A 72,089-nucleotide genomic window follows, 5' to 3' on the forward strand; every position below is an offset into this window, starting at 1 on the left:
CAATGTAGCCTCTTCTATACCTTTAGTTGTGGAGTTTGTTCTGCCTGCCCTCATGTCAATTTCTGGGGTATTGAGGACGGCTCCTCTTCCCTCATCAGTCTCTTTGGTGTTGGTTTCCCATTGGTCTTGTCTTCTGTATTTATCTCCCTCTTCTCCCTCTTCACATCTTTTCCCTCCTCACCCTTCTGTGTCATACTCTAATTATATATCTGTCTTTCTCAACTGTGAGCTCCTTCTCTATAGACTATCTCTGGATCTCCAGCACCTAGCATAACACCTGACTATGGTGGTGTTAATGAATATTTGAAGAATGAATGAAATCTTTCATTCATTCATCTCCTTGTCCTACAAAAACACATAAAAACAACCATGCCTGCCATAGCAGAAACCAGGAGAACTGATCACCGTGAGTAATATTCCATGAGATATTAATATAAATGATCATCAGGTGCTTAGGCCAATTTCCAAGACCTTTTCTTCCTCAAAAATAGAACAATAATTATATTATTTCAACTACATCACATCACATGCTGTTCATAACATGGTTACCAGGAATTCTGAGCCATCAACTAGGAAACTTTTAGGGTACGGTTTCTTTCTAATTAGTAGTCCATCTATTGCTGCCCCTGTGTTTGGTGTTTTACTTTGATTTAATTACATTATTATCTATTTGGCTTGGGACCTTTATCCCTAATCCACATTAAGTCACAGATCATGGATCAAATGTAGACGACCATCAGGTGAAAATGCCATGACCAGTAGCACAAGCCTTAATGCTCAGTTTACCCCCAAAGGAATCTGAACAGGAGAGAGAAACACACAGGAAGGAGGGCAGTAGAGGAGTAAGCATCTCCTGAAAGCAGACCCTTAGGTAGATCCTCTCTTAACCCGCTCATCGAGAAATAAGAGAAGGCCAAAGTCAGTGTTGGTGAAGTGCATAACGAAATGGTGATGAGAATGCGTGCGGGGGAGCCAGCTGCGTGCTTCTGATTATATAGGACTGGCTGTTTCACAGTTTCTGAGGACTTCTTGCACAAAACCACCCTCGGAAAGGCCATTTAATTTTATGTAGCTTCTTAGCTAAATTACCTGTACTTTCTGCTTAGCTGGGCTCAGAAAACTGAGTCCCACTGACTTTCATTGTGAAACAATGAGAAGCTCTCAGATCACCCATTCCCTCTGGCTGGCTGGGATCTTCTAGGGAAACAGGTTCCTTTATCTGTGTTTCCTGGGCCAGGACCTGGGCAGCCTAACATACACAGTGTTACACTGACTCTTCTTCAAAGTGTTCACATAGCATGTATATGTGAGTGGGTGTGTGTATGTGTAGGAGGTAGTGGGTGGAGGACCCCCATTCCATAACCAGAAACAAGAGAGATGGAAAAAATCTACTTCTAAATTTGAAAGGTCAGTGTCAGATTTTATGCCAGTTGTCTGTCTATACCAACCTGAGGCAGCTTCTGTCCAGATTCTCTGTATAATAGCTCAAACTATTTCTATTTTTGCTTTCTCAGTGAGTAGAGACAGTTTATACCAAGCTCGGAAATTACAATGCCTGACAGAGATGTTTTCCTTCTCAGGGGAAGGAAAGGGGATAGTGATAGCCTTGAAAATTCCTCTAATTCAAGAAGACACCATGAAAGGAGGGTCAGCCCCTGAATCCTTCAGTGGCAGAGGAAATATTCATAAATGACAGGATTGTCAAGAGAAAAATAACTCCTTAGACTAATGAATTCATTTATTCAGAAGATACGTATTGAAAGCCTATTAGGTGAAAGGTTTCATTCCAGGAGCTGGAGATATGGTGGAGAAAAAGGGAAAAAATAGGTACTTTTCTCTCCTCCTAAAAGTTATATTTCAGTGGGAAGAGATAGACGATAAACAATAAAAAAATTAAGTGTTATACAGATAATTAAAATCAGTCAATCGGATAGAAAGTGATTTAGGTGACAGATTTTTTTGGTAGACATCAACAAGTTGCTTTAAATGGAAACACAAAGGACCTATAAAAACCAAAGCCGTTTTTGAGAAAAAATAAAGTTTAAGCACTTAACATTACCAGATTTCAAGTCTCACTTGGAATAATCAAGACAGTGTGGGGTCAGCATATATATAAAGACATAGGCTCCATAAGAACACAATGGAGTTCAAGGATAGATGTACCTATGTATGGCCAATTTATCTTTGATAAAGGTGGCAAAGGAACTCAATGGGAAAAAGACAATCTTACAATAAATGGCATGAAAACAGCTGATATCCATATGCAAGAAAAAAAAGATTCTCAAATCTTATCTCATCCCAGATATAAAAATAAACTCGATATCAGTCACCACAGGGCCAAACGTAAGAGTTAAAACTATAAAACTTTTAGAAGAAAAGAGAGAAGAAAATCTCAGTGGCCGTGGATCCATCTGAGGAGTTTGGAGTCCAGTAGAGGAAGGAGGTGAGGATCTGGACACCAGTGGAGAAGTGGGCAGGGCTGGTCATGTTGAAGGCTAATTTATTTGTCAAGAATATTTCATTAAGTTGCTGAATACTTCCAGAAGGAGGTATGTAATGTTTGGTTGTCCCTTGATTTATGTTTAAGAATGGTCATTCTGAATGCTGTTTGGAGAATGTTTTTCAGTGAGGTCAAAGTACAAAGGGGCAGTTTGGTTAGATGCCTGGGGTGAGAGATATTGGTGCCTTCCTGGGGGTGGTACCGGTAAGGGTGAAAAGGAGTGGACAGATGGAGATTATATTTAGGGAGTGGAGGTGAATGGACCTTGCGGATGGGTTGGAGACAGTGGGTGATGGGCGAGAGAGACAAGAGTCAGAGAAGCTGCTGATTCTGGCGGGAGCCAACATGGGGTGGATTGATCACGGAGATGGATGATGACATTGACTTGTGACTTTATGATTGGCAAAAGACTTTCAGATACAGCATCTCTTTTGTTTTTATGGCAATCCTTGAGAAGTAGTAAAAATATAATTCCTATTTTACAAATAAGGTACTTAAGCTTCTGAGAGAATAGACTTGTTTCTATCTACACAGCTTGTAAATGGAAAAGTGGTGTGGCAGACACTGGCTTCTTGGTGCAGGGGATGTGTTGCTTGCTTCCTACCAAACTGACTCCCTTGGAGCCAGAAAAAATCCCGCTCCCCAGCACTGCCACCATTGCTGAGTACAGTCATTTGAGTCTTTAGTGCTACAGCTCCATTTCAGGTTAATTTACTTCATCCTTACCACTGGCACTCAGACAGTTTAACAGTATTTCAGACGTCTGTTTCTGCTAAAAGATGCACAGTCCCTATTTTTGGAACCCAGATGACGCACAGGAAAGGTAATGTGATAAGGAACGTTTGGCCCCTCACAAATCACTGAGTCAAATCGTAACCAGATTACCAGGGATACAAATATCCTAATGACTGGTTAATGACACCCATGAAGATGCCAGAACACCGTTATATTCCTCTTTGATGTTTTGACAGTATTTACACATAGAATAATAAAGACTGTTTACCTGAAACACATTTTAAATATTTTACAGACATATTGTTTTACAATAACCCCTACATTTTACAATAACACTGGAAGGCTCAGGGAGGTTAACTTCCCCAAACGTCTAGAAGGTGCCTGTTTGAATATTTGATTCCAAGTCTGTAAAGCCAAGGTCATGCTCCTTTCACCATGATACGACTTATTGAAGGGAGGAAATCCAATGCTGCTTGGTCTTGCCCCTTTGATGTTTAGTGTCCCCCTACACCCCCTCTTCTCTCTCCCCCAATTAGTCACCACTAGTGATGGGAAACTAGCACATTTCCCTGGAATTGGTTACTTTAGTAAAGAATTTATTATCTGGAAGCATCATAAAACTTCATTCTTAGACTTTTTCTAGATAATGCCTGTAGCAAGGATCTTTGATTTTCTGCAGGAATGACACCCATATTTTTATTTTGTTACTTTATATGATGCCCCATACACCCTTCCTCACAAAAACTGTATGGAAAAACTGTTCTTTAATGTGGGTTAATTAAAATAAAATTTTACCACTGTCCTTTGGAGATTTTCATAAATGTCCAGGGAATTTACGAAGGCAGTGATCTGTTGACTTTAGACCTATAATCTGTGACACCATCTGCGGACAGCTTTCCAAAGAAGATAGGAGGCAATCAATGTAAAGTTGGTGGAAATTCGGTTAACAAAACTGAGGGCAACATTTAACCTATGTTCAACAAGGAAGGTCTAAGTCTTGTTATCTGAAGTGGAAACTTGGTGTGAAATGCAGACCTAGAATTTGAATGTAAGTTGTTATTAAACATAAATCTCTTTGGAGGATTTTGCTCACTTTCATCATTATGTAATGGCAATCAGCTGAATTTCACTGGTCAGTGACTAACCCTAAGCTCTCACAGGCTGGGGGTGGGACACCAGGCTGAGGTAGTGAGAGCTAGATGGCACTAGTGTTACTCTGTCAGCTGTCCAGTTACTAATGGTTGTCTGACTGTGATGAAAGAGGTTTCTGGAATGAGAGACTCAGCTCTGGCTGCTCGTATTTTCTCTAAGTGCAATATAATACAACACAAAACAGAGAGCATTCTTTCCTCTCTTTCTCTCTCATGCTTGTGCTTGCTTGCTTTCTGATAACACCCATGTGGAGGAGGCTGTGTGCGCATGTGTGCACACAATCTTGCTGAAGTTTTTCTTAGAATAAACAACTGGGAATCACTAGTCCTGGACTGTCTGAAGATTTCCAGAGTGACCTACATGCCTTCTCCCTTATGTCCCAGATTTAGCAGTTGTTTTTCTGTCTAAGGACAGAGGTGCTAAAGTTTTTATAGGTCATACGTGAGCTAAGGCCAGAGCCTACTGCACGAACAGCTTGTAACCTGGCAGGAAGGAGACATTGGATGTTTTTCAGTTCAAACTCCCACTTGAGAATGTTAGGAGTCCATTTTTCAATTCGGAAAACATTTTACTGCCAGATATTTGAGACTATTAGCAAAGGTTAAGGATGGCCAGGAAAACGTTTCTGGTGTAGGAAGACTGGACTTGGTGCCCACAACTGGGTGCTTTTATGTGATAGTGCAGGAAGGCGAAGAGATTAATTAACAAAATGGTACCTTCCAAGTATGTGCCGCTATGTCACACAGTGTCCTGTAGGGGGAGCTGAGCCTTTCAACAGCGTCAGCTGCGCTTTCAAGGCCCTGAGACGTTTTGCTTCCCATAACTCCTCTTTCTCTACCCCGCTCTCCATGGCTTTCCAGCTCTCGTAAATGTCATAAGTTTGATATGATGTACCGCCTACTGTTGATACAAGAAGAACGGACTCTACAGAGCACAGGAGAGAAAAAGACGGTGACGGAGGGACGATGAGCTCCTGGCTGTGTACTTGCTAGAGGGCCTCTAGGAAGTCTTTCCTCCCCCAGGCTTTTCTCTGCAGCCTGCCTCAGGGTCACACACCCTTCTCAGGGACGAGATTCATTTCGGGACTGAGGCCATTTTTACTCGACAGGGACTTGCAAAACCACACGTCTTCATGAGGTAGTGTGTCCAGGGTTCCTGAAAGCCATTTAAAAGGAAGTGGGGGGAAGGTCAAGCCATTTATTGCTAAGGATGAAATCCTAAAAAATAGGTGGGGGTCTAGGTAACTTTTGACCGAAGGAGAAAGAGTGGCTTTAAGGTGTAGGTGAAGCCTGATCCAGGAGTAGGGGCCTGAATGAGGTATCTTGTGGGTTCTGGGCAACAGGCAATTAGGTGAATGTAAATGGGATTGTTGTCTTAATTTCTCTTTCTACTGCTTCATTATTGATGTATAGAAATGCAATGTATTTCTGTACATTGATTTTGTATCTTGTGACTTTACTGAATTTGTGTATCAGTTCTAGCAGTTTTTGGGGTTTTCCATATATAGTATTATGTCATCTGCAAATAGTGAAAGTTTGACTTCTTTACTGATTTGGATGGCTTTTGTTTCTTTTTGTTGTCTGACTGCTGGCACTAAGACTTCTGGTACTGGGTTGAATACAAGTGGTGAGAGTGGACACCCCTGTCTTATTCCTGACCTTAGGGGAAAAGCTCTTAGGTTTGCCCCATTGAGAATGATGACAGCTGTGGGGTTTTAAGAAATGGCCTTTATTATGTTGAGGTATGTTCCCTCTAAATCTACTTTGTTGAGGGTTCTTCCCATGAATGAATGTTGTACTTTGTCAAATGCTTTTTCTGTGTATCCTGAAATGATCATATGGTGTTTACCATTTCTCTTACTGATGTGATGTATCATGTTGATTGATTTGTGAATATTGAACCACCTTTGCAACCCAGGAATAAACTCCACTTGATTGTAGTGGAAATTTTTAAATGTATTTTTGGATTTGGCTTGCTGGTATTTTGTTGAGGCGTTTTGCATCTATGTTCATTAGGGATAGTTCTCTTATTTAGTGGTGTCTTTATCTAGTTTTGGTATCAGAGTAATGGTGGCCTCATACAACGAATATGGAAGTATTTCTTCCTTTTTTATATTTTAGAATAGTTTAAGAAGAATAGGTATTAACCTTTCTTTCTTTCTTTCTTTCTTTCTTTCTTTCTTTCTTTCTTCTCGCTCGCTTTCTTTCTTTCTTTCTTTCTTTCTTTCTTTCTTTCTTTCTTCTTTCTCTCTCGCTTTCTTTCTTTCTTTCTTTCTTTCTTTCTTTCTTTCTTTCTTTCTTTCTTTCCTTAAACAGCTTATTGTCAAGTTGGTTTACGTATATCACCCAGTGCTCATCCCAACAAGTGCCCTCCCCCATGCCCATCACCCCCCTCCTCCTCTCCCCCACCCCCCCTCAGCCCTCAGTCTGTTCTTTCATAGATGTTACCTGTGAAGCCATGTGGTCTGGACTTGTGTTTGTTGGGAGATTTTTGATTACTGCCTCGATTTCTTTGCTGGTTATTGGTCTGTTCAAATATTGTATTTCTTCCTCTTTCAGTTTTGGTACTTAGTATATTTCTAGGAATTTATCCATGTCTTTGAAGCTGTCCAATTTGTTGGCATATAGTTTTTCCACAATATTTTCTCATAATCGGTTGTTATTTCTCCTCTCTATTTTAGTGATTTTATATAATTGAGTCATGTCTCCTTTTTTTCTGGATAAATTTGCCTAGAAGTGTCTCAATTTTATTGATTTTTTTTCAAAGAATCAGCTCCTGGTGTTATTGGTCTGTTTTATTGTTTATTTTTTATTTTCTATATCATTTATTTCTGTTCTGCTCTTTATTATTTCCTTCCTTCTGCTGGTTTTAGGTTTTCTTGTTGCCCTTTCCCTACCTCCTTTAGGTGTAAGGTTAGGTCATTTATTTGAGATTTTTCTTGCATCTTGATGTAGGCCTGTATTTCTGTAGAATAACTTTTTCTGCAACCAAAAAGTTTTGGATTCTAGTGTTTTCATTTCCATTTGTTTCCATGTACTTTTAAATTTCTTCTTTTATTTCCTGGTTGACCCATTCATTGTTTAGTAGCATGTTGTTCAACCTTCGTGTATTTATGGTCTTTCCAGATGTTTTCGTTTGCCTGAATTCTAGGTTCATAGTGTTGTGGTGAGCAAAGACAAATGGTACGACTTCGATCTTCTTGCATCTGTTGAGGCTAGTTTTGTGGGATAATATGTGATCTATTCTGGAGAATGTTTCATGTGCACTTGAAAAGAATGTGTGTTCTGCTGTTTTAGAATGGAATGTTCTGAATATATTTGTTAAATCCATCTGTTCCAGCATGCAATTCAAAGCTATTGTTTCCTTGTTGGTTTTCTGTTAGATGATCTGTTCTGTGATGTATATGGGGTATGAAGGTCCCCTCCTATTATTGTATTATTATCAATTAGTTCCTTTATGCTCATTATTGACTGTTTTATGTATTTGGGTGTTCCTATCTTGGGTGCATAAATATTTACCATTGTTCTATCTTCTTGTTGGATTGTCCCCCTTATTAATATATGGTGCCTTTCTTTATCTCTTGTTATAGTTTTAGTTTTGGAGTCTATTTCATCCAATACAAGTATTGCTACTCCAGCTTCCTTTTGGCATCCATTTGCATGACAGGTGTTTCTCCATCCCCTCACTTTCCGTATGCAGGTGTCTTTAGGTCTAAAATGATCTCTTGGGGGCGCCTGGGTGGCTCAGTCGGTCAAACGTCCGACTTTGGTTCAGGTCATGATCTCGCGGTTCGTGAGTTCGAGCCCTGTGTCAGGCTCTGTGATGACAGCCCGCTCAGAGCCTGGAGCCTGTTTCAGATTCTGTGTCTCCCTCTCTCTCTGCCCCTCCCCAGCTCATGCTCTGTCTATCTCTGTCTCAAAACTAAATAAACCTTAATAAAATAAAATAAAACAAAATAAAATAAAATAGTCTCTTGTAGCATATAGATGAGTCTTGTTTGTTTACCCATTCTGTCACCCTCTGTCTTTTGATTGGAGTATTTATCCCATTACATTCAAAGTAATTATTGATAGACATGCATTTATTACCACCATTTTATTACCTGTTTTGTGGTTGTTTCTGAAGGGTTTTTCTGATCCTTTCTTGTCTTTCTTTCATGGTTTTCTGGGTTTATTTCCCTTTTTCCTTTGCATATTTATTAGTGGGTTTTGATTGGTAACTACCTTTAGGCTTGTAAATAACCTCTCCTGCATACAGCAGTCTATTAAGTTGATGATCATTTAAATTTGAACCCATTGCTTACTCTTCCCCCGACTCCTATTTTAGGCATATAGTGTCGTATTTTATGTCCTTTTATGCTGTGTGTTCCTTGACTGATATATTACAAAAATATTCATATTTACTGCCTTTGTGTTCCCTACCTTCTTACTGTCACTTTGTCGTTCCTTTCCACGTACACGGTCCCCTTTAATATTTCTTGCAGGTTTAGTGGTCATGAACTTCTTCAGTTTTTGTCAGGGAAATTCTTTCTCTCTCTTATTCTGAATAAATTATAGAATTTTGTTGGCTGTAGGTTTTTCCCCTTTAGCACTTTGAATACATCACGCCACTCCCTTTTGGCTTGGAAAGTTTCTGCTCAAAAGTCCCCTGCTAGCCTTGTGGGTTTCCCCTTATGTAACTGTCTTCTTTTGGGTTACTGCTTTTTATTTTTTATAAACGTGTGATTCATTTTCTGAGAGAGAGCGCAAGTGGGGGCAGGGGCAGAGAGAGAGGGGGACAGAGGATGGAATGCAGGTTCTGTGCTGAAGGCTGACAGCAGCAGACTTGATGTGGGGCTTGAATTCATGAACTGTGAGATCATGGCCCGAGCAAAAGCCGGACACTCAGCTGACTGAACCGCCCAGGTGCCCCTGTGTTGCTGCTTTAAAATTTTTTTCTCTATCTTTATATTTTGCCAATTTAATTACAATATGTCTTGGTGTGGATATGCTTTTGTTGATTTTATTGGTGGTTCTCTGTGACTCCTGGATCCGGATATCTGTTCCTTTCCCAGTTTAAGAAAGTTTTTAGCTATTATATCTTCAAATAAAATTTCTGCCTGCTTTCCTCTGTTTTTCTTCTGAGACTCCTATAATATCAGTGTGGTTATGTGTGATGGAGTCGTTGCATTCCCTAAGTGTGTACTCATTTTGCATAATTATTTTTTCTCTGTTTTGGTCAGCTTGATTACTTTCCATTACTCTGTCTTCTAGGTCATTAGTTCATTCCTCTGATTCTTCTAGTCTTCTGTGCATTCCATCAAGCTTGTTTCTTATTTCATTTATTGAGTCCTTTATCTCTGTTCTGTTATTCGCTATCTCTGTGTAAAGCATCTCACTCATGCCTTCCACTCTTTTCTCAAGTCTAGTGGGTATCTTTATGATCATTACTTTAAAATCTCTATCGGGCACGTTACTTGTATTTGTTCGCTTAGATATTAGGCCATGACCTTGTCTTGTTCTTTCATTTGGGATACATTTCTGTGTCTTTTCATTTTGTCTAAGTCTGTGTGCCTGCTTGTGTGTGTTTGAACATCAGCTACATCTTCTGTTCTTGAGGGTAATGGCTTTATCTGGAAGAGATCGTGTAGTGCCCTGAAGCATAATGTCCGTTCTTCCCCTGGGCCTGGCACTTCTGGGAGTTTCTCCAATGTGTGTTACATGGGCTCCGCTGTTGTGTCCTGGCTGCATTATCCTTCAGGCCAGTGTTCTGTGGAGACTCTCTTTGCTTGTTGTAGGCAGGGCTTGTTTCCTGGTCTGAAAGGGGTGAGTTTTAACTAGGTGTTGCTTGTGAAGTGAAAACTACTTCCATCACTGTTGAAGCTTGGGCCCTGCAAAACCCCTGGATTGGGAGATTTGGGCCAGTCTTCTGCAGGAAGGGGCCTGCTGTTCTGGGGAGGATGTAAGTGTAAGTAGGAAGAGCAATTCCACCGGAGTGCGGGGCTTGGGGGCCGGGGGTGGTATAAGCCAGGTGGAGAGCTGGTGGCGCTGGCTCATACAGGTGGCCCTGTGCTTATGCTGAGGGGTCGGGGAGAGAATGGCACCTGCCAGTCCCTTTTTCCCCAGAGGGGCCTCTCCATGAATGCTGCCTCTCTGGGACACACTCCGAGATAAGCAAGTAACCTCCCCTCTGTGTGCCTCAGGTACCCTTTAGATCTCCTTTTCCACGTGGTGTGTCTGTGGGTTGTTTGCCCGCTTTCTCTCCAAGAGCAGTGCAATGCCTCTGGGTTCTCCTAGAGCCCAGCATGCTGATCTTTAAAACTCTAAGTGTTAAGTCCCACTAGCTTCCAGAAGTCATGGAATTTGAACCCTCTTGCTTTCTAAGCCAATTGTTACGAGGGTCCATTTTCCCCGTGAACTCCCCTGTATGCTAGTCTGTCACTCACCGTTCTTTGTGACTGTGGTTCCCTCCCCACTGCAGAGACCACAATTCGTTTCTCTCCCAAGCCGCGGCTCCACATTTTCCTATGTTTTTTTGATGTGGTATCTTGTCTACCTTTAGTTGTAGAGTTTGTTCTGTCAGCCTTCATGTGAATCTCTGGGGTATTAGGATGATTTGACAGTTACGTATTTGCATTTGTGGGAGGAGTTGAGCCTAGGATCCTCTTACCCCACCACCATCTTCTCCTCTTTGAATCTACCTGGTATTAATATCGGGTTTTTAAGGGCTACTACATACTAGAGCATATATAATCTAATTTGGTTCTCGCAACAGCCCTCATGAGGCTTGCTGAGTAGGGCCATATCATGGAACACACCTTGAGAAACACTGGCCAAGGAGTTCTTGTGTCCACTTTCCATAAAGAGGGAAAATTCAAAGACATATAGTTCTTTTCTTATTTGTAAGTATGTAGAATGATGACTAGCTGCCAGAGTAGTGGGATCTCATCCTATTTTGCCTTCTACAATATTCTCCAGAAACAGAGGAGTTACAAGAACCATAGAATTTGAAGGCTTGGAAGGGTGCTTTTCTTCTTGTTCTGCAATTCAGTTTGGCCAACCTGCACACCCGTATTTGGGGGCCATAAGTATGGGTCTGTCACCAGCTGGTCATGCAGACACCTCCTCAGGACCTGTCCTTGTTTCTTCCTGACCTGCTTTTGCTTCCATTCACCTCCACTTAGCTAGGAGTTTTCTAAAATATCCTAACCCTCAGCCCCATCTTTGACCCATTTAGCCTTTATATTTATATCCATTTTTCTCAGTCTTTTCCTACAAACTGAAGGGAAAAATGAATTTGGTTAGGCCACTGGAGCTTCAAGGGAAGGGTTTCTGAATAGAAGCAGAATCTGAAACGAAACTGAAAAGAGTTGAGTATTGAGGGGAATTGGAAATGAAGGAAGTTAGTGAGAAATGTAAGAATTTGGAATGAAAGTCAGGAGAGATATAGGAAATTCACTTGACAAATTTAGCAGGAAAGTTTTCATGAAAGTTCACAGACATAGGGAATATGTAGGTTTAACTGTAGGGTGAAGTCAAGGATTCTGAGAAAGAAGATTTATTTTTTAACTGAGGGAGAAAGAGTCAGGTTGGTAGAAGGGATTAGCCTTGAAAAGGGGGACTCCCTTACCTTTGACTTAGGTAGGAATGGAGAAAAGATGGACACTGGGACAGAGAAACATGGAAATGGACAAAAGTACTGACTACATGGTTCATTCATGCTTGATCTGCTCTTCCTTTATGGTTATATGACCAGATACTGAGTGAACTTTTCTGTAGTCCTGAACTGGTGCTACAGCCCAAAGGTGAAGAAAGAGTTCTAAGTGTCTGACATTTTAAATTCAAGGATCTGTCAGATCCTTTCCTAGGCACCAGGTTAGATCCCATTTCTCCTACCAACCTCTGTTTCCCCCTTTGCCAGGATAACAGGGTCAGAGGACTGAAAGTGGATTCACTTTGGGATGCACAATGCATGGAGAGAGGCTTGTCTTTTGTACTTATGGCAGGTGCTTCCCTCCCTGAAGTCAAGGGGAAGACTGTTCAAGAAATATAAAGATTGGTAGTTTCTGCATGAAGGGAAGTTATTGATATTTCATTCGTCAGCTGGTTTCTGCTTAGTCAATTGACTCTTAACATGCCCTGTACCACCAAATAGGAGAGACAGAATTGGGAAAAAAAAAAAAAAGACCATGTGGTATGGCCTACCCAAGAAGGATGCCAACATGCTCAAGGGCCCAATTCCCTGAACGTTTGGAGATGCATCCTGTACATGCCCACAAGCCTTATAGTTGACTCTGACAGACTGATTATATTGGGAACCTGAACGTGCCAATAGGTTTTGGGTGCCAGAGTTGAGGCCAAGGTGTATGCATATCAGGGGGTCGTGGCATAACAGCTGGAGGGTCGGACTGATAAAGAGGCCAAGTCTGGCGGGGGATTGCTAGTGTGTAGGAGATCTGTACAGTGGAGCCCACCATGGTGCCTCCTGTCAACAATGAGTTAGAGCAACTACCCTACCTCATCTTGTTAAGGCAGATGTTTGGCAAAGCAAAGACAGCTCTGTCCAGTGAGGGGAGTGGATAATTTTTTAATTGAATTTAACTTAAAAGATTTATACACAAAATAGAGTTAAACCTTAAATGCTAAGCAGAGGCTATTCTAACAGCCACAAAATTCAAGAGGTTAAGAGATTAAGTCATGAGGGGCACCTGGGTGGCTTAGTCGGTTAAGCGTCCGACTTTTGCTTAGGTCGTGATCTCGCAGTTCGTGGGTTCGAGCCCCGCGTCGGGCTCTGTGCTGACTGCCAGCTCGGAGCCTGGAGCCTATTTCAGAGTCTGTATCTCCCTCTCTCTCTGACCCTCCCCTGCTCACGCTGTCTCTCTCTCTCTCTCCTAGAAATAAATAAAAATATTAAAATATATATATACTCATATATATATATACTCATATATATATACTCACATATAGATATATATATAAAGATTAAGCCATGATTCTGTTAAGGGGGAAATCCACTGCTTAGTTGGATAAGAAGGTTTAGTAAAAGTTTCATGTTTGTATTCCCTGTGAACTGAACACTTTGCAACCAACCAGTTACAAATAAACCAAACTTGGGTTTAAAGCCCAGATACTGTAATGTGAGTTCCTTAGGAGCAGGGCCATGTTTGTATTAACACTTTCTCTATAATTCCTTACAGGAGTTAGATTGCTATTGAATCAGTGCTAAATACTTATTGATGTATGAATTAACTGATCAAATTGGTTTTTCCCAGAGGTTGGAAGAATAAGTTTTACCTCTGCAGGCCTATAGAAATGCAACCGCGGAGAGCCTGATCCATTAACGGAGTGCACACCATAAGAGATGCCTTGGGAATGTGAAACAGTTTGACCATGTTCAAGGACAACCCTTACCTCCTTTATTTCAGCTCTCACAACAGACCCCCATCTGTTCCTGACCCATACAGTTCAGTCCATTTCTTATGATCAGTTAAAGCTTTTTTAAAAAATAAACTCCCATTTTGGCAATCTGGTTTCACTCATTTGTTCAACAGATATTTTTGGGCTCCTCCTATGGTCAAGCGCTGTGCCAGGGGCAGAACCTTCCTGCTGTCGTGGTCTGGTGGAGGACGTGCACTGAATTAATGAAAAGATCTCACAACAAGTGCATAAACATGAGGAGAACCAAGTGTTCAGGAAGAGAGGAGTCTGACCCTGTAAGAGGGGAGGGCAGGGGAGCACCACCTGCCTGGGCTCAGGGAAATCTGGGGCTGAGAGCTGATAGATAAATGGGTGACAGCTGGTAAGGGGTGGGGACTTGGATGAGATTTGGGGGCAGTTTGTTCCTGACACAGGGAGCCACGTACAACGATCATGCAGCGGGAGTGGAATCTTTGGGGAGCTTATAATGTGGTTTATCTATAAATTAGAATTAACTTTTGCCTGATTTGACTGCAATGAGCAAATTCCCCATCCTTTTATCCCCCTTCTGCATTTCCTCAGATACAGACCAGGAAGTGGTTTTTACTCACCTGATATTGAAAATCTCTCACAGGTCCACCATGGCATGGTTAAAGGGCCTGAACAAAGTTGGAGAATCGACACCAATTCATTTGGGCAAAAGATGGGGGGAGGAAGGGACCCAAAAAATGGAGGCGGAACATCGTCCATGCCAGGTAGTGCCTGTTAATGGACTAAACAGTCATTTGATTCTAACATTCATTAGATGCCACTGTCCTTTACCAGGAGTTTGAGGGCAGTGTCCCCAAACACATTCTTCCAAAAACCAATGCTAAGATGGCTTCTTGATCCTAGTTCCTGAGAGGTATTGATCGCTAAGGAGCTCAGGAGCATAACGGTGAAGGAAGAGCAAACAGGGGATTAGGTTCCTGATTTCAAAGCAAAGCAAAGTTTCCTTCACTGAAGACTCAGGGAAGAGAAGGAGAACAGGATGAAAGGAAAATCGATAGGCAGCGGTGGGCACTGTCTCCCTGTCAGCGACCCAACTGACCCGTCACAGCGCCATGCCCTGTGGAGCCAGCCCATCGAGTATACTATCTCCCAAGGACACAGCTCATTTCTTTGCTAGAGGATGGAATTTACTGATGAAAGAAGAAAATACTATAGTAAAGAAAGAAAGAAATACTATAAGTAAAGGGCAATGATGGTTTGGTTGCAAAGCAAAACAAAAGATCATGGGAAGCTTTGCAAGACTGAAATTAAGGCTTGTGGGTCCAGTGTTTGGGGGACCCAAGTCACCCCCTTCCGAAGTCTCTTTAGGGGCTATGCCTTATGCTTTCTTCCTCGAGTTCTTGCCTTTGTCTTGCATTTCTCCTACAGAGAATCACTGGTTCTGGAACCAGACAAACCCGTGAACAAATCTTGGGCTGTCTTCGACCACTCTGCACCTGTATCTCTGTGAGGGTAAATAATCTGATAGCCCACAACACAGGGCTGAGGTGAGGTTAATACCTGTAAAGTACTCAGTGTCTGATTCTCAAATCTCAAACGAAGGTTGCATGACTCCAAGCACTTTTTGTACATTTTTGTTCACAGCTGCTTCCTCAGTGCTTAGAACAGTATCAGGCACAAAGTAGGTGATCAATACATATCTGCAAGTGAATGAATGGATGTTGTTCTCAGTAAGTATTATCTATTGTTATATCCATCTTTAGAGGCCAAGTCCCTTGGGGGGAGAAGTCTTCTCTTTTTCTGTGACTTTGTACACTATCTAAGGCAGACTGTAGCTCCCTGTGTCCACTCTTGCCCTCCAATGCGTATCTCTGCTTTCCCCTAACCCTTTACATGCTTCCTTATGTACTTAGCATCAAGTCCAGTATCCTTAAGGTGGTTTACATGCACATTAGGATTTGGCCCTTGTCTGCTTATTCTCATCCTTGGCTCCCTGAGAACAACTTCTGGCCAGTGTCTATAATAGAGCAGTTCTGTGCTCGAGTTTTAATGCACCTCATGGTTCCTCCATGAGCCATATCATTTTCCTTCCAGGCCTTCAAACGTGTTATGACTTTTGCCCCTAATATTCTTCTATTCTCCTTTGTCTGGCTGTCTCCTACTCATTCTTTGAGCTTCAAACTAAATGTTTCCTTCACAATTCAGCTTTCATTGATTCTCTAAACTAGGTTAGATATTTCTGTTGTAGTTATGTTCCCATAACACTCCATACACCTCTTTTGTATCATGTAGCATACCGAAATATTTGTCATATTGGTTTTGTAACTGATTGAAGAATCCATGAAGGCAGGCACCCAATCTGTATTGTTCAAAGTGGTATCCATGCAGCCTTGCCTAATGTATGACACTCAGTAGGTGCTCACAGAGGTACCTATAAATAAATGTCGAGTGAAGAACAAATAAAGAGCAAAGGCTTTGGAGTCAGGCACATCTGGGTCCTGATTCTACTTTCACTGTCTGCTTGTCCTGTGATCTTGGCCAAGACACTTACCTTTATAGAGTCCTAATGTTTACTTATGTAAAATAGGGATAATACAACTGACCTCGTAGGGTTTTTCTTAAAGGGTAAATTAGATACAGTAAATAAAATGTCTCAAACAGTAGCTGGCTCATGATATCTGCTTAATAAAGTTAATCATTATCATTATTATCATTAGTAATTTGGTTAAGCATGGCCCTGAAGATAAACTACTTATGTACTCATTGGAAGCAAATAATACTCAGCAAATAATTAGGAACACCTGTTTCCTTTACTATATTCCTTAATTAATCTCTGATGTCAAAATATATTCTTGACTTAAGGGCGGGAAAAAAAAACAAAAAAACTAAAGGACCACAAGTGACCACCATATTTTTAATTCTTCATATAGCATTTGGGACTTCGTGTTTCTCTTCTTATGCCTGGGCCACATATATTATAGTTATTGTATGATTCAAGTGAGCAGAAGAGAAGTATTTAAGGACTCTTCATTGTGCAAGGTCCTTCATTTACATTTTCTCATGTACTAATTATTAGCAAATAAATAGAGAAAGCATGTGGTAGTTAAAAGCATGGCCTTTAGAGTCAAAGAGATCTAGGTTCAAACTCTAGCTCCACCACTTACTATGTGGGCCACCTTGAGCAAGCTTGTAAGGTAAGGTCTGGCATTTTTCAAGTGGTTATTATGATTATGTTGTGAAGTTGTAATAGGTAGACACTTGCTAGGATAATAATTTGTGTGTGTGTGTGTGTGTGTGTGTGTGTGTGAATAAGAAGAATTTCCCAAGTCTTCACAGAAAGACATATTGTTTTGCACAGACAAAAAACCATTCCAGGAAAGTTCTCATCACTTTGTTACTGGAGAATGTTGATCTTCACTGTCAGTTGTTCAATAGGTGTGTTTCTTGGAGCAGAGACAGAAGCTGGGAGAGTCTGAGCAGGCAACTGATGTTTGCAACTATGGCAGGTTTCACTTAAGGTAGTCTGAGTGGCCCTCGTAAAATAGAAGTTGTCCGGGTAGATTACTGCCCTGTTTGAAGGGAAATGAATGGATTCCAGTGGTCACAAGGGTAGCAAGCAGGGGATAGGAAATAATTCAGCAGAGTTCTTGAAATGGAGTTGCAGCTGTTGTATTACCGGAATATGGCAAGTCAGCAACTACTTCCCTACTTATTAAAGGAGTCTGTGTTTCTGAAACTTGGCTGTATCGATTGCATTTTCTTTGGTTGTATCCTTTAGTGATATAGCAAAGAAGTGCCTACCTGGCTCAATCTGCAAAGAAAAAGAGCAACAGGAAATGGGAGAATCAAATGCTACGACTATGATGACAAGCAAGGAGGTGGTGGCAGATCCAAGAGCCAAGTATAATCTCCTCAGGTAGTAAAGGGGGCTCCCAAGCTCTTGGGTAGAGAACTCTTCTCAGTTAATCCCTTGTGTTGTGTTTTGTTGAAACAGGAATTCATTTTTGTTCTCTAATTAAAATAAAATGGGGAAAAGAGAAAAAATACAGGAGAAAATTATGTACAGAAACCATGTTAACAATGGGAAAATGGTGGACGAAGAAAGAAAAAATATCTCATGGTTGTTTGTCATCCTTTATAAGTGGGTTTGCAGAAAGGAAGGCTTCCAAAGACCAAATAGCTTCGTCTTACTTATTACCTTCCTCTCCCTTAAGTATAGATGCTTCTAAAATGTTCTTTCTCTTTTCTTTGGTAAAGAGGCCTTAATTTTTGCCTACTGCTATTTTTAGGCTAGGCATTTGGTACAATGTGCATCAGTGAAAGCCAGGCTGTGCCTGGCATATCTGTGATCAGAGTATGTTCTGATGTCACCTGTCACCACACACGGAAACCCCAAGTCTGTTTTTATTGCTCACCTTTTATAAAACACACAATGTGAGCGAGCACTCTAACTTGGTTTATAGACAGGCAATATTTAATCAGCTCTTGATTATTACTAGCCACCTGATATTTATCTGAACCATTTTGTAAAACAGTTTTTAAAAGTTTATTTATTTATTGAGAGAGAGAGAGAGAGAGAGAGAGAGAGAATCCCAAGCAGGCTCTGCACTGTCAGCACAGAGCTTGATGGGGGGACTCGAACTCATGAACCATGAGAAGAACATGACCTGAGCTGAAGTTAGATGCTTACCCAACTGAGCCACCCAGGAGCTCCTGCACAGTTCTTTTTTTAAAAAAGAAGTATTCATGTAAATTTTCCCTTTATGAATGAGGGTGAGCAAATGAGTCTGTTGAAAGTTTTCAACACTGAGGCCTTGGCGGTCACCATCTGTGCTGTGGTCACATGGTTTTAAGTTTTAAGTTACTACGAGTTTTCAGTTCATTTTTATACCTACGCACCTAAGGTGCTGATATCACATGCTTTGATGATGTAGCAGCTTCCACAGTGGTCATTTCTTTAATGGACCTTCTTTTTGTACATATTTTCCCACAGAGTCCTTTAAGATGGGTAAATTTAACTATTTTTATAGATGGAGAACACGGGCTCTCGATGGTATTAACTTTTCTTTGCTACAGACCCTCTGGATTTTGATAGGGAAGATACACAACAGATTGGTGTAGCTCAGCATCAACAAATGGCAACTTTGCTGAAGGCTTTGTATTTTTGCACTGTGTGTTGTTAAGGAATACAGCATAGATGCACAGTATAGGGTGACTTCAGGTAATTCCACCTAACACCACCGTGACTGACAGAGAGTAGAAGTCAGCCTGCAACTGATTTAGGTTCCTAGAATGCCAAGTAAATTATGCTCCTTTTGCCCTCAAAATGACTCCTAAAACCAGGTGTTTTGATACAGTGTGACAATCTGTGACAAAGGAGCAAAAAGTTGATATGATTTAAAAGCAAGAAATAACCTGAGTGGTCTCCGTGGGAGAGAAGACAGAGGAAATACATGAATAATCCAGTGTATACCTGAATTGCACGCTTCCCGGTTGAGGACTGAAGCCCTTGTCTCTCAGCCTCCGAGAGGGTTCCCAGCCAACCACCCTCAGCTGGAGCCCTCTCTGGGATTTGTCTTCTGAAAAATTGAAGACAGCCATCTTGCCTGTCCTTTTCCCAGGTCGGGCCGGCACCCACTGACAGGCGGTTGTGGAGGATGAAAGTTGGCCCTGACTCGGAGCAGCTCTGAAAGGCCCTCCAGCTCCAGAGCTCCCGTAGGATTGGCTGAGACCTTTGTTAGCACTGCGTCCTGGTTCTCTGTCTCTCTCTGCTTCCGACAACCTCTCCAGGGTGCTGATGCAGACGGTGCTCTAGTAGACCTGTGCTGCAGACTCGGAGTCTGCTGCCCAGCAGCCTTCAGATGACGGGAATAGTGGTGGCTAACATTTAGTGAGCACTTAATACATGCCGGATCCTGTTCCGGGTGCTTTATGTTGAATGTTCACTCTACCAGGTGAGGTGGATACTGTTATTATACCCATTTCAGGGCTGAGGAAATTGAGGCACAGCAAGATTAAAGAATTTACCTGGGAGTAGAAGTGTCAGGATTCAAACCCAGGCAGCCCCGAGGGGCGGCGGAGGGTAAGTGAGGTCAGCAGAGAGGGAGGTGAAGGGAGAGAGTGGTCAGGGAGGTGGGGGGGCGCATGGTACAGCCTTGGGGGGCGCACAGAGGACATCAACAGTAGGAAGGGGTGATGAGGGGAGAGTGTGAGGACTGAGGGAAGGCCTTTAGGTTTTCTCAGGTGTGAAGTCAATGAAGTCAGTTTATTAAACTTTTTTCCCCCAAAAGGTGTGCCTTACTTTCATCAAAATCTTGAGCCTGAGTTTTTCTCTAAGCCTCAAAAGTAAATGCATTCAAAGTATGAAGTCTGATAACATCAAATCACGGTGCAGGTGTGGAATGACGGGAGTGTAGGGCTGGTCTCTGGTAGCGCCCCTGTGGAAAGTGCTCGGCCACACCCTGTGGAGCGGAACACCCTCATCCTCCATGACCCCCGAGTGTGCTCCGAGATCTACAGCTCAGAGGAAATCCCACACACCTCCCAGGGGACGTGTAAACGGGTGTTCATAATGGCCTTGTTGTAAAAGTAAAGCAATAGGCACAATGACAGCATCCATTAATTAGAGAAAGGGCAAATCAGTTGGGGCCTAGTTACTGACCAAAGTGATACTTAAAGCAATGATACATGGGGCCCCTGGGTGGCTCAGTCAGTTAAGCATCCGACTTCGGCCCAGGTCATGATCTGTGGCTTGTGAGTTCAAGCCCCGTGTTGGGCTCTGTGCTGACAGCTCAGATTCTGTGTCTCCCTGTCTCTCTGCGCCTTCCCTGCTTTCGCTCTGTCTCAAAAACAAATAAACATTAAAAAAATGTAAAGCAATGACACGTGAGTGGTACACATAGCATGTATGAACCCTACACACAGGATGCTGGGTGAAATAAGCACATTTCAAAATAAAAAGAGTAATACAGGACACTAGCTCCATGTAGGGCACTGTTTAAATTACTTTACATATGTCAGCTCATACTTCTACCAAGACCCTAAAAGATAGATATGATTATCACTCTTATTTTATAGAAGTGCAAACCAAATTTTGCACGTTAAATAAATTGCCTAAGGTCACACAGACACTGAATGACAGAGCTAGCATTTGGACATGGGCAGCTTAACACCAGAGATCATACCCTAGATCGTATACTTATCACTCTAATCTTCCTCTTTGCCAAGTAGTATCGTACAGTTTTTAAGTGAAGCTTAAAACTAAGCAAAACTAAATATTGTGTATATATATATATATAGTGTGTATACCTACATCCTCTCCTCACTATATATAGTACATGTGAATATTACATATAATATTATATATACATCATATACATATATGCATGCATGCATACATTATATACATACATACATATACATATATGTGTATATATATCTCACACACAGGGAATAATGAACTCCCAATTCAGAATGCAGTTGCCATTTCAGTTGGAAAGGCTGTGGAAGGGGACAGGGAAGGCGAGTGTAGGTAGATACCAAGGTGTTGGTAATTTCTAGTCCTTAAGATGGTAGTAGGTTTATTGCGGTTTCTCATTCTGCTTCACAGCCTCATATAATATGTAAAGGTAGCATGTAAGTTACACATCCAATATTACATGAAAAAGGAGCCATCTGGGGGAAGCTGCCCATCCTGAGAATTTTAATTCAGGGCCAGGAATCTGCAGTTTTAGAAAGCAGTCCAGACTCCTCACAAGGAGTCCAGAGCCCACACTAGGAAAATCCCTGAGATAGAGGTGGGGCCAGATCTCATCCGCCTGTATCAGGGGTCTATTGCTACTTGACAAATAACCCTAAACTTGGTGGCTCAACTAGCGGCCACTTTCACGTGTGGGAGTTGGAGAGCAGCTGCCGGCTGCCCCTCACGGGGCCCCCCGCCCCCAGCAGGCCTCACCCGGTCTCTCCACGGCGGTGGTGGGCAGACTTTTCAGGGAGCTGGAGAGGCTTGAGGAGCTGCAAAGGGATTGCGGTGTAGGAGCCTGCTAGTGAGAGTTTTCACTGTAATGTTATTGCTGGACTTTAAGCTCTTGATTGCAGAGGCATCCATTTCCAAGATATCCATCTCCAGAACGTTGCCAGCTGTGGGACACAGCTGCTAGCAAACCCCTCCCCCGCCTCCCACAAGGTCCCCTTTTAGGAAGCCCTGGGTAACCTAGCTATCTCGGCAGTGACCCAGCTTATCTGTCCCTTGCCCCACTTCCTGCTTCTCCGTTTGCAGTTCACCAGGAAGAGTGAGCCCCTGAAACTCTACCCCACCCTCAGGCCCTAATGCAGGCAGAGCCCCAGGCTCTCCCTCCCTCCCTCCCTTTCTCCCTGAGACCTTGCTGTGTGGCCCTCGGGCATGCTATCGTGCTGTGTGTCTTCCAGGATGTATGGGCACAAATCTTGTTCTTCACAGGCCCCAGATGGCTTTGCTGAGGTACACACTGCAATGATAACAGGAATTACAAGGGCTGGTCCAGCCACAAGATCAGCCCCGGGGGTGGTTGGGGTAATGTGTGTGTGGCTCCTGAGGAGTCAGTATGGCCCCGGTGAAGGCCTCGGGTATTCCTAGCCCAGAACAGTACTGGCAATAGGCTGGGAGCCGCAGCTTTCACAATGTCAGGTTTGCTACGTTCTATTGTAGAAACAATCCCAAGGTGAGGTCAGGTAGAAGACACAGAGAAATGGACTGTCTCTCAGAAGGTGAGGAACGGGCAAAGGCCATTCTGAAGCAGCGTGCATACAGGGATGCGCGGGATTATTGCAGCCATTTTTGTAAGCACTTTATTACCCCGGTGACGGAGCACATACATTTGGTCAGATTATCTTTAGCACTTCCTTTTTTAACCACTTTTCTGGATGTGATTGACATGTAAAAAGCTTCACATGTTGAAAGATGAATTTGGAAATAAGTATATACCCATGAAACCAACAGCACCATCAAAGCCACGACATACCCGTCTCATCGCAAAGTTTCTTCTCACTCACTTTATTATTATTATTATTATTGTTATTATTATTGTTATTATTTGTGTGTGTGTGTAGGGACTGGGTAAGAACAGTTTAATCTTTTGTGTTTCTTCTTTTTTTAAACGTTTTATTTATTTCTGAGAGAGAGAGAGAGAGAGAGAGAGAGAGAGAGACAGCATGAGCAGGGGAGGGTCAGAAAAGAGAGAGATACAGAATATGAAACAGGCTCCAGGCTCTGAGCTGTCAGCACAGAGCCCGCTGCGGGACTCGAACCCACGAACTGTGAGATCATGACCTGAGCCGAAGTCGGACACTTAACTGAGTGAGCCACCCAGGCGCCCCTTTTTTGTGTTTCTTCTGATGCCCTTTCTGGCACACACCGTGGAGACAGGCAACTGATCAAAGATTTGAGGGCTGAGAATCTTACTGAATTCATCTTCGCTCAAAATTAGACCTGCTCCCACATACAGGTGACAGCACTGTTTATAATAGCAACATACTAGAAATAACTTAAATGTTCATCAATATTGGACTAGTTAAATTATGGTACATCCCTATATATATATAACAGGTACACCTAATGTAACAACCCATTCATTAAAAAGAACAAAGTCAACCTGCTATTGACATAAAATTATCTCCAAGAAAGATTAGTAAATGAAAAAAAAAAGCAAACTGCAGAAGAGTGTGTATACTAAACTACCATTTGCATTTCTAAAGCATGCTTTTGTACATATAAGCTCTCTCTTGAGGGATACACAAAAAGAAGAAACTGGTAATATTGGATTTCTCAGAGGAAAAATATGGACAGCTGGGAAACTGGGGTATGAAGACTTATTGTTTGAATTTCATCATCATGGGTATGAATCATTACCTGATCGAAGCACATGAATAGAATAAACAAATTTATTGTTCTTTCTTGCCTATGTACTTCCACATTTGAAGAATATCAGAAATAGTGGTTTAAAGATTTAAGAGAAAATAAGATGTAGATGCCTGTGAATGGCTAAGATAATGCTTTTCAGATAAAAGTAGAATGCCTCAGCCAACTCTGATCTTAGCAGAGGAGAGGACAAGGTCATAGCCTTGAGGCTGCCTGGCTGGAGCCCAAAGGTCTTGGTAGAATACCAGTTTGATCTGTTTCATAGACACCCCTAACAAGCAGGTTTGTACCCCCCAATTTTAGAGTATTCCTTTAGCCTGAAAACAGGGATTATATATCATGAAGGAAAGACAATTTCTCCCAGGTAATTCTTTTCTCATTTCCTCATCGAGGCAGTTAAAAGCAGACATTTTGGAAACCATTACTCAGCTCCCTCTTCCCAAATGGCCAACTGTGATGATTCACTCAATAAGTTTGTTTTCTTGGCTCTATGCAGACATCATGAGGGGAACTAACCTGGTGGAGGTATTTTGGGGAGATAAACTATTAAAGAACCTCACTTGAGGTTGCTGACCCTAAATCCCCAATGTCCTTCAAGAAGCAATTTTGCTGATGGCTTGAAATAACCTGTAACATGTCTCTGAAACGGAAAACTCAAAGAGAGGTCTCTGAAAGTGGTGCTCACTTGGCTCAGATCAGATGTTCCTCCTCTCCAACCCATGACCAGTGGTTCTTCGTCCTTGGTTCTTAATGAGAAGCTGTTGCTTGGCTGTGTTCCAGGTTCCCTGGTGAGTAAGATTGAGCAAGTATGCCACTCTCGGCGTGGTGAGGGCTCTGCGGACCCGTGGCCAGCAACGAAAACACTTTATGGACCTTTGAGGTCAGTCAAGATTTTGTTACTTTATTTGCCCTGTTATGGGTTCAGACAAAGTCTCTTACACAGCCATACTCTTTCTTTGAGAAAAAGAATGCTATTTTAGGATGTAGTTCATTGGATGTCTCGTTTTTTGGCACACCGGCCTGCTTTTGATTCTACTAAGTATATATAGTTAGAAATTAATTGGAAGGAATGATTAGACTCCCTTTGAAAGAGAGAGCACAGAGAAACAAAGAGAAAGTTCTCTCAACCAGAAATGAATTCTATTGCTCATCGCCAGCCTCAGCGGAACTGAAATGCTGTGAGCAAATTTGGAACAGTGGTCTGGTAGGACTTGTAACTCACATGCAGCATGTGTGCCTGGAGTGTGAAAACATCTCTGGCTCCAGAAAGAGGTGTAAGTCAGTAGACGTTGGGTTTGGAGGTGGGGCAGGAGCTCTCCCACCTTGTTCTGGCAAAGGTAGAAACATCACTTGTGAAACCACAAATGTGCAGAGATCGGAGAAACCAGGGGTGTTTCCTCTCTGTTCTTCAGACTTCATGTTCTCCGTGGGGACTGCCCCTGACTGAGCTGCATGTCCTCACCCTGGGCATCCATCCAGGGCTCAAGTCCTCCTTCATCCCACTTGAACTCAAAGGTCCTTGAAGGACACTCTCTCTTGGGCTCTTTTTCCTCCAGAATAGAAGAGGCAGTTGCTGTAAATTATGGCAAAAACAACGAAATTTCACTGTTCCTCCTATGCGCTGGGCGTGGGGCGAGGTGTTTTACACGTATTTTTTCATTTCATCATTTTAACAAAGCCCTGAAGGAAAAATCATTATCTAACTAATCCCATACAGGTTAGTTACCCAAAACTCAGAGTTAAGTAATTTCTCCAAGGTCATTCAACTAATAAATGGCGGAGGCAGGATTTAGAGTCAGGTCTGACTTCAGAACTCATGCTTTTTATAAAATCTTGTCCCCTGCCCTCTTTTGGTGGCCCCTAAAATTCCCAGCATGTGCTTTATTCTTTCTTTAGCCCAGTTAGTTGAAGGCTCCAGTTAAAAGGCAAATGTGTCCTAGATCAGTAACACATTAAAAATCCATGAATATCTTATTGTGTTCTAAAGACAAAATAAGCCTCATATAGGGTCCTCATGGCTAAGATAGGCAAGAGCAGCATACTTTTCAAAACGACTGAGGTTTGGGGCATCTGGGTGGCTCAGTTGGTTAAGCATTGACTCTTGATTTCGGCTCAGGTCATGATCTCATGGTTCATGACATGGTTCATGAGTTCGAGCCCCATGTCAGTGCAGAGACGGCTTGGGATCCTCTTTCCCTCCTTCTGTCTCTCCCTTGCTTGGTCACCCATGCTGTCTCTCTCTCTCTCTCTCTCTCTCTCTCAGAATAAATAAACTTAAGAAAAAAAAAAACAACTGAGGCTTGACAGCCGTTTTGTATTTAACAGAGCATTGGATTACCCCTTACAGTGCATCTGTGGTGTCATTTTACCCTTTGCTCAGTTCATTAATGAAGAAAGGGAGTGTGAGAGAGGTTCAGTACTTTCTCTGTAGTCCCACATCCAGTAAATGGCAAGCCAGGGGCTTAGCTGAGTCTCCCGACTGTCCTAGCAACAATAGTCTCTGTTGATTTTGAACAATCCTCAAGGACCCTAATAGGACCAAAAAGAAAAGAAAACAAAGGAAAAGAAAAGAAACAAAAAGAAAAGAAAAGAAAAGAAAAGAAAACAAAGGAAAAGAAAAGAAACAAAAAGAAAAGAAAAGAAAACAAAGGAAAAGAAAAGAAACAAAAAGAAAAGAAAAGAAAACAAAGGAAAAGAAACAAAAAGAAAAGAAAAGGAAAGAAAAGAAAAGAAAAGAAAAAAAGAAAACTCTAGTTACATTTGTCCCTGTGTTTGACCTTGTCCAAGTTACATTCACTCCTTGACTGAATTAAGATAGGACAATGACGGTGCTGGGAAGGGAGATATTCACTAGATAGCAAATGGAATCTTTTTCCTGATTAAGACTTCACAGTGTGGCTTCACAAACCTTTAAAAGGCATTCAAGTGCTAGTTGGCAGTGAGAGTGTGGAAGAGCAACGAGAGACCAGAGAGAGGTGGTTGCCTTTGAATGTCATCCTCAAACCGTCGAACTTCAGTCATTCATGAATTTGTTGGATCTTCCCTTCACTCAACGAATATTTTTCGAGTGCCCGCTCTCTGCCAGGACCACTAAGGGATTACAGCCACACCAACAAATGTGACAAAATGCTGTCTTTTGTGGGCTTTGTGGGCATGGAAGAGACATTAGTATGTAAATAAGTAGAGGAATGGAATGAGCTCAGATTGTCGGGTTGGAAGAAACTAAGCAGGCTAAGGGGCCACAGACGGCTGGGATGGGTGAGTGTGCACAGGAATATTGTTCTGGATGGACCAGAAAAGACTTTCCTGAGGAGGTAACACTGGTATAAATGAGAAAGAAGAACTAGCCCAGAGAAGCCCAGTTCTAGGGGGAACTGCATGGGCTGAGGCTTGAGTCCAGAAGAGGCTGGAGGAGTTCAAAGGGTAGACAGATGGACAGGGCAATTGGAAGGGGTGGTGGTGGTGGTGGGAAAGGAGGTGGGGGTGGGAGGCACTCCGGGCATGATGTGCTTCTGAGGCCAGGAGTCTGCTTCCTTCTAGTTATATATAACGGGAAGCCATCGCAGGATCTTAAGCAAGATAATCTGATTTTTCTTTCAAAAGTCACTCTTCCCACTGTCAGAATGGGCTGCAAGGGAGCAAAATTCAAATTGGGGAGATGACGATAGAGGGCGTACGCGTGACGAAGGTGAGATAGGCGGAGGGGCAGGACTGGGCAAGGCAGACTGTGGTCTGGGGACCGAGTCTGGCCCTTGTGGAAAGAGTCTGCCAAGCCCTGGGCTAGGGGATTGCCAGTAAGTGGTACATTCAGAAGCTATTTCAGATGTGGGGGTAACAGGGCGGTGAGAGTAAGAGGGCAGAGTGCCAGAGAGGGAGCCGGTGACACCATTCACAGAGATGGGCAAGACCGAGGGATGAGTGGTTTTGAGGTAGGGAAATTTAAGACACATTTGAAACACGTGTGGACAGCTAACCAAACCCAATTTTCAAGGTTTTAATCACTTTATTATATTAGGACAGTAATAATGATGCACAAAAACAATCCTGTTATTGGGACACTCTTATTCCCATTTTATGGATGCCTCAACTTGCGTGTTCTGGACTCTGTCCACACTGTGCTCTCTGGCAAAGAGGACACACATGATAATATGATTGATCTATAGTATTGTTGTTATTTCACTCCGATCACTCAGCAAAACCCCGTTCCTGAAGCAGAACAAAAACACAATAACTGCCAAACAAAGAAAGAAACAACTACAGGAAAGCATCAGCCACACCATCTACCTCCACACATCCCTTTACCCCCACATCTCTTCTCCTTTCCTCTTTCCTTTTTAGCCAAACAACCTGATATATGCTTTCTTTCTATATTCATTACCCATGCTCTCCCTAGTCTTTGCCAAATCAGCTACTGATGACTGAGAACTTAGATATTCCTGGCACTACAAAAAGCCCATTACATTATCTCCTGTGAATCCTGACAACACTATGAGGGAATCATTATTATCCTCATCTTATAAAGACCCTGAGTCTGAGAAAATTAATTTGCCCACTGTCATTCTTAGTACACAGAAGAGCTGGGGTTCAAATCAAGAATGTCCTCCACTGCCCCCAGCTTCCCTTGCAAACTAAGGTTCATTTGTTGATTTAGTAAAATGAACATTTGGAATTTGAATACAAGTTTTCCTTTGCCTATCAATCACACGGGATTGTATATTTTCTTCTATATTTTTTTCCCATACCAAACTGGATTATGTTGAGAATTTCCTTACACTATCGAGGGAGGGAAATTTTTATCACTTTAAGAAGACAAGGCCTTCTTGATGGTGATTCTTTATATCTGTGTAGACCCTCAGGCTTTCACTTAATACTGGTGTTGCTCTTGTCTTCCAGCAGGGCAGACGGATACTTCTAAAATCAATGAACTGGTAATGAACCCCACAGCCAAGCTCTGCTGGGAAGTAACAATGAATGTGCACTCATGACATTCAGAAATATCTGCAAAGCAGAGAGCACTGTGTCAATACACTCCAGTCACACACAGGAGACTCCCCACATCCTGTCTCCTTCATGCCCATTGGGCCTGAAGGATGTAGTCATGGTTGTGTGATCTGTTCAGATGTCTTGGTCAGGGTTATGTCAGTTACCTGGATGTAGAACCCCAGTTGTTAGAGCCAGGAAGAACTTTTGTTTTCTAGTTCTATCTCTCTCCCTTCCTTCCTTCCTTCCTTCCTTCCTTCCTTCCTTCCTTCCTTCCTTCCTTCCTTCCTTCCTTTTAAAATTCAGCTTTATTGAGGTATAATTGACAAATGAAATGGCAGGATATTTATTTATTTATTTATTTTTAATGTTTTATTTATTTCTAGGAGAGAGAGAGAGAGAGACAGCGTGAGCAGGGGAGGGTCAGAGAGAAAGGGAGTCACAGACTGAAACAGGCTCCAGGCTCAGAGAAGACAGTCAGCACAGAGCCCGACGAGGGGCACAAACCCACAAACCGCGAGATCATGACCTAAGCGAAAGTCGGATGCTCAACCGACTAAGCCACCCAGGCGCCCCATATGGCAGGATATTTAAACTGTACATTGTGGTAACCTGACATATGCATGCACTGTGAAGGGGTTCCCCCCATGTAGTTAATTAATGCATCTACCATCTCACATATGTATTTCTCTTTTGGTGAGAACATTTAAGTTCTATTTCCTCAATAGATTTCAACTATCAGCGTTATCAACTATAGTCTATGTTTTACCTGAGATCCTCGGTCCTTATGCATCTTTAAAAGATTTATCATTGAAGTATTGTTGACATACAATGCTATATTAGTTTCAGGTATACAGACCTTATTCATCTTATAACTGAAAGTTTGTACCATCTCTTATTTCCCCTAACTCTGGCTCCTGGCAACCACTTTTCTACTCTGTTTCTATGAGTTTGGCTTTTTATTTTTTAGATTCCACATGTAACTGATACTCTTCAGTATTTGTCTTTCTGTGTCTTACTTATTTCATTTAGCATAATGCCCTTAAGGTCCATGCATATCAATCCAAATGGCAGGATTTCCTTCTTCCTCATGGTTGAATAATATTCCTGTGTGTGTGTGTGTGTGTGTGTGTGTGTGTGTACCACATCTTTATGCATTTTTTCATTGATGGGCACTTAGGTTGTTTCCATATCTTGGCTATTGTGAATAATGCTGCATTAAACATGGGAGTGCAGAAATCTTTTCAATATCCTGCTTTCATTTCCTTTGGGTATATACCAAGTGGGGTTGCTGGATCACGTGGCATTTCTATTTTTAAGTTTTTGAGGAACCTCCATGCTGTTTTCCACAGAGTCTGGGCCAATTTACATTCCCAACAGTGCACGAGGCTCCCCTGGGAAGAACTTTAAAGACTCTAATTTTACCAATTTATAGGTAAAAAAAGTTGAGGTTGGAATGTGTCAAGTGGATCACCAAGCCAATTCTGGGAGAGTTGGGACTGACCCCAGTTCCCCTGACCCTTAACACAGTATTCTTTCACCCTCAAAGAGTCACTTGAGGTAATCGAGCCCTGTGTGTAGGGGACACATGGCCGTCTGGGAGCTCAGAGATTCTAGTTTTTCCTTCATTGGTATGCGTCGTGTTACTCCTGAGCCAGGCTGGTGATTTCCCATTTCCTCAGACTCCTCTGGGGATAAGAAGCTCGGAATTCTAATCAGAGGCTCGTAGACTCTGAGCTTCTTAATGGAATGTGTCCTACTGTCCTTGTAAATTGGAAAGAGCAAGGGCAACATGCTTTCCACTGGCCGGGGAGTCAATGAGTTGACAAAGATTATCTTGATGTGGGGTGCCCAGCAAGCCCTGCGACAGCAAACCACAGCTCTTCTGCCACATTCATCATTGTAGTCAATTAATTAGATCCCAGCCTAAAAGGGCCATTAATCTCTATAGATTTTGCATGCCAAACTCCAGAATCTCTTTTGCTGAAAAATATGCTGATCCACTTGCAAACTTGAAGCAGAGAAAAAAAGAAAAGATGAACAGCTGGCTCATCAAGTCTTGGCCAGCGATGCTCACCATCATGGGCTGACTCATGTTCTTGGCTGGAGAAGTGGATGCCAGTTCAGTGCCCTAGAAGTCTGCTCTTCTATTGTGAAACTGGGGTCCTAACAGCCACCAAATGTTTATGCTAGAGAGCTGAGAAGTGCTGGAAAATCATTTCTAATGTGTGCATCCCTATTTCCTCTCACCCCAACGTCCATCTCTAGCCCTTGAATTTCTAATAAAATCCTCCCAGTCTAAATGTTGTGGTGGAAAGAGCACTACAAAGATACATGCACTTGATCTCTGTCTATTCACCTGTGTAGGTGTGAGTTCCGAGCCAAGTCAATTAACCTCCTTGGGCTTTGTATTAGTTTCCTGGTGCTGCTGTAACAAATGACTGCATACCTAGTGGCTTGAAACATACATGGAAATTTATTGTCACGGTTCTTGAGGCCAACCTGAAGTCTGACTAAGCATTGCTATGCCAAAGTAAAGATTCTGGCAGGGCCATGCTTCCTTAAGGGTCTCTAAGGGGTATCCTTCCTAGCCTCTTCCAGCTTCTGACATTTTATTTTATTTAGTATTTACTGAACACCCCTTTTGCTCTTACAGGTGCTGGGAATACAATAGTGAACAAAACAGATTAAGTCTTTCCTTTTGTGGCGCTTGAGTCTAGTGGCGTGTGAACAGTTATGGGATTCCTTAAATGAAGGGTCATGAGGAGGAAACGTCTTTCTACCTGTCACCTACTCACCACCCTACTATTGTTACCTGCTGACTCCCTTCCAGTCTTTAAAGTTTGTCTTAAATGTCTCTTCCTCCATAAAGCCTTCCTTGATCTAGCCCTACATGCTTAAACTTTCTTCTAACTTCCCCAGACGCTGCATTTTACCCTAACTGTGTTGATCATATTCTGTTAGTCCCATTCTAGAACGAAACTCTACAGTGTGTGGGGTTCCTTATCTTAGGGCTTAAGCTAGCAGGGAGAGAAGCATAAGGCTGGGGCTCTGGGCTCCCCCTCCACTCGACCAGGGCAGGTCTGCCTTTACTGTTTGGATCCTGAGCTTCTGGTAGGGTGCCATCTGAAGGAGTTCTGTGACCAAAAGCATTTGATGATAATTGGTCTTGATCAGTGTGTCTTGACCCGACCTGTTGCGACAGCCACCTGTGGCTCCCATTCAACTGCGCCAATGCCCAGCTGGAGCCCATTCCACTTTTGCCCAAAGATTATAATTCAGTAGGTGTGTGAGGTGGAGTGCACAAGCTCCATGGGTAGTGCTCAGGCTGAATACGGAGGCCATTACTCTACATGGCCCTCAGTTTTTACCAGATTGTAAATTCCTTGAAAAGATTAAACTCTTTTTGGTTTGTCTTTATATGCATCCCCCTGTCAGCATATAGAAGGCACTCCTTTGAATTTTTCGATCTTTAAGACACTCAGGAAGGATGGTTATGTTGCAGTAGCAGCAATAACAAAACAAACCCCACTGTGAGACTTACATTCCGTCACAGGGACAGAGCTGGGAGCTCGCTTCCTCATCTCCTTATCTGGGATCCTGGCCCAGGAAGCAGACACCATGATTATTAAGGGAAGGAGGGTCCTACATTTGAAATGACAGATGTCATTTTTGCTCCCAGCTCATGTGTCCAGGACCGTTTATATGGCCTAATCCACCTCTAACAGGGCTGACAAATGAAATCCTACCATGTTCCTGGAAATCAAAGCACAGGAAATATTTGGGAATCTGTGAATCAGCACTAAGGACCACCATAGTGCACTCTTCTGGTGAACACACATTTGGTACATCTTCCCTCCCACAGGTAATTGCCCCCCGCTCCCCAACCAGGGGGCAAGCCAAAAATTCCGTGTAGACATGTACTTAGTCACCAGCTGAAAGTCTAGGGGCTGTGGATGATGCAAGGCAGTCCCTGTGTTGGAAAGTAGTGCTTAGGGGTGTCCACATCAGATCTGGATGTGACCCATCTTGATGTGCAGCTCTATGAACTCAATTAAAAGACAAGTTCATGTCCTGTATTATGGCTGCCATAACAAATTACCAGTAATTGGTGGCTTAAAACAATAGATATGTATTCTCTCACAATTCTGGAGAGCAGAGATTTGAAATCGAGGTGTCAGGAGGGCGGTGTTCTCTCCAAAGGCTCAGGGAGAGACTCCTTTCTTCCCCCTTCCAGTTTCTAGCAGCTACACTGTCCCATGGCTTGTGGCTGCAACACTTGAATCTCTGCGTCCATCTTCACACGGCTCCCCTGATGTCTGTGTGTGCATCTTTCTATGTGTGACACCATGTGTCATTGGGTTTAGGGCCCACTCAGGTAATCCAGGATGATCTTATTACAAGAGCCTTAATTTAATTACATCTGCAGAGATTCTTTCTGGAATAAGGTCACATGCATGGGTTGAGGGATTCGGACATATCTTTTAAGGACGTATCATTGCAACTCACTATAGTCTTTCCTCTGGCCCCAATTCACATTCATACACAAACAAAGTAAATATATTCACTCATCCCATTACTCTCCAAATTTTTAGCCCATAACAATGGCAGCTCTAAGTCCACATCTTCTCCAAATGTCATCAGTTCAAAAATTCCTCACTGTCATCACCAGAACCATTTAAATCTGGTATGGATGAGACTCTGAATATATTTGATCCTGGGGGAAATTCCTCTCCATTTAAGGACTCATGAAACCAGAAGACAAGTTGTCTGCTCCCCAAACAATGGTGTGATAGGCATAGGGTTGAAATTCTCATCCTAAAAGGGAAAAACTGTAGAAAATTAAGAGGTCTCTGGTCCCAAGCAAATTTTAAGTCTAGCAGGGAAAATTCTGTTAGGCTCCAAGCCCAAGAGTAATCCTTTGTGGCAAGATCCCACCTTTGGGCCCCTAATGGCACAACTGGTCTCTGTGACACCTGTTATGGCTTTGCTCTTTGTGCCCTTGCAGCCACCTTTCATGTTTGTGGGTAGCACATGTCTGCAGCTCAGCAGCTCTGTGAACTGATTTCCTGACTGTGGAATTGTGGAAATCCCACAGCCTTCTTTCATTTTTTCCTGTCTCTGTCTCTTTCAGTACAAACTGGCAGCAAATCTTAATTATAACTGCAAAGACCCCCCTTTTCCCCAGATAAGGTCATGTTTCCAGGTTCTGCTGATTAGAATGGGGACAGATTTTTGGGGCGTCTACCATTCAACTCACTGTATGCTCCAATCCTCATGCCCAATATCCTGTAGTGGAATAGGACAGGATACCTGAAATAAGCACTTCAATTCCTAAGTGCGAAGAATGTGAGAATCTCCAGTCGCTGCTCTGTTGCACCTCTGACCTCAGACCCGGCAGATGTGATGGCCTCTACTTTGGATGCAGGAAATGCTTCTTGAGTAATCCATACCCTTGGAATAGTTCCCCAGCCTGATGTTCTCCATGGCTCTTCCCCAAGTCTACCTTCTGGGGAGATTCTTCTTTTCCCCATAATCCTAAAATGGTATTTTAGAACATGCCCTTCTTGAGATATGAACAGCTTTCTCAGCTCTAGACTGGCGGGATCCAAGTGTCATTTTGAATTTTGAATAGCCATAGACGTTTTTGGTCGAGGCTCAAAGTTTCTTTGGCAATATAACTCTTTAAGAAGTCACTGAGATCCTTATCGATGTGCTCTCCTACTCAGTTCCACCTGCCAAGAGCCACAGCTACAGTTCTTTCTCCAGGCATTTCTTACTTTTATGTTTTCTTTATCTCGTGCCTTTCCTTCAAATTATTTGTGAGTTTCTCGGTCTATCAGGCTTTGGTAAGAAAACCACACGTCTAATCTCTCCTCTCTCAACTATTTCGCTCAATTGCAGATATTTACTGGGTAACATGAAATTAAATGGATCTCTGCTCTGAAACGTCTTATTTCATTCGGAGGTTTAACAAATGGGTGTTATTTATGGTTGTGCCCTCGATTCCAAGCTTTGTACTCAAAGCTGAATTTTAGCTGTTTTATCGCTTACTGCTTAGCATAATAAAATGTTGCCTTTTATACCCCTACACATACCCAAATGCCTGGATATTCTCTATTTTTTCCCCCTGGGTTTATCTTTTTCTTGTGCCTTGTCAAATTCAGCCAGCTAAATAAACACACGCCGCTAACGTTATTTTCATAGCATTTTCTCTGATACGTGAAAGTTCATTAGGGACCTCATTTGCCTTCCAAGTTATTATTGGCAGCATTTTTATTAAATATTTTGTCACTGATATTATTCTTCCAGCTTCCAATAATAGTTTCAACTCCCGAATCAGCTAGGAAGTATAGGTTTTGTTGAAGTAACAAAAGACTTCAAATGGGTTTTAAATACAAAGTTTTATTTTTTGCTCACACTGTTCCTCTAATGTAGATTGGCTGGGTGGGTGGAGGTTTGCTTCTCATCTTCTGCCATCTCAAATATCTTCATGTATTAGATAATGGTTGCTGTGTATCATATAATTTTTAATCTTAGTATCCATTGTGTTGTCTGCATGTTAAGCACTTTTGGCATCAAAACACAAACATTAATTAAACAAATTTATTTTCACTTTTAACATTATCACTAGTTTCATTCAAATAAATAAAAAACTCACGGCCGAAACTATTACATTTTTAAGATTTTTATTTATTTTATTTTAACAGGCTTTGATTCACTTCATCTTTCTCATATAACACTAGGTGGTGGCTACAGCTGGAGCCTGGTGTAGGTCTTTACGAGATGTGAGTGAATTCCTGACAGGGAGACTTGGTGAACACAGTCTCTTTCCAGAGGTCATGGGTGAGATGGCTTTAGGTCTTGGAAATGACATCAAAAGTGGCTGTGGCCAAGTTTCCAGGATAGCAGCGCAGCCCTGGCTGAGGTGTAGCGGTCATCAATACTGGCCATCATCAGTAGCTTTTTGGGCTGGGGGCGGTGATGAGGCACACCTGTACAGAGCCACAGCAGCTGATCACCTAGAGAAGGACAGGGTGGGGCTTACTGATCCTAGTAGCTTCAAAGCACGGGGATGATGGAGAGCATGGCCAGAATAATGGCCCCATGGATGGCAGTGTCTACCTCCTTGGAGCACTTAACCCCCAGATCGACCCGTCCATTGTAATCTCTGATGGCAACAACTGCCTTGAACCTGGTCTGCTGGCCAGCATGGGCCTGCTTCTGAACAGGAATAATCCTTAAAACGTCATCCTTGAGGGATGCCCCCAGGAAAAAGTCAATGATCTCAGATTCCCTAATGGGTAGGGAGAAGAGATAGATCTCCTTCAGGAACTTGATCTTCATGTCTCGATGAGGTGGCCCAGCTGGGGGATAGGGATCCGCTCCTTGCCCTTGTCTTCCTCCCAGCCTCTGCCCTTCCCAGGCTGCCCTGACCCCACCCCACCCCCAGCCTGGGTGCTCTGGGAAGCATTCAAGGAAGCTGCGTGGTCTTCCAATCCAAGGAACTCCCCTGCGGGGGGCTCCTGTAGCACTGGCGTTATCTGCCATTTGCTATTTTCTTGGAGAAGAAACTGAAGCCATCTTATTTTTTAAATTAGCAGACTCTGGTTCAAAGTTATTGAGCAAAACCAACCTGATGGCTAAGGAGTTACACGTCTGTGGCCCACAACAAAATGAATACCGCAAGAGATTTCTCCTTGTTTCAACGTATAGAATATTTGATGGAAATCCTATCAGTTTCTATACTGGTAACACTGAGACGTAGGTGTGGTGTTGATTAGAAATATTTCCAGTCCACCCTCTGCACTTCCAGGCCCCTGGGTGGTTGGATAGGTCTGTGGCTATTTCTGACCCATAAATGGTAGAGAAAGTGAGACCTTCAAAAATGTTCTTTCCCTTTGCCACCGTGGCCAGTAATATTTGAGGTGATGTGTGGTTAGTCAGCCTGGGTTCTACAGTAAAGAGATGAGAACAAAATTTGAACTTTGTATTCAAAAGCCATTTGAAGTTTCCCTGTCACTTCAACACAATCTATACCTACTGATACAGAAATTGAAACCAGTATTAGGGGCTAGAAGAACCAACTTGCGAATGTGTTAAGTTAAAGGGAGAGTGTATTGTAAACATGCTGGGTTATCTAATAAGTCACAGGGGAAAGTTGAACAGGAGCAAAAAATGGCTAAAGGACTTGGAGGCGTTAGACCCTTAGAAGCAAGTGAATTTGAAGACTGAAATGTGCTCAAGGCTCGCTCTTTCAATTCTGCTTTTTCCACAGCAGCTTTCTGCCCTCCCCCCCTTTCACCACAGGCCAGTCTTTCCACAGATGAGAATATATGGCTGTGGACAGTTTTTTTAGTTTTATGGATTACAGTGTCAATCACTTCAAAGGACTGGGTTAGTTTTGTCCCAAGTATACATGGAAATCCACAAAAATAGACCCCTTGGTGTGAGCCAGTTATCTACCTTTGAACCAGTGAGCTGTGTACAAGTGCAATTACATTCTACTCACGTGGGGAATGTGACCACCCTGTGCTCATGTGAGGAGTGTGACGACCCTGTGCTCATGTGTAATAGTGTGACCACTCTGTGCTCATGTGTAATAGTGTGATGACCCTATGCTCATTTGGGAGTGTGACAACCCTGTGCTGATGTGGGTGTCTGATGACCCTATGGTTCATATGTAACAGTGTGAACCTGTGCAACAGTGAGCCTGCGCTCATGTGGGGAGTGTGATTTCTTTGTACTTGTGTGGTGACTCCTTGAATACTCATGTGAATAATGCAAGGGCTTTGAAGGGGCAATTCCTGCATAGATATCTTCACTGCTTGTTCAAGTGTTCTTCTTCTTCTTCTTCTTCTTCTTCTTCTTCTTCTTCTTCTTCTTCTTCTTTTTAGGTTTCCTCACTAAATTTGTTTATTAAATAGGTCAAATCAACCATTTATTTTTAGACTCATTTAAGAAGAGCAAACATTTCCTTTAAAACATGAGGACAAGAGAGCAAGCAATGCATGTGAACAAGGCCAAATGTTTTCTAGCTGAACTAACACAGTTTCAGAAAGTCTTTTATACACTTGACCTGCCAGTGGAAAGAAAGTTGGAGAGGACTTTATTTATTTCTTAGGGCACTGTGAGTCTCAAAAGGCTTCAGTTACCATACTGAATCCTGCTATATCTAAACATTTGATGTCCCAGCCAAGAAATAATTTTCCATTCATTTTTCTGGGTTTATCATAGCAGCTTGCAACATCAAAATTATTACTTAGAGACGAGTTGAGTGACTCACAAGTTAATAGTGATTCCAGAAGCTTTGGCTGTCTTCTTTCTAAAGAGTGTGCATTTATTCAATCCTTCTTTCCAAATAGTAGATGCTAACACCATGAAAAATCATTGCCATACTTCATTTGTAAAGTTAACCATGATGCCTCCCTATTCATAGGGCATGCATTGTGCAGCATGAGCATTTCCTTTACTAAAATGGAGGTCACAGTACTGAACTCATGTCAAAAGGATACATTGCATTTTTTTGTTTGTTTCTGAATGGATTCTCTGATCAGAGCTATTTACTATTGCTTATTTTCCTTTAATATGTGCATTTGAGAGAGATGTAGGACAACCCTTCAGAGTCTGACTTATTCATCTGTTTAGTGTTTGAGGGATAACAACTGCTTTAGAGAAACAGAGTAAAGTAAATAAAGTCCTTGGAGGACTTGGGCCTTTGGAGAGATCTGAGACTGTCCAACGGTTTGGATGGAGAATTTTCAGCATGTCCTCATCTCTACCAATGTTCCTAACTTGTTTGTTGTCATCAACAAGAAGGAACTAAAGCTGATTTTTTTAAAAATAGCAATTTTGGTAGTTATCAGATCAAAATATAATAAAGATCAATTAAAAACATAAGTGAGGTTAATATTTACTCAGAGTAAGTGTTCAGTATCAGGTTCCTTGAAGCAAACAGGATGCTAGTTAAAAAAAAAATCAACCAACCAAAGAACAGTAGAGAACTAAATGCCACTCATTTGTCAGCTAACAGCTTTTTGTGTTTGTCTCACTTGAGTTTATGTTAGACATTGGGTTTACAATGGTGAACAAGAGTGATATTATGTAGTGGAAGGAGGTCAACAGAAAATACACAGGCATGTGAATTACAAAAATTAATTACATTTGTTTCAGTTAAATCTCCTTTTACCCATTGTTAAACTCTATTCTGAAGATTCTGTACATGTTTTATTTTCCATTTGATTTCTCACCTAGACTTTGATATGGTGCTTTAGTTTGGAGTTCGCTTCCTTTTTTGATGTTCAGGTTTTCTCTGGCTTTTTATAAAATCTCTTCTTTCTTTGCTATTCAAGTAATCTCTTAAAACAAAAGACTCATTATATCACTTTCAACTTCAAAGTTTTTAATAGTTACCTGTTAGGAGCAATGTAAATTAGGGGTTATAATCTTGAAGTTTAGAAACTACCGGAGTTGGCTTTGAGTCATCTGAGATCTCAAATAAATTCTTCACCTCTTCTAATCCTCAAGGGCTTCATTTGTAAAAGGGAGACACTAAAATTATTCTTCTCATAGGATTTTAGTGAGGACACATTCCCTAGTTTATAATAATTTGATAAATGTTACCCATTAAAGCTACTAACTATGGATTATAAGGCACAATTTCTTTAATACATTTCTTTATCAAGGATGCTATGGAGGAGATTTCTCACTGGCTGAGACTAGTATGGACGATTTTAAACTTCCCTCGTAATTCAAGATTTTCTGGAACTTTGGCCCACTCTACCCTTAAATCTGTATTATAGTCATGAAAGAATAGTATTTAGTATAAAAATCTTTGGTAATTGGTCAAAATAACCCTTGACTTATCTCTTAAAGGCCACAGCATGGTAATGAGACATGGGATCCTTGATCCGACGTCAACTGGATGCTGACCAGAGACACTGAGATGAAGGACTCGGTGACTTGGTGGCGATGTTCCCAAGGTCTTACGGCCAGCAGTCCTGTCTTCTGCGGTGATTGTTACTTATAGCCTTAATTTCTGGAACATGTAAGTAAGTCACCTCAAAGGAACTTATCAAAAAAAAGCAAGAAGCTACAAGGAGATGATAATTTCCTTTATATAATTATGACTTCAAATACGGTCTCATTGAAAATTACTCATTGAAGTATATCTTGATTATATTTCTGACTTATGAACTGACAGTCCCTAAAAACGAGAAATAACATTTCTATAATACTCAGAGGCTTTAGTGCTTTATCCAAAATGCTTGTATATCTTTCTTTTGTCTACCATAAAGATGAAGTTTCTTGAAGAAAAAAGGGGGGGGGCAAGGCAATATCTCAATTCAACTATAGCAAAATTAGAGTCTCTGATCTGGAAACTTCCTTCCAAAGGGTCTTCCCCTTTTATTTTTCTTTTACAAACAGAAGAGAAAAAGATGGTGTTGAGCTACTATAAGAGGAAGAAGGGACAGTGAGACTCAAGTGTCTTTTAATTATTCACATGCACAAAGTTCTTCTTCACTGGAGACTAACTCTTTGTATGATCAGAGTTTGGGACACCTTTCCTAGTGTTTGAGGATAAAGGTTGGTGATCAAGTCTAGTGGCTGGAGGAGAAGGTGAACTACGTCACATATAAGATAGGAGGAACTAATTTCACTGCTTTACAGATCTAACCAAAAAACAGACAACGAAATAAAATACTATTTGGGCATAGTCTGAGTCCCTTCTTAGTTCTTTTGATAGAAGAACATAGTAAATGAAGCTCGATTTGAAAATTTCAGATTATCTTGTAATTATCTGATCGGGTGGAAATGCAGTGGCAGCTCAGGGTATATATATAAATATAAATATAAATATAAATATAAATATAAATATAAATATAAATATAAATATAAATATAAATATAAATATATATACACAGAGAGAGAGAGAGAGAGAGTTGTGGTTAGATAGATAAGTATTCTTCTGCTTCATAAACACTATGTACATAGAATTCCCTTATTTATGATGTCATAGGTGGTTCATGGAGACAAACAACAGTGAGGTATTTGCCAAAAACTTTGAAAAAGGGAAACAAAATTGTCATCGGAGATAATCTAATATCACAGATAAAACATATAGTGCCACGTATAGGAGGATTAGGAGGAACTTAAAGGAGGACCATCGGGGAGAAGAATGGGAAAAATAGTTGGGGAGAGGGAGGGAGGCAAACCATGAGAGACTCTTGAACGCTGAGAACAAACTGAGGGCTGATGGGGATGGGGGAGAGGGGAAGGGAGATAGATTATGAGCATGGAGGAGGGCACGTGTGGGGATGAGCACTGGGTGTTATATGGAAACCATCCTGACAATAAACTATTAAAAAATAAACACAACAAAACCCAAAAAACAAAACAAAACAAAAAACATGTAGTGCCAGTTTACTGGTTAGAATAGGCCAGATTTCACTATTGTGAAAAACAGCTCAAAGATCGCCACGGTGAAACATCAAGGCTTGTTTCTTGTTCATGATATGTGTTCTTCATAAGTTACCTGAAGGCCTGTGCTCCATACTTTCTTCTTTCTTATTGGGATCTTGAGCAGACCTTATCTCGAGCATTGTCTGTTGTTGAGTATCTTGGCAGATAAAGGGAATTCGGGAGAGTTTTACACTGGTATTTACATAGAAGTCTAGAAATGACACTCATTTGAAACTTATTGGTCATAGCTAGTCACATGATCTCCCCAAATTCAAGGAGGCTATCAAGGCCACATGCTCAGAATGGGTCATTATAATGACTGCTAGCCCATCTTCAAGAAAATTATTGGATCACAGACCATCATGCCTATGGACTGTAACCACACTGAAAGTTTACATATCTGAAGAATATATCAACTAGATTGTATGTGTAGGTCAGTAGCTTAGTAACACAGAAGCAGAGTCATGGATTTAGACACTGGCAATGGCTATTCAAGCTCCTTCTGGAAAAGAGAGGTTTAAATAGATAGATGCAAACACTTGTTCTTTCTGACAGGTCAATCAATCCCTACTGCAGAAATGGAAGCATTATTTTAGCAAAGCCTTAAGTCCATTTAGTACTTGATTCTTTCAATTTCCCTTGATCTCATTTTATGAGATCCAAGAAGCTTTTCTGTGAAGAAAACAACAGTCAGGTGGATACACACATCAGTTCACTCAGTATAACTTTACTTTAAATTAATACTTTGATATTCTGACTCTAGAAATTGTTTTCTTGTGAGATTTGTTAGCTTGAATCAACTTCTTAAATTAAATCAACTCCATAGAGTTGAGTCTCTGACGTAGAGTCTCTGACTCCATGCAGCTGAAAGTCTGCAGAACTACAGAAAATTTATTAAAGAAGGGTTTTTTCTTTTTTTTTTGGTATTTTGTCAAGGAAGTCAGCTGGCCTACCCTGCGTAACAAGTGACATTCCATTTGTCAAAATATTTCTCTCTATAGTCTTTGACCATACTTATTTAAATCTATCAGAAACACATATGTAGCCCTTATTTTAAGTTGATGATAATCAAGTGAAAATCAGAGAACTGGTAGGAAAACTCTTAGAGAAAACCACCTTAATAAAAAACATTTCTTTGTCTTATGCTCCCAAAGCAGCACAGGAAATGTCTTAAGACAATGTTCTAGTAACTACAATTATTATTATTATTATTATTTTATTATTATTATTTAGTACTTCCAACCATAATTTGAGACATATGGAGTTCTCTATCTAGTGGTACATTTGAATTTAGAAGGATACTTTGGCAGTAATGCTGGACAGTAATGCTCAAGATGGGACATGTGAACTTGGGCACCATTTCAAGTACCTGAGGGACAGAATGGGAGCAGAAGAAACAGATTCTTCATATCATCCTGTGCTCCTCACTTCTTTTAAGTCAGGGGGAGCAGTGTAAAGCAATGACAGTAACTAATAAGTGATCATTCTGTGGGGTTCTCTATATTCTTTTATGAATGAAATCATGAACTGTGTGGTTCCATATGTGGCTCTATGTTTTTTTTTTTTAAATCAAATTTGCATTCTAACATTTTCATTTTGAGAGTCATTACCTTTATGTTATCATATAAAGGACCACACAAGCCAGGGAGAACAAAATCCTCCATGCAACTACCTACCTCAGCAATGACCTACCTGTTTTATATGTCAGCTTAGCTTGGCTATAGTTTCAAGTTATTTACTTTAACACTGATTTCGGCGTTGTTGTGAATGTGTTTTGTAGACGTGGTTAACATCTACAATCAGTTTTCTTTAAAGATTATCCTTGACAATCTGGTGGGCCTCATTTAATCAGTCAGAAACACTCTAAGAGCAAAACAGATTTCTCTAAAGTCTATAAGAAATTCTAACTGTAGACCACAGGGTCAGTTACTGTCCGAGTGTTTCCAGTACTTGTTGGTTGTTTCTATGCTAGAACACTTATGATGATTTTTTTCTCTTTTGTCCTGGGCAGTGGAGAGCTACTGTCACAAATACCTACATGTGTGGAAGTGGATTTGGAATTGGGTGATGGATAATGGAAGAATTTTGAGAAGCATGACAGGGAAACCTCAGATTGCCTTGAAGAGACTTTTGGTAGAAATATGAAGGTTAAACGTATTTCTGGTGAGATCTCAGAGATACAAGGCACATAGTATTTGAAACTGGAGGAAAGATAATTGTTTTTATCATGTGGCAGAGAACTTGGCTGAATTTTCGACTGCTTGGTGGAAAGCAGAATTTGCAAATGATAAACTTGGATATTTTGCTGAGGAGATTTCCAAGCAAAGTATGAAAGGTACACCCTGTTTTCTCCCTGTTGCTCATAGCAAAATGAGAGAAGAAAGAGAAATTGAGAAAAAAATGCTAAGCAAACGGGAAACAGCATTTTGATGATTTGGGAAGTTCTCAAATTATCCAGATTGTGAAGGATGCTGAAAGTAGGAAATTTACTGTTGAGAAAAAGTGCTCTGGTGAGAAGTCCAAGGGTATGGCTGTGCAACCTTCTGTTGAAGAGATTAGGTATGTGGCTCATGGATCCAGTTAGACATCTCAGAAGAATCCTGACATAGACATGGGGTTTTCCAGGGAGAATTGGTGGAGAACTCTCTTGTCTAATGTGTGGATCCTCTTGACATACACAGGGGACTCTGAGGATTTTAGTAACCAGCAGAAACACTTCTAGGTTGGACCTAAAAAGGCAGTGACTAAACATAATTTACAAAAACAAAAACAAAAAAAACCCCAAAAACCAAACCAAACCCAACAAAACATCAAATGCCAGGTTTTCAGCTTTCCACAATTCTACAGACAGGAAATGGGCCAATAGAGTTATGTGGCTGCATACACGTGCTACTCTTCCGGGAGCAGGAGGAATGGCTGGGAGGACGGAGAGGCAGGCTTAAGGGCTGAGGGCAATGGGGTTGCTGTGCAGGGTAGGAGGTGATGGAGCTGTGCACCTAGAGGGTGGAGACTGAGCCACGGAAGACTCTTTACAGGTCTTAAAGCCTAAAGGACTTTTCCTTGTTGGGTTTTGAACTCTACGGGGGCCAGTGACTCCTTAATTCTTTCCAACCTCTCCCTTTGGGAGTGAGAATACCTGCCCTACACCTGTTCACTGTTGTATTTTGGAAGCAGATAACTTGTCTACTAGCTCACATGTCCACAGATGGAGAAGAGTTATTCTACAAGATGGGTCATACCTAGAGTCTCACTCACACCTGACTCAGATGATTTAGGTGATGAAATTGAGGAGTTTTTGAGCTGATGATATTCAATGAAGACCTTGGACTTAGAGTTGATGTTGTCATGGGATAAGACTTTGGGGATGTTGGGATGGAGTGAATACATTTTTCACAGGGAATGGACATGAATTAAGAGGCCACAGGGAAGAATATGATGGGTTGAATAGTGGATCCTCCCAAATTATGTCCACCCAGAACCTCAGAATGTGACCTTATTTGGAATAAGAGTACTTGCAGGTAGAATTAAGGTAATAATCTTGAGAGAAGCTCATCCAGGATTAAGTTGAACCCTAAATCCGATGCCAAGTGTCCCTATAAGGGACAAAAAAGGAGAAGAGGCACAGACACGGAGAGGAGAAGTTTACATGAAGATGGAGGCAGAGACTGGAGTGTTGCTGGTATAAGCCAAGGAAGGCCAGCAGCCACCAGACCCTGAAGGGGCAAGAAAGGACTCTCCACTAGGGTCTTCACAGTGAGTGTGGCCCTGCTGACACCTAGGTTTCCAGCTTCTGGTCTCCAAAACTGTGAGAGAATATATTTCTGTTGTTTCAAGCCACCAAAGTTGTGGTAACTTGTTAGGATAGCCCTAAAAAAAGGAATACATAGCTTTATATCACTTATTCATAGATACAACTAAACACTTATTGTGTGACCGCTCTTTGGCAAAGGCCCTGACCTAGGTGCTGGGGGTATAACAGTGAGCAAAATACCTTTGTAAAATATACCAGACCAACAAAATAAACTCATTATCATGCGACGTGATAAGTTCTATGATAAGGATAAGCCCAAGGAGCTATAGGAATGCAAAGCAGGGGTATCCAACCCAGTCTGGGGTATTTGAGGAAGACCACGGAAGATGTTATGAGTTAGTTGGGGAAGGAGTAGGGGTGGAAAAAGGAGCATGTACAAAAAAATCCCAGAAGCAAGAGAATCTAGAAAGTTCATTCAAGAGACTGTGAACGATTATATAAGCCTGGAGTCCCAGGTGTGATGGAGACACCAGACAGTAAAGGAGGTGGATGGAGCTTAGCTTGGTGATGGTTAGGATGGGTAGAGGGTGGCAGAGAGAGAGAGAGAGAGAGAGAGAGAGAGAGAGAGAATGATGGCAAGGCTTCAGGCACAGTAAATGCTGGGTCCAAGCCTGAAGTAGAAACAGGAGAAATACAAGGTTTGTGAAGGAAGACCGTTTCAGATTTCAGCATATCAAGTCTGAGGTAAATGTAGGACATCCAATAGAAGATGTATAATAAACCACTGGAGTTAAGTGTATGGAGTTCATGTGTGAGATCTGAACTAACATCTCTCAGTTAGAGGTGGTGTGATGTTTATCAACGGAACCTGAAAGAGTGAAGAGAATTGTTTTATGAAGGTCGGCTCTGAAGGAAGAGACACAGGCTACAGAAGTCACTAGGGGGAAATGTCAGTTGAGGACAGGTTTACTATGAGAAAGTTTTGAACTCAGAAATGTGACAGTAGAAGTGGAGAGGGAGATTCAGGCAAGAGGCAAGGATGAATGGGCAGGGCGAGGTCGCCAGGAGGCAGAAAGAGATAGGTTCTAGCTTGAGTGGGTGATTTGAACTAACTTTCCCCTTGTGACAACTGCCACGTCGTATTAGTTGTTTATTGCTATGTAACAAACTACAAACTTGGCAGGTTAAAATGATGGGTATTTTTATCTCACAGTTTTTGTGGGTCAGCACAGCCTAGCCAGGTGTCTCTGATTCATAGTCTTTCTTGGGACTTCCATCAAGCTCTCAGGCAGACCAGCCATCATCTCAAAGCTCAAGTCCAGAAAAACAATGACCCCAACCTTCACACCCCAACAAAGATCAACAATTAGAGAGCCATCTATTAACAGAAACAGCTGAAAGATAGCGCTGGAGTCCACTTAACAAACTTTAGCGACACAGGGGAATAAAAAATCCTGAGAATAAGCACCCAAAAAGAGAGTGAAGTCAGTTTCATTTGGACTGCATTATCCCATTCCCAAGCCAGCATTGCTCAACACCAAAAGGGAGCCGCCCAGCTAGGAAGAGTTGCCCTCACCACACAAGGAAGACTGAGGCGAGCAGCTAGCTTCCCCTGCCTTTCAGGGCACCAGGGAAAGGTCCACCCTACCCAAATTGGCAAAGCCAAGGCTTATGGAGACAGGAAAATGGAAGAAAAGCAGAAGCTGCTAACAGCAGCTTCCACAGCTCCCAGTGATCTGCTTTGCAGGCAAACCTAGCAGATTTCATTTCTAAAGAAACCAAGGACTAGGGCCGCCATGGCAGACCCCGGCAGATTTTGTCACAGGCACTCCTGGAGAGTCAGGACCCCCACAGCTGCTTGTGGGGCCTGTCTTCTGTCACCAGCCTGCATGACTTCACGCATCTGTAACTAGCCTTTCCAGTCACACCTCTGCATGCTCCCAGCCTGACCTCCATCATTGGCCTCTACTGCACGCATCCATGACAAAACCCAGCAATGATGACAGTATACACCAACATCTGGGGTCCCGCAGCTACCAGTGTGCCTTCAGTTGCTCCAGCCCTTGCTGTCTGCCCTGACCCCATCGCTATGTGTGTCTGCAAATGGGGACACCTGAAGCTGCCCCTGCAGCTATGTTCGTGTACACCATCAGCTCTGGCCATCACTGTCACCTGCTGGGCCTGGTCATCGGACCCGGAGACACCACTGAGGACCCCATGGACCTTTTAGCCACTGCAGACTCACCACTATGCTTGCCAAAGGCCACATACTTGTCGATATATAAAGAAAAAGTGGCTGGGCGTGTTTCAAACCTGGAGAGAATTTGAAATCCAAGTTCATAAAGCTCATAGGTCACCAAAGAAAAGAAACTTAAAGAGATCCTCTCTAAGACACAGTGCTGAAAGAAAAATTGCCAACCAAGAATACTTTACCTGGCAAAGCTATACTTCCAGGGAGGGCAATGGACCTCTACTTCTTAAATGGAAGTTTACCAAAAATTTTCTGGACATATTTTTTAATGTGGAGGTAATTCCTACCTCCACATCATTTGCTGCAAGGAAACCATACAAAAGGTGTTAAAATACTGGGCTGCCATAAAATATTTCTTGACGGCTTGTAACAATGATGGCCATCTTTTAGACACATGTTTAAGGAGGCCATCCCCTTTCATTTCTGTAAAATATCTCATTAAGGGCTTCTGCACATTTTGAGGAAAGTAAAACATTCCTCAGAGCAGAAACGTTCATTATGAGAGCCTCACTTTCACAGATTATCCAATCACATCTGCTCTTTACAGGGCTGTGTACCAGGTGTGTAGGGAATTTAGCAACTACATCTTTCTTTTTCCTTCATCAGTATAGACAGAATGAAATTTACTAAGATGCTCATCTGCAAATCTGCCAAATATGTAGATATATTTGCTAAGTCTAGTTTGTGGTTAGCTAAGATATCAAGGATCTTTTGTTCTATATTCCGTGGTGTCTTTAAAATCCTCACAGAATTCAAGAAATGATTGGAAAGTCCGTTTTTCAAACAAAAGTTTTGTAGAGCAAGGAAGAACATTTTTTGTTGCTCCAGTTTGACTCAACACTTCATTAACTGTGGAAAACATGGTCATTGGTAAGATCTGACAGAATCAACATATACTATAAGGCGCCAGCTTGTCTATTATAAAAAGTTTCTGTTTTATTTTATTTTATTTGAGAGAGAGTGCACACAAGCAGGGGAGAGGAACAGTTGGAGAAAGAGAGAGAGAGAGAGAGAGTGAGAGAGAGAGTCTTAAACAGGCTCCATGCTCAGTGTGGAGCTCAATCTCACAATCCTGAGATCGATGACCTGAGCCAAAATAAAGAGTCAGATGATTAACGAACCGAGGCACCCAGGCACCAAATTTTCTTTTTTATTGAACAACAGGCATTTCAATTGTAACCTGAGTCAAAACATATCATTTCTCAGGTTCATAGAGATGCCATGGGAAAGATATTACAATGCCTATTCATTCGTGAGGTATGCCTAAATGAATTCACTGATTGTTTTTCTCAGCTGAGCATTGGTGTGTTTTTAGGAGACAAAAAACCCCTCTACATTGAAAGATATATGTGCATGTCTCATTTTGAACTTATGAGATTAGGTCTCCAAGTCAGTGCTTTCACCATAAATGCTTCTTTGCTGTGCCCAAATCTAAATTCTTTACTACAGACAGTGCACAGTGCTCTGTTTTGGTTACTTATGCCCTTGATCCAGTTGTGCCTGTTCTTCCATCTGTCATTAAAATAGCAGTCATTTACTCTTCTTTTTTAGCGATTTCCTTGTCATGCTGCAATAGATTATTGCAATGCTTCTCATTATTTAAAATCTGAATTCTTATAAAACGTCACAATCATCACAATGCGAAAAAATTAAAACTAGGTTTAACTTGATACAAAGTACAATAACTGATCCAGGGACAAAGTAAAAAGTGGACTGTACACGTATATGCTTACCATGCATGTAAGTTGTACACTTAATGCTCAAAGTAAGGCAGTTAAGATGGTGAAGTAAGGGGACCCTGGGCTTTCCTTGTCTCTCAAACACAATTGTATTAAGATCAGATTACTAGGAACAACTAGCAAATAGATCCTCTGTGGCAGAAGGATCTCCACAATTAGAGGGAGTCAGCTTGGCAGATGCGAGGTACTTGGATGTGAAGTGGGGGAGAGAAAATGGCAGGGCCACGGAGGAGAGGAAATCCTTTCTGTGGAGAGACAAAAAGGTGAGAAAGAGCGAGAGGTTGAGAAAGTGCAGCATTGAGTTAACACAAGATGAAAACCTCTCTGGACCACAGACTGGGGAGTGAGAAGTACTGAGTGTCCCAGTTCTTTTTTGCAAACAGCTTCTGGAGCTCAGACTCTGAGGTTTTGGGAATGTGTGACTTTCTGTGGAGTGGAGCTGTGGTGTGTGCTCCTGAGGAGCTGGCCCAGAGTGCACGACGTAGCGTAGACATCTGTGGTGTACACAGGGAGAGAACAGTCCCCTTCCTCGAGTACTTTTGGAAGAGTATTTATTGCTTCTCCAAGGACAAAAGATGCCATAGGTGCCACCAAAGGCTTTTCATCAGCACGATGGAGAGGGTCTACTATGGAGGAGGGAGCAGATCCACACCATTCCAGGTCCTTTAAGACTTTGGGTTTTACGGGCACCCTCCTACACTGTTGGTGGGAATGGAAACTGGTGTAGCCCCTCTGGAAAACAGTGTGGAGGTTCCTCAAAAAATTAACAACAGAACTCCCCTAGGACCCAGCAATAGCACAGCTAGGAATTTACCCAGGGGATACAGGAGTGCTGAGGCATAGGGGCACACGTACCCCCAATGTTCATAGCAGCACTGTCAACAATAGCCAAAACATGGAAAGAGCCTAAGTGTCCATCAACGGACGAATGGATCAAGAAGATGTGGTTTATCTATACCATGGGATACTACATGGCAATGAGAAAGAATGAAATCTGGCCATGTGTAGCAACATGGATGGACCTTGAGGGTGTTATGCTGAGTGAAATAAGTCAGGCAGAGAAGGACAGATACCATATGTTTGCACGTATAGGAGGATCAGGAGGAACTTAATGGAGGACTATGGGGGAGAAGAAGGGCGGAAATAGTGGGGGAGAGGGAGAGAAGGAAACATGAGAGACTCTTGAATGCTGAGAACAAAGTGAGGACTCATGGGTGTGGGGGGGAGGGGGGTGATGGGCATGGAGGAGGGCACTTGTGGGGATGAGCACTGGGTGTTATATGGAAACCAACTTGACAATAAACTATTTGTAAAAAAAAAAAAACCCTCCATTTTAGAGCATGAAAAAAAAAAAGACTTTGGGTTTTGAATCCCAGCTGTGCACTGAAGAGAAGGCACAGAATACTTGTGGCACGGGGCAAGCTGACCGTCATTGCTATTCTGTGAGGGGTGCCTAAACAGCATGAGTTGAGATCCCTGGTCCTAGAATGAGAGGTTGGGGTGGCACCATTCCTGCCCCGCCTCCAATACCAACATGGTGGGACTTCAGAGATCAACACAGCAGCCCTGAGTGGAGATGGGATCCTCTTACACCAAATCCTGCCCCTCTGTGCCTGGAAACTGCTTCTTTACTGGGGCAAAACTGATTCAGAGCCAATGCAGCTGGCCTCCCCTTCAGACCATTATAATCACCACCCCCAGGGACCAACAGACAACTCATTTTTAATTTTTTCTCTCCTCCCTTTTCCTTTTGGAATCAGGCTCAGCTTCTCATTTGTTTCTGTTTTTGTTATTTAAAAAAGGTTTTTTATTCCTTTATTTTTCCTGCTTTTTTCCCTTTCTTTTTACTTGGAATCAACCTTATAGTTTTTTGACTCGTGTGTGTGTGTGTGTGTGTGTGTGTGTGTGTGTGTGTGTTCCCCTTTCTTTTCTCGTTATGGGTTCAGGCTTCCCCTCCCCTTCTTTTTTCCAGGGTTACTTCGATAAACAAAAGTACATCTAGTTAAAGGTCCAAACACTCCCTCGCTACAAGCAAGGAGGAGCTCTGCAGAGGACTGACCAGTGGGAAAGAGTGGCCAAAATGCAACGGCAGACTGCATGCAACTTCAGGAAGTGCCAGGCCCTGGATAGTGTATGGCCCCTTTGTTATATAACAGTACTCTCAGGTGCGAGAAACACAACAGGTTTTCAAAACACGCAAAAGATAGAAACTTAGCCAAATGACAAGACAGAGGAATTTTTTCCAAAAGGAAGGTCAAAAAGAAGAAATCACAGCCAGAGACTTGCTCAAAACAGATATAAGCAATATATCTGAGCGAGAATTTAGAACAACAGTCATAAGACTACTAGCTAGGCTTAAAAGAGTGTAGAAGACACAAGAGAAATCTGTTTTGCAGAGATCAAAGACCTGAAAACTAGTCAGGCTGCAATTAAAAAAAAAAATGCTATAACTGAGATGCAAAACCAACTGGATATAGTTACAACAAGGACTGAAGACACAGAGGAGAGAATAGGTGAAAAAGAAGATAAAATTATGGAGAATAATGAGGCTGAAAAAAAGAGGGAAAGGAAGTTACTAGATCATGAGGGTAGACTTCAAGAGCTAAGTGATGCCATGAAATGAAATGATATCAGTATTACTGAAGCTCCAGAAGAAGAAGAGTGATAAAAAATAAGGGTCAGAAGGTTTATTTGAACATATTATAGCAGAGAACTCCCCTAATCTGGGGAAGGAAAAAGCATCCAAGTCCAAGTGACACAGAGAACTTCTTTCAAAATCAACAAAAACAGGTCAACACCATGAAATATCATACTGAAGCTTGCAAAATATAAGGATAAAGAGAGAATTCTGAAAGCAGCTAGGGACAAAATGTCCTTAATTCACAAGGGTAGACACATAAAGTTAGCAGCAGACCTGCCCACTGAAACTTGGCAGGCCAGAAGAGAGTGGCAGGAAGTAGTCAATGTGTTGGATCAGAAAAATATGCAGCCAAGAATCCTTTATCCAGTAAGTCTGTCATTCAAAATAGAAGGAGAGATAAAAACTTTCCCAGAAAAACAAAAACTAAAGGAGTTCATCACCACTAAACCACCCCTGCAAGAAATCTTAAGGGGGACACCCTGAGTGGAGGAAAAAAAAAGGACTAAAGCAGCAAAGACTACAAAGGACCAGAGAACACCACCAGAGACATCAAATCTACAGATAACATAAATGGCACTAAATTCATATCTTTCAATAATCACTCTGAATGTAAAAGGACTAAATGCTCTAATCAAAAGACATTGGGTATCGGAATGGATTAAAAAATAAGATCCATCTACATGCTGCCTACAAGAGACTCATTTTCGACCTCAGGATATCTGCAGACTGAAAGTGAAGGGATGGGAACCATCGAATATGCTAACGGAGGTCAAAGTAGACATACTTCAGCCGTAGTGAAGAAAGGGATCATTTCATAATTATCAAGATCAAACAGTTGTAAATATTTATGCCCCCAACTTGCAACGGCCAAATATAGAAATCAATTAATCACAAACATAAAGAAAATCATTGACAATAATAACATAATACTAGGAGACTTTAATACCATACTTACAGTAATGGGCAGACCCCTAAGCAGAAAATCAACAAGAAAACAATGGCTTTGAATGACACTGGACCAGATGGACTTAACAGAGGTATTACGAAGATTTTATCCTAAAGCAGCAGACTACATATCCTTCTCAACTGTACATGAAACATTCTCGAGAATTGATACTGGGTCACAAATCAGCCCTCAACAGGTACAAAAAGACTGAGATCATACCATACACAGTTTCAGATCACAATGCTATGAAACATGAAATCAACCACAAGAAAATATTTGGAAGGCTCCCAATATATGGAGGTTACGAAACATCCTACTAAAAAATGAATGGGTTAACCAGGAAACTAAAGAAGAAGTAAAAAAAAAAAAATATACATGGAACCAAATGAAAATCAAAACACAACAGTCAAAACACTTTGGAATGCAGCAAAGGCAGTCCTAAGAGGAAAGTACATTGCAATTCAGGTCTATCTCAAAAAGCAAGAAAAGTCTGAAATGTACACCTAAACTTACGCCTAAAGGAACTAAAAACGGAGCAGTAAATAAAGCCCAAAGCCAGCAAAAGAAGGAAAATAATAAAGATTAGAGTAGAAATACCATACTTATAGAATGATAGGTTAAACTATCATATAGAAAAAAAAGAGTAGAAGAGATTAGTGAAACTAAAAGCTGGTTTTTTGAAAAAAACAAACACAATTGATAAATCCCTAGCCAGACTTTTCAAAGAGAGAGAGAGAGAGAGAAAACCCAAATAGATAAAATCATGAATGAAAGAGGACAGATCACAACCAACACCACAGAAACACAAACAATTATAACAGAATATTATGAAAAATTATATGTCAACAAACTGGACAATCTGGAAGAAGTGGACAAATTCCTGGACACTTACACATTACCAGTACGCAAACAGGAAGAAATAGAAAATTTGGACAGGCCCATAACCAAAAAGAAAATGAATTAGTTATCAAAAATCTCCTAACAAATAAGAGTCCTGAGCCAAATGGCTTCCCAAGGGAATTCTATCAGACATTGAAAGAAGAGTTAATGCCTTTTCTTCTCAAATCGTTCAAAAAAAAAAAAAAAAAGGAAATAAAGCTTCTAAACTCATTTTATGAAGCCAGCATTACCTTGATTCCAAAACAGACCATGACCCTGCTGAAATGGAGAATCACAGGCCAATATTTCTGATGAATCTGGATGCAAAAATTTTCAAGAAGGTACTAGCAAATCAAATTCAACAGTATCTTAAAAGAATTATTCACCGTGATCAGGTGGGATTTATTCCTGGGCTTCGAAGCTGGTTCAACATTCACAAATATATCAATGTGATACACCATATTAATAAAAGAAAGGATAAAAGCCATATGATTCTTTCAAAAGATGCAGAAAAAGCATTTGACAAAATATGGCATCTTTTCTTCATAAAAACCCTCAAGAAAGAAGGGATAGAAGGAACACACCTCAACATAATAAAAGCCGTCTGTGAAAGGCCCACAGCTAATATCATTCTCAATGGGGACAAACTGAGAGCTTTCCCCCTAAGGTCAGGAGCATGACAGGGATGTCCACTCTCATCACTGTTGTTCAACATAGTACTGGAAGTCCTAGCCTCAGCAATCAGACAACAAAAAAGAAATAAAAGGCATACAAATTGGCAAAGAAGCAGTCAAACTTTCACTTTTCACAGATGACATGATATTCCACAAGGAAAACCCAGAAAACCTCCACCAAAAAACTGCTAGAACTGATATGTGAATTTAACAATGTCACAGGAAATAAAATCAATGTATACAAATCAGTTGCATTTCTATACACCAATAACAAAGCAGCAGAAAGACAAATCAATGAATTGATCCCATTTACAATTGACCTAAAAAAACATAAAATAGTTAGGAATAAACATAACCAAAGAGGTAAAATATCTGTTTTCTGAAACCTATAGAAAGAAATTGAAGAAGACACAAAGAAGTGGAGAAACAATGGATCAGAACAAATATTGTTAAAATGTTGATACTACCAAAAGTAATCCACACATTCAATGCGATCCCTATCAAAATCACACAAGAATTCTTCAGAGAGCTAGAACATACAATCCTAAAATTTGTATGAAACCAGAAAAGCCCCCAAATACCCAAAGTAACGTTGGAAAAGCAAAGCAAAGCTGGAGGCATCACAATTTTGGACTTTACTCTGCATTACAAAGCTGTAATCATCAAGACAATATGGCACTGGCAAAAAAAAAAAAACAGACACGTAAATCAGTGGAACAGAATAGAGAACCCAGAAATGGACCCACAAATGTATGGCCAGCTAATCTTTGTCAAAGAAGGAAAGAGTATCCAATGGAAAAAGTCTCTTCAGCAAGTGGTGCTGGGATAGCTGGACAGCAACATACAGAGGACGGAACCTGAGCCACTTTCTTTTTAAAAGCTATTTATTTATTTATTTATTTATGAGGGACCACTTTCTTACATCATACAAAAAAGTAAATTCAAAATGGATGAAAGACCTAAATGTGAGACAGGAAACCATCAAAATCCTAGAAGAGAAAATAAGCAACAACCTCTTTGACCTTGGCCACAGCAACTTCTTACTTGACATGGGTCTGGAGACAAGGGAAATAAAAGTAAAAATGAACTATTAGGACCTCATGAAGATACAAAGCTTCTGCACAGCAAAGGAAACAATCAACAAAACTAAAAGGCACCCAATGGAATGGGAGAAGATATTTGCAAATGACATACTAGATAAAGCCTTAGCATCCAAAATCTATAAAGAATTTATCAAATTTGACACCCAAAAACCAAGTAATCCAGTGAAGAAATGGGAAGGAGACATGAATAGACACTTTACTGAAGAAGATATCCAGATGGCTAACAGAGGCATGAAAAGATGGTCAACATCACTCATCATCAGGGAAATACAAGTCAAAACCACAATGAGATACCACCTCACACCTCTCAGAATGCCTAAAATTAACAGTTTGGGAAACAACAGATGTTGGCGAGGATGTAGAGAAAGGGGAACCCTTTTGCATTGCTGGTGGGAATGCAAACTGGTGTAGCCACTCTGGAATACAGTAAGGAGGTTCCTCAAAAAGTTAAAAATAGAAATAGTCTACAACCTACCAATTGCACTACTAGGTATTTATCCAGGGTTACAAAAATGCTGACCCAAAGGGGCAGATGCACCCCAATGTTCATAGCAGCGCTGTCAACAACAGGCAAATTATGGAAAGAGCCCAAATGTTCATCAACTGATGAATGGATAAAGGAGATGGGGCATATATATATAAATAATGGAATAAAATATAATATGTTATAAATAATAAATATAAACATATGTATTTACACACATATAAATAATGGAATACTACTCAATGATCAAAAAGAATGAAATCTTACCACTTGCAACAATGTGGATGCAACAATTTGCTTAGAGTGTATTATGCTAAACAAAACAAATCAGAGAAAGACAAATATTCTATGATTTCAATCATGTGTGGAATTTAAGAAACACAGCAGATGAACCCAGGGGGAGGAAAGGAAAAATAAGATAAAAATCAGAGAGGGAGGCAAACCATAAAAGACTTAAATACAGAGAACAAACTGGAGGTTGCTAATGAAGAGGTGGGGGGATGGGCTAAATGGATGATGGGCATTAAGGAGGGCACTTCTTGGGATGAGTACTGGGTGTTATATATCCGTGATGACTCACCAAATTCTACTCCTGAAACCAATGCCAACTGTATGTTAACTAACTTGGATTTAAATAATGAAGAAGAAAAACAAAACCCTCAGAGTAACGCAACAGTGAATAATCCATTATTGTGGACTGTAAATAAGGGTTGTCAACATCAGCAGTTGCTATGGTCTGAATATTGTGTCACTCCCGAATTCATATATTGAATCCTAACCCCCAAGGCAACGGTATCAGGAAGTGGTGCCACTGGGAGGTGATTAGGGTGTGAGGGTGGAGCCCTCTTGAATGGGCTTCACGCCTTTACAAAAGCGGCCAAGAGAACTCCCTTGCCTCTTGTGCAGCATGAGGGTGGTGAAAACGTACCGTCTGTGGACTGGGAAGTGGGTTCTCACCAAACACAGATTCTGCCAGGGCCTTGATTTTGGACTCCTAAGCCAGAAGCGTGAGAAAGAACTTTCTGTTGTTTATAAGCTACTCGGTCTGTGGTGTTCTCTTACCGCTGCCCAGGCTAAGAAAGTCATGGGAAAAAAGCAACAGTAGCCACCCTAGGAGTTGGGTAATCCATATCAGTCACTTGACACCAAGAACAGTGTTGCTTTCGGCCCTATATTTTGGGTTGTACTTTCTCCCTAATCTTCCATGTCCATGGCCACTGGGATTTTCTGCACACCAGGGAGATATAAGACTGGGATGGCTGGTCATCCTGTGTTATAAAGAGGCCCCTATACTCCAAGAGGGTTGATGCCATTTAGCCAGTAGATAAGTACAGGTTATGGGTCCCATCTTCTAAATTTGCCACAAGTGTTTCTGCTCACCAAGATCCTGCACTGGTTTCCCTAGGACTCCACTTCTCTCTCCACTGTTCCTCCCCCTCCTCAGCACCCTGTTGGCTGGCCATTTATCTGAGAGGCAAAAGTAAGGTGACAGTGAGTTTCACCACGGAAATAAAGAATTGAGGTGATTATCTGCACAATCTAGACAAAGAGGCTTATTACTGTTGGTAATTTGGAACCAAGGAGACGTGGGCCTGGGGCATGGGTAATCTGATCATGGCTCCCTTCTGTACATTTGGATATATGCAAAGAAGGAGCCTGTGCTTCTGAGCCAGGGCTGCCTCTGAAATGCTCCACCTGAGGCCAATAAGGAAGGCAGGAAGTTTCTGGAACATCAGCTTTCTCCCTGAGGAGTATCACTGAATGTAAGAACCTCTGGCTGGATTGCTAGGATTCAGACCTTCCCTTCCCTGCATCTTTTACAGAATTCTTTATTTCTCAAGGGCCTGACTTCAACAAGCGGTCCTCACCACGAATCTCCAGATATGAACTTGCCCTTACTTCATCACTGATGATTCCTAAATGCTCTCCCTCACTCCAGGGCCAGAGTCAGAAAGGAGTGTGGCTTGTGACCACCTGGTGGGCTATTCGAATTTGAGGTGTGGCTGGCTTACCCTACTATTGTATGCATTCACTGTCTCTTCTAATCTTTTTCCCCCTCTGTTTTTCATTTATTTTTACTTGTGGTGATTACTCACCCTTTTTCACTGCTCTTCCGCACCCCCCCCCCAACCTTCTACAAGTGGACAATCCAAGGAGGTATTTGGAGCCCTAGAATCTTTCAATCCAGTCGAGTGAGGGGCTAAATTTTGCCTAAGAGGTCCATTTTCCTAGAGGTGCCTACGACTGAGAAGCTTACACTGCAGAAAACAAACAAACAAAAAACCTGAATGGGGGACATCTGGAAATGATAGTTTTCTTTCCGGATTTTGTAAATTTAATATCTCTACTGGTCTTGTCTTGGGGGAAGTAGATTTTGCCTAATTACCTACTATCTGATTTTCCCCATTTTTTAATGTTATTCATTTAGAAGGTACTCCCTAGCAAAATAAGAAAGTTTCTGCGACTTGAAACATTTTCACAAAAACAAAACTAAGTAATCAAAAACAACAAAAAAAGTACATCTATTTCCCGAATAATATTTCAGCCACACTGAACTGCACCATGACCTATGAGCACATTTCTGGAACACAGAAGTATCTCCAGGGAGGAGAAAGAGTCTGGGTCAACTGGAAAGAGAAGATGTCTAGCAAACCTCAGAGGTCGTGACCTCCCTCAGCTCCATTATATGGGCTGCTCAGGCCCCTGCAGCCTGCACACATCTTTCGGGGGAGGAATTGTTGCCGTGGGAAGGGCCAAAGGTTTCCCTTCAACATCGGAAGATTTTCAGTTGGGTGGTGTAAACAGAGGCAGAAATATCCAGAGCTGCCAGTTGGAACTCAGGGCAACATTTAAACAAATATTGGGGTTGTCAAAACCATATTTTATCCAACTGTCTAATGGTGACTGAATCTCACAAACACCCCAACAGCTGTTTCCTTGGTGCTGCCTGGGATCCCAACTCCGAGCGCTGCAAAATTGCTAGAGAAAAGCCAATTAATTTGCTGCCAGAAGTGTTCTTGGTACCAGACGAGGATCCTTGCTCTTGGCGTTTCTCAAAGTTTTTAACTTGCTTAGCAGTGGTTTTCAAACCAAGATCCTACAGCAGACAATCCACAGTCCACCATTAAAATATTTAGTGCTGAAGTGTTCTGTCACTAAAATAGGACAATGGGGATTATGTTTCGATTCACAGAGAAAACAAAATGACAGAATAGATATCCAATGTTTGCCATTTCTGCCATTAAAGTTTTGTAACCCGTCAACACTTGAATGAACAAGTAGCTCATGAAAATAGAAAAGAAAACAATGCATGATTCCTGGAATTTTAACTCTGCCCCTTATGTGGGCAAGTTAATCCACTGCTCTAATGCATAAATTTTATCATCTGCAAAATGGAAATATAAAAACTTAGCTCATTGGGGAGTTGCATGAAATTAAGGGATATTTATAAAGACCTTATCTTTATAAGTATACTTATCGGGGCGCCTGGGTGGCTTAGTCGGTTAAGCGTCCGACTTTCGCTTAGGTCATGATCTCACGGTTCGTGGGTTTGAGCCCCGCGCCGGGCTCTGTGCTGACTCCAGGCTCAGAGCCTGGAGCCTATTTCGGAGTCTGTGACTCCCTCTCTCTCTGACCCTCCCCTGCTCACGCTGTCTCTCTCTCTCCTAGAAATAAATAAAACATTAAAAAAAATTTTTTTATAAGTATACTTATCTTGTACATGTTACAGACTCTAGTAAGATATTTTTACTAGTTCGTGGGCTGAAATTACATGCATGAGCATTTCATCGTGTTTGGTTTCACTCCACGGGCTCCTCCTCTTGATGAAGCTTATCAATCAAAACACTTAGAATTTTCTCTTCTTCCTTGCAGTAAACTTCACTGAACATGTTTTCTTATACGTTTGCCAACATTTCCACCTTTGTCTAGGAAGAAAGGAATCCTTGTGCCAAGACCTAAATTTTGGACACCATCATTTGGTGTCCCTTCAAATATTTTGTCATTCTTTTAGGGATAAAAACAAGACAGCAGGTCAAATTGAGCTGCATATGCTAAGTCCCACGTCACCGTAACTTGAGTACGGTTTCGGCTTTCCCAGAAATGGACTTTTAAACAAGTCAGTCAAGAGTCACCTGATCAGATGGATGGGGGGGGGAGGGGGGGCGGGCATGAAGGAGGGCACTTTGGGGATGAGCACTGAGTGTTATGTGGAAACTAATTTGACAATAAACTATTTGTAAAAAAAAAAAAAAAAAAAAAAAGAGTCACCTGATCAGAACCAGTGAAGCGAGCTGCCTGCCAGACCCTCCCACACGCTAAAGGGAAGTGAATTTGTCAAATGGTCACGGTTTTGCCCAGCATGACATCCTTGTTCCCGCTCCTCTGTGCCTATGAAACTTGCTCCTTCTGTGCAGCTCCTTGGAGCTCCTTTCCATTTGTTAGAACAGATACAGGCCAACTCAATTTGACTCTTGCCCAAACTCTTAAAAACTTTTAATATACCTCAGTTTCTTTCAGCATTGGCCTCAGTTTAAGGGTGACTCAACTAAGGGATGAGCATTTCCTTCGTTTAATCTTTCTGGATGCCCACATCTTCTCCTAGCTTGTGGATCTTTCCCCACAAAGCCTTGCCTCAGCGCTGTGTATCCCTCATCCCTGTTATGTTTGAATCCATCTGTTAGATCACTAAATTGGTCTTAAGTCTACTTCATCTTGATTTTTTCAGTATTTATTTCTTTTATATCCATATAATCTGCATGATTAGATTATTAGGTCCTTAAAGTTAGGATTACTATACTTTTTCTTTATTTATTGTTAACCCTTGTAATACCTGACAGGGTATGGGATACACACTTGGTACTCAACGAATGCTTGCTTTACAAACTCTTTGAAGGCGTTTGGGGCATCCTAAAAGGATTTACTCATGCAATCCCAAAGGGCAGGTAAGAATGTGGAATTACATAGGGAAGGGAAGGAAAAATAAGAGAAAAACAGAAAGGGGGACAAACCATAAGAAATTCTTAAATACAGAGAAGAAACTGAGGGTTGCTAAGGGGGTGGGGGGGGATGAGCTTAACGGGTGATGGACATTAAGGAGGGCACTTGATGGGATGAGCACTGGTGTTATAGGTAAGTGATGAATCACTGGATTCTACTCCTGAAACCAGTATTATGCTGTATATTAACTAACTTGAATTTAAATAAATAATAAAAAATGTGGAATTAATGCTAATAATGTATCAGCCTACGGTATTTATAGTATGTTTTACCATAACTATTTTGATCCTTACAACAACTCAGTGAGGAAGGGAGGAATTTTGACAGCTATCTTTATTTTACAGAGAAAGACTCTGACTCATGAGAATTGAGTTACTTGCCCAAAGTTGTGCAGACGGAACATTTTAGAGGCAGAATGAGAACCAGGAATCCTGACTGTGTATTCCATACTCTCCCAGTGGAGCTGCACTGCTGCCTTCCTAACTCAGTTGATGAAATATTTCCCCACCCAACCTCCTCTATATCTGTATGCATCTGATCCAAGGCAGAGGTGTCATACTTTGCCTTAGAAGCAAGAACTCTCGCTAAAAAAGAAATTCTTTTCTTGCTTTTCTCATCAGAATTAAATTTTCATAAGACTCATGGTCCTGGTTAGGGGCAGGTTGTTTGCATTTTAAGGTAAAATGTTGTCCTTCATGGAGGATGTTTGTCCTGGAATTTAGCAATGACACCAGGTGACCAGGCTTAGAAGTCAGCTGGCTAATCCTACATAGTTGCTGAAGGCAAAGAGGCTAATGGCCTTGGGCTGCACTTACTAGCTCTCTCTCGCTGTGATATTTTAGGACTATTCTCATTAATGTTGGCACTTGGAAGAAGCAAGCCACAGTCCCTGGCTTCTCAGGGTTTACCCCGGGGACAAAAATTTACCATACGGGAGTTGAACGAAAGCTGAAAATTTGCCTCAAACGTTGGATAGTCTTCCAGTCAAGAAAAAGAAAAGTAAAATTAGAAGCTCCAGATGATTCTCTTTTTAGTGATTCAGTCACAGTTTAAGGGATACCTTGAGTGTCATAGAAAAGTGGAGAATTCTGTGAATATATAATAAGTACATAATGCTCAATTCATAGCAATGATACATTTGGCAATGTAATACAAATTTAAAAAATAAACAATGGGTATTGTTGAAGACTGTAGGGATATGAAGGAAGCCAGAAGGGACTAATATGAGTATTTCTGGATGGCTAACATGAATTTTAATAGACTCTCTAATACCCAGAATGTAGTTTAATGAAGGTATAGTGCTGTTGATCAGCAGGGATCCAGCATATTATATGTTATAACACTGAAGGAATGAGGTAATATTAATCTTGGCCAAGACTATGGCTGTGTTTCACTCTTAAGTGGTTTAACCATTATGTTTAAATCACTTGGTTAGATAAGTCAGATATATTGTTTCCTCATTGCCCTGATTGGTTGCTTGATGGAACAATTCAAATTATGTAATGGCTGAATCGTGGCAGCATTGATGGTCTATAAATATAGTCTAGTGAGAATTATGTACTTTTCAGATTAGAAGACACATTATAGATTTCCTAGCTCACCATGTGTAAGCAAATCTACCTTCACAGATCACATCTATAAAATCTCATGCTGGAAGGAATTTGGAAGGATGAATGATACATTTTGGAAATATTTGACATTTGCTTCTTGCATGATACTTGGAAGAGGTTGGGCTTTGGGGTCAGAAGATGTGAGTTTGAACTTTAATCTTGTCTCATATAGTTATGTAAACTTGGGCAAGTCCCAATCTCTGGGTGCCCACCTGCTCATTTGCAAAACACGGGCAGTAATACCCACCACACAGGTCTGTAGAAGAGCTATATGGTTATTTGTTATGTTTGTGTTGTCAACTGAGAAACAATTCCCTGAAAATTAAAGCTAACAGGCATTTATTTGAGCAATTAGAATTCCAATTCAGGAGACACAGAATCAGGTAGAAACCTGACTGGTGTTCCAAGGAACACAAAAGAGGCAGAGTTAAAAGTTGGAAGGTCATGAAAGCAGTTCTCATTTAGTTCCTCTATGTAAAGCAGATTCTCTATGAAACTGAGTTAGCTGGGATTGGTTGGGTTAATATGCAAATGAGGATTGAAACTTGTAAAATCGCATTGACTCCTTTCCAAATAAAGAATGCAAAAGATTCCCATGTCAGGGTGAGGAGGGAGGAAAGGCCTGGCCAAGGGCAAAAAGTTCACAGTTCCCTGATGAGAACCTGCATACATTCTCCTCCCTTATGGTCTCACGACCCTATTTTAAAAGAGGCTTTCCTAGCTAAGCTTGCTTGGTTTGTTGTGGCATCTCCTTCTACAGTGCTCATGGTAATAATCATCAACAGAACATGTATGACTGCAACCAAAACTGCTCTCAGAGATGGAGATGAATTGGCACAGAAGCTTCAATTTTAATGCATATCTGGTAAATGAAAGAAGAGACAAACAAATGAAGTGGACATGTCCCCTCAAATCTTGTAAGAACCTTCTTGTCTATTTTTAGCTCTCCACATCCTTTCTACTTCTTCCATTTGGCTTTCAGCCATTGCCCTTTCATCAGAGGGGCGGTGTTCAGCTTTTGAGTTTGAGTTCAGATTATCTGCTATTGCTCTTGGGTGTCTCTGTTCTCCCCCAAGTAAATTGTGAGCTGCCCGAGTGTCAGAAATCTGTGATTCCACTATCCCCCACTGCAACCAGCATGGTGCTATCCTCAGAAGTTTTTGATAAATACTTGTTAACCAGTTGACTGAAATCTTGCTTGTTGATGGAGGGTATCATGCATTGGCAAACAGTGAGACAGAATGTATAACAGAATGCAACTAGCCATGTGTGTGCTACCAATAAACACAATGAAGTTAATGTGACATATCTTTCGTTATGAAAATGCATGTTAAAAACTTCCCCCGTTATGATATTCACTGCATTTTATGAAGATTATCTGCATTTTTGTTTTCTAGTTATTTTTATAATATAATCAGATTTTGATTTGTACCAAAGAGTATTTATGAAATATTGTCCTCAGATGAAAATGTTTGATGAAAAATATAAGTCCCTTAACACTTCTGGGATACATGAAATTTAAAGTCTGTTGAAAGGTCTGTTCTTTGGCCAAAAGTTGGCTTTTCTTTGGAACACTTTTTCTTGCCAGCTCAGATACCATTAATTCAATCCCCATGATTGATCACCAGCTATCGGTCAATAACAGTCCTAGCTACCAGGGACTCAGAGATGAATATGACACAGTCCCTGTCCTCAAGGAATTTATTGTCTGGTGATAGGAACATCATTTAAATAGTTACTATAATATAATACAATACAATACAATATAATATAATATAATATATAATATAAATAGTTACCTCTGCATCGTGGCAAAGGCAGTGATGGAGTTCTGCACACAGTATTGTGGGACTCCCCAGCTTTCTAACCAGCCCGGGAGAGATGAAGGCAGGCAGGGGATGGGGCAAGGAGAGGCAGAGGAAACTCCCAGGAAGGGTGTTAATGCTTTGTGAGGAAGTAGGACTTAAACCCATGCCCTGTGGGGAGAATGGAAAGTGTAAGATTAGAGGGAAAGGTCACTGTCCGCTCACCCTGGCAGCCATGTGTGCAGGGATTTGAAGGAGATGAGGAAGGATGGACACAAGAAGCCCAGGTAAAAAGCTGTTGCAGTAGTTTGGGAGAGACGATGAGCTCTGTGTGTATTTTTCACGGAACTGTAGACTCTCAGGTGTTGGAAGGCACTTCTTTCATTGTTTAAATACTTACATAGTTAATAGGTAACAGGTCACTAGGTACAAAAGGACAAAAAGAACATTCAGTCTCTGTGAAAACAAATGCACAGGCATGACACGTGCTATGAGGTAGGTATAATTAGGGGTTATGGCAGCACCAGCCAGGGGCTTCTAACTAGCCCTGGGAATCAGGAAACACAGCACTGCAAGTCAGTCTGGGAAAGGAGGCTCAGGTACAGAGACCCCCGGATATGGGAAATAATATATGACAGATGTCACGTCTCTGCCAGGAAATGTGAAAATTCTGCACGGCTGAAGCACAGGCATTTGGGGGCCAGAGTGTAAAGGATATTATGTCATTGAAAGGAATGCATGTTTTACTTGAAATGCATTTAGGAATCACAAAAGGATTTTTTTTCAGCTTTTATTTAAATTCCAGTTAGTTAACATATGGTGTAATATTAGTTTCAGGTGTATACTTCCATACACTACCGGGTACTCATCACAAGTGCCCTCCTTAATCTCCATCACCTACTTCGCCCATCTCCACCTCTCATCCCCTCTGGGAACCATCAGTTTGTTTTCTATAATTAAGAGTGTGTTTCTTGGTTTGCCTCTCTCTCTCCTTTTCCATTTGTTTGTTTGTTTTGTTTTTTAAATTCCACATATGAGTGAAATCATATGGTATTTGTCTTTCTCCCACTGACTTATTTTGCTTAGTATTATACTCTCTAGCTCCATCCATGTCCTTGAAACTGGTGAGCTTTCATTCCTTTTTATGGCTAATATATTCAGCAGTCAATGGACACTTGGGCGGTTTCCATAATTGGGCGATCATAGATATTGAGGCTGTATACATTGGGTGCCTATATCCCTTTGAAATAGATATGTTTGTATTCTTTGGGTGAATGCCTAGAAGTGCAACTGTTGGCTCATGGGATAGTTCATTTCTAACTTTTTGAGGCGCTTCCATATTATTTTCCACAGTGGCTGTACCAGTTGGCATTCCCGCCAACGGTGCAAGAGGGTTCCCCTTCTCCACATCCTTGCCAAAACTTGTTGTTATGCTGTTGATTTTAACCATTCTGACACGTGGGAGGTAATATCTCATTGTAGCTTTGTTTGATATTTCCCTGATGATCAAAGATACTGAGCATCTTTTCGTGCATCTCTCGAATGTCTTCTTTGGGAAAATGTCTGTTCATGTCTTCTGCCCATTTTTAAATAGGATTATTTGTTTTTTTGGGTGTTGGTTTTGTAAGTTCCTTACATTTTTGGATACTACCTGATAAGGTATGTCATTTGCAATTATCTTCTCCGATTCTGCAGGTTGACTTTTAGTTTTGTTGATTGTATCCTTCGCTGTTCGGAAGCTGTTTAAAAATTTTTTTAAATGTTTTATTTATTTCTGAGAGAGAGAGAGAGAGAGAGAGTGTGTGTGTGAGCAGGAGAGGGTCAGAGAGAGAGGGAGACACCGAATCTGAAACAGGCTCCAGGCTCTGAGCTGGCTGTCAGCACAGAACCCGACATGGGGCTCGAACCCACGAACCATGAGATCATGACCTGAGCCGAAGTCGGATACTTAACTGACTGAGCCACACAGGTGCCCCAGCTTTTTTTTTTTTTTTTTTTTAAGCTTATTTTTTATTTTGAGAGAGACAGATCTCTCACAAGTGTGGCCCAAGTCAGGGCAGGGCAGAGAGAGAGGGAGAGAATCCCAAGCAGGCTTCAAGCTGTTAGCTCAGAGCCCTACATGGGGCTTGATCTTATGAACTGTGAGATCATGACCTGAGCCAAAATCAAGAGTTGGACCCTTAACTGACTGAGTCACCCAGGTGCCCCATAAGCTTTTTATTTTAACAAAGACCTAAAAGTTTATTTTTGCTTTTGTTTCCCTCAGGAGACATATCTAAAAAGAAGTTGCCATGGCCAATGTCAAAGAAGTTACTGCCTGTATTCCCTTCTAGGATTTTTATGGTTCCAGGTCTTTAATCCATTTCGAATTTATTTTTGTGTATGGCAAAAGAAAGTGGTCTAGCTTCCTTCTTTTGCATGTTGCTGTCCAGTTTTCCCAACACCCTTTGTTGAAGAGACTGTCTTGTTTTCCGTTGGATATTCTTTCTTGTTTTATTGAAGATTAATTGATCATATTAGTTGTGGGTTATGAGGTGATTTAAGTAGCGATGCAGCATATTGCATTTATGTTCAGAAAAGTCTTCTCCTAGAAGATGAATGGATTTCCTGAAGAAAAGGTGGGGAAGGAGTTGGGAAAGCAGTGATAAGGGTCTGAAAAAAGGTGGTAGTTGGAGAATAAATTAAAGAGGTCAAATTCGAGAATTGCTTATGGGGTGAAAATTATAACTGATGAGTCTACAGTACTCAGAGCATATGTGAACACATGGCCGCAGCCAAGAAGGCTGAGAGAGAAGGGGGGGGGGGCTGGGGGGGAGAAAAGAGGGAAGATTGATGATTAGGATTAGGGTTATTTTGAGTTGTGGGATAGAAGTTCTCGGAGCTTAGATGAGTTGAATGTTTGGGGACGTGAGGATGAGAACAATAGTGAAGGGATATGATGAAAAGAATGTGAATTAATAGTATGGGAGAGAAGATGGACAAAGTGGCTGCTGCTTAGCAAGAATTAGCCAAGAATAATCAATGAAGTAAGTCATTTATTCACTCCACAAATATGTATTAATCTCCAACGATGTAGTAGGTATTCTGCTAGGTGAAGAGAATACAATAATGAACCATGGGTACCAAGGAGGAGTTGACTGGCCCTGCGATTTCAGATAAGCTTGATTTTAAGTTGATCTGGTGTCCATGCTGGCCTCAGATAGTGAAAGAAAGGAAGCCATTGGCACCCATGGCATATTTATGTCCTGACTCAACCGAGCCTGAGTCTGCTCCGATGTGTAGGACGTGTGGCCCTGAGAAAAAAATTCAACTGAATCTCAATTTTTTCATCTGCAATATTAAGATAATGACAGCCACCTTGCAGGTCTGCTATGAGTATTCAAATGAGGTGCTTTAAGGGCTGAGTAGGGTACCTGGCTCAGAGTATGTACAAAAATAATTTTTGTCATCATCATTATCTGATACATGTATCTGTAGCCACAGGTAAATAAAAAACCTGGCTACCTCAGAAAAAGGAGACTTCCTCTGAATTCACTGAGGCCAGTGTGGGTCAAAACTTCACATAATATCAGAAGCAGCTTCCTTCATGACCATAGAGATTGGTTTTGTGTGGAAGGACCTCAAAGTTGCCACTACTGTAAACTTGCTTACTTTTCTATTTTCAGCAAGTGAGATCTTTACAATGTCTAATAAAACCAAAACACGATATTCTCTTGTTTCAGATTAGGTGTCCAGATTCACAGCTAATAAAAAATAATGTATGTGTGTAATGAATTGGTTGTAACTACCAAATGCCAGTGATCAGTTTGGTTTATGATGCAGGTAACATGCACACTCTAAAATAACACTGGAGGAAACCTCATGGGATGAGATGGGCTAGAGTTTTGAAGTCAGCCCAATGCATTTCTGCTAACAGACAGGGTATCCTGGGGTTTAATCAGTTGGGGAGAATATGGTGCTTATTGAGCTTGCTGGTTCTCCAGGCAGAGAGCTTCTCATAGCCCACATGGGAAGAGAAACAAGGCTGTGACCCTGTGTGGACAGCCAAAACCACTGTGGAGGCTGGAGAACCAAGCAAAGGCATTAATGTCTCAAGTCTTACTTGGGTTAGACTGAGTTTATGGAGTTGAGGGTTTATTGTGTATGAATCACCTTTTCAAGGGTAGACAGCAGATGTTACTGTAATTGCAGGAGATATTGAATCTGCTCCAGATTTTACTCTGATGGGTAAGGCCCACAATAATATGAAAAAGTAGAGTAGCAGCACTATGATTTTCAGACCACTTGACTGAGTTTTTGGACCTCCAACAACACTCCCCAGTGCTGTCTCTCCATTCAAGGACACATGTAAAAAAAATATTGGAGGATGTGAATCATTTCTTCATGTTGCACAACAGTCAGTTATGGAATTATTAAAAATTGAGTGTGAACACTTTATGTCTCTTTGTTCTTGGTAAAAATCCTTGTCTCCACGTTGATGTAGCAGAAAGAAACTGGGCTTTGAAAATAGCCACATGGGTTCAAAATCCACTTCTACCAACTGGGTGAGCTTGGGCAAGTTACCTTCTATTTCAGAAACCTTGAAGTCATCTATAAAATGTCAGTAAGTAAGCCTGTCTAGAGTAGCTGTGAGCAGTAATCCAGAAAGCCTGTTCAAGAACAGAGTGCAAGGCCTGAGTCTCCCTCTCCCTCACGTGATTAAGCCACCATGCAGGGACCTGGGAGAGACATCACCAAGAGCTTGAAATTCTAGATCTGGCTCTGACACTAATGCATGCGGTGTCTGTGAGTAAATCATCTGCCTCAGTGGGCTCCAGCCTCCTATGGGTAAGATATAAGAACTGGATTCAAATTCCCCAAGGTTCCCCTCAGTTCCTGGAGGAACAACCTCTCTTGCTTATGTTTGCTTAGTCTCCACCACTGGCATGAACCTTAGTCTTCTTGCACCTGTCATACAGGCTTCTGTCTCATCAGCCCAAGGTGGTCCTCCTCTCTCTGCAATAGGATAAGATTTCCTGGATCATTCACTGTGACTTGATTATAAACAACCTTATTTTATTGATTAACCTTTCCAGACTTTAGCTCTTGTCTCCCTATCCCTATCTCAAACAAAATCTCCCTGGGTAAAGGAGTGTATTTTATATACACCTTGGCCTCCGTCAGTTTGGGCCAGGAGCAAAGTAGGTGGTTAATGACACCTTGTTGAAGTAACAGTCAACATTATGTGTAGAAAAGCAGAGATGTGCAAGGTTTTGATTTGAGAACAAGAAATGGTGTCATTCTCGGAAGAGCCAAGTCTGGTCCCTCTGCCCCAAATAATCCACTTGTTCACCTCTTTCCATTTTTCTTACCCCTTTACAGAAACCTGCAAATTTTATCAAGGCTTACCTACGCATGTAGTAAAATAAAAGCCTGCCTTACTCTGAGTTTTCTGTGGAGTGAAGCCCTTCTCCAACTGGGGCTGTGATGTTTTATGCCATGAGAGACTTGCAATTCCTTTCTCCTGGAAGCCGGTAGGCAGAACCAATCTGCTTGACACTCTGCATCATCCCTATAGGGGACAGGCAGATGTGACTCCGAGTGAGTTTGATTTCCAAGAACATCTTTCCTGGGGGTATGGCTAATGAGCTCACCTTTGAGTCTGCCAATAAAAGAGACCCACGGAGACACTGAGATCAGTGGAAATCCACCAGTCACAGAGGGGTAAGATGCAGACCCTGGAATGGTCTACAAATGCCTGCCAGGCAACCACATAAATAGGAAACCACCTAACTCTGAGAAACCAGTTTTACTGCTTGGGTCCAGCTAACCAGTAGCTAGTTCCAGAAGTAAACTCTTAGTAGGAGTAAGAACAAAAAGCAAGGGTCATAAAGTCTACATTGATGAAGTCATAATCCAGGTTAAGGTTTGTCTTCAGGCTCTACTTTTATTTATTCATTAAATATTTGTTGTGTAGGGGGTACAGTCGAACAAAAATCACTGCTTTACCTCCCTTGGACTCATATGCATCTAGATTCATACAGAGTTTCACCCATTTTACCAGCTTGAACCCCTTTGTTCCTTAGTCCCACAGTCTTCTCAGGGGTTCGTTAGCAAGGCTCTGTCACACTCAGCAAAGGCAGAGTCCTGTGCTGACTGCTCAGATGTCGATTTCACTACAGTTCAGAGGTCACAGCAACAACAAAATTGGCACTGAGGTACCTAGTGTAGTGACCGACATACACCTTCTGAACATGTAAGTGACATTTGTGACTGATTGGTGTGATTTCCAACACACTCACCATTAGTAAGTAGCTCTTTAAAGGATAAAATTAATGGTCACCAAATGATGCGAGAAAGAGAGCAAGAGATGGCATTATCCCTCATCAAAACCACAGTATTGTCATAATTCTGTAGCTCTTAATAGGGCTTCATAATTTTCAGTGCTTTTACACATATTTTCAAGTCCTGATTGTTTAGAACTTTGTTAGTTCTTCTTAATAAAAACTGAAAATGAACCAGAAATCCAGACGAATTTTAAAATATATGTCCTGGATGCCTACTATGTGTAATACCTTCTATGTCTGATGCCTTGCTAGGCATTAGAAAACTACCTGTGAACAAGAGAGACAGGACCTCTGCCCTCGAGGGAGAAAAAAGGAATACAGTACTGAGGGAGCAAGGGAGGTACCCTGAGTGTGTCTTAGAAGGTGCAGGACATTTTCTCAGGAAGCTGAGTGTCTGCTTGGCTCTGAAGGACATGGAGGACTTTGGTGAGTGAAGGAGTTTTAAATGTGAGTTTCCCACTGGCCATCTGACAGAGTGAACATCTGTTCCACTGTCTCTGGGGATGGCGAGCAGCATGGGAAAGAGCAGGTATTTCTGCATATTAAATTATAAGCCACCAGTCAGCTGGTCAGATGAAAGGGTTTGTTTTATAATCTCTGTCTACGAAGTCACCATATGCTCACCTTTAGACTGGAACGTGGTCCTAGGACTGAACTGCTTGGCAGCTGGTGACTGTTTTTGTTCCATAAGATTAAAATTACTTTTTAAAGATTATAAACACAGACAATGGTAATCATTTTTTTAAAATTGAGAAAGTCAGAAAAGGAAAGAAGAACAAAGAAATAAAGACTGATGTCACACTGCAGATGATATAATATTTTGCATTTTCAAATACTTCCAGTCAGCGTTTTTCACGGATACAGACATGCCGTCATTCACACTGATAAGTGGGCTCCTTCTGGATGCGTCAAGGAGGGGAGAAGGAGGTCACACAATGGTAGCTTTCTAGCATTTAGCAAGGCACAGTGGAATCTAAGAAGTAGGTTTAAAGTACTGGGGAATTTTGATCGGTTTTTAGTTTTTAGGAGATAGTGGACATCCCATTCTGTAGCAAAGTTTTAGGTTCCATGAAAATCTGAGTTGAGTGTGAATATATTATTAGTCGTCATTAAAATGACTTTTGAAGTAGACGTATTTCTTATCCTGGCTTTACAAAAGAATACATTGATAAAGGAAATTCAGTGAGTAGGAAATTCAATATGTAGAAGGTAAACAGCCATGTAGGCTTGCGCACAATTTTGCAAGGGTTTCACTTACCTTACTGATTCTGGATCCCAGAATGTTAACCGGCTTCAGCTACCACTTCTTAACAGACCGTTTTGATTTAACAGAACGAAACAGAAGTGGTTTAATCGAAATTGACTGATGTGTTTTAAAGAGAGTGGATGCTATAGACTATATGACCTTGGTTGTGTTGGCCTACCTGTTTGGGCATGGCTGCATGAAGCAACATTTTCCTTGTTAATAGGGAGAAAGATTGGGAGGGCAAGGAGAGAGCCTAGCAGGCTGGGGGGTGGATGGAGGACCAGCTACAGAGAGGAAAACCCAGTTACTTCTAATATATGCTACTCATCTTTCCATTCCTCTTCCTCTATTTATTGGGTACTTATTTTGCGCAAGACACTATGAGATCTCATGTAATCCTTACAATGTGATGCAGGTACAATAATTATCTCTACTGCTAAGAAAATAAATTGGGAAAGGCCAGTGACCGGGCCAAGGTCATGAAGTTAGTAAGTGGCAGAGCCAGGATTTGTGCCTGGATAGTCTG

At 41.5% G+C, this 72,089-nt stretch overlaps 1 pseudogene; it reads right to left on the reverse strand.

Moving 5' to 3' along the window:
• Window positions 1–5,120: 5,120 nt before the first annotated feature.
• On the reverse strand, window positions 5,121–36,072 carry LOC120238250 (annotated as a pseudogene).
• Between the last annotated feature and the right edge of the window lie 36,017 nt (window positions 36,073–72,089).

Source organism: Hyaena hyaena, unplaced genomic scaffold, assembly GCF_003009895.1.
Source record: "Hyaena hyaena isolate Hyena2069 unplaced genomic scaffold, ASM300989v1 scaffold_201, whole genome shotgun sequence".
Taxonomy (NCBI): domain Eukaryota; kingdom Metazoa; phylum Chordata; class Mammalia; order Carnivora; family Hyaenidae; genus Hyaena; species Hyaena hyaena.